A 72089-nucleotide genomic window follows, 5' to 3' on the forward strand; every position below is an offset into this window, starting at 1 on the left:
TCATATCAGCCTGTCCTTACAGTGTTCATATCAGCCTGTCCTTACAGTGTTCATATCAGCCTGTCCTTACAGTGTTCATATCAGCCTGTCCTTACAGACTGTTCATATCAGCCTGTCCTTACAGACTGTTCATATCAGCCTGTCCTTACAGACTGTTCATATCAGCCTGTCCTTACAGACTGTTCATATCAGCCTGTCCATACAGACTGTTCATATCAGCCTGTCCTTACCGACTGTTCATATCAGCCTGTCCTTACCGACTGTTCATATCAGCCTGTCCTTACAGACTGTTCATATCAGCCTGTCCTTACAGTGTTCATATCAGCCTGTCCTTACCGACTGTTCATATCAGCCTGTCCTTACAGTGTTCATATCAGCCTGTCCTTACCGACTGTTCATATCAGCCTGTCCTTACAGACTGTTCATATCAGCCTGTCCTTACAGTGTTCATATCAGCCTGTCCTTACAGACTGTTCATATCAGCCTGTCCTTACAGTGTTCATATCAGCCTGTCCTTACAGACTGTTCATATCAGCCTGTCCTTACAGTGTTCATATCAGCCTGTCCTTACAGACTGTTCATATCAGCCTGTCCTTACAGTGTTCATATCAGCCTGTCCTTACAGACTGTTCATATCAGCCTGTCCTTACAGACTGTTCATATCAGCCTGTCCTTACAGACTGTTCATATCAGCCTGTCCTTACAGACTGTTCATATCAGCCTGTCCTTACCGACTGTTCATATCAGCCTGTCCTTACAGACTGTTCATATCAGCCTGTCCTACAGACTGTTCATATCAGCCTGTCCTTACCGACTGTTCATATCAGCCTGTCCTTACAGACTGTTCATATCAGCCTGTCCTTACCGACTGTTCATATCAGCCTGTCCTTACAGACTGTTCATATCAGCCTGTCCTTACAGACTGTTCATATCAGCCTGTCCTTACCGACTGTTCATATCAGCCTGTCCTTACTGACTGTTCATATCAGCCTGTCCTTACAGACTGTTCATATCAGCCTGTCCTTACAGACTGTTCATATCAGCCTGTCCTTACAGTGTTCATATCAGCCTGTCCTTACAGACTGTTCATATCAGCCTGTCCTTACAGACTGTTCATATCAGCCTGTCCTTACAGACTGTTCATATCAGCCTGTCCTTACAGACTGTTCATATCAGCCTGTCCTTACAGACTGTTCATATCAGCCTGTCCTTACAGACTGTTCATATCAGCCTGTCCTTACAGACTGTTCATATCAGCCTGTCCTTACCGACTGTTCATATCAGCCTGTCCTTACAGACTGTTCATATCAGCCTGTCCTTACAGTGTTCATATCAGCCTGTCCTTACAGACTGTTCATATCAGCCTGTCCTTACAGACTGTTCATATCAGCCTGTCCTTACAGTGTTCATATCAGCCTGTCCTTACAGTGTTCATATCAGCCTGTCCTTACAGACTGTTCATATCAGCCTGTCCTTACAGACTGTTCATATCAGCCTGTCCTTACAGTGTTCATATCAGCCTGTCCTTACAGTGTTCATATCAGCCTGTCCTTACAGACTGTTCATATCAGCCTGTCCTTACAGTGTTCATATCAGCCTGTCCTTACAGACTGTTCATATCAGCCTGTCCTTACAGTGTTCATATCAGCCTGTCCTTACAGACTGTTCATATCAGCCTGTCCTTACAGACTGTTCATATCAGCCTGTCCTTACAGTGTTCATATCAGCCTGTCCTTACAGACTGTTCATATCAGCCTGTCCTTACAGACTGTTCATATCAGCCTGTCCTTACAGTGTTCATATCAGCCTGTCCTTACAGACTGTTCATATCAGCCTGTCCTTACAGACTGTTCATATCAGCCTGTCCTTACAGTGTTCATATCAGCCTGTCCTTACAGACTGTTCATATCAGCCTGTCCTTACAGACTGTTCATATCAGCCTGTCCTTACAGTGTTCATATCAGCCTGTCCTTACAGTGTTCATATCAGCCTGTCCTTACAGACTGTTCATATCAGCCTGTCCTTACAGACTGTTCATATCAGCCTGTCCTTACAGTGTTCATATCAGCCTGTCCTTACAGACTGTTCATATCAGCCTGTCCTTACAGACTGTTCATATCAGCCTGTCCTTACAGACTGTTCATATCAGCCTGTCCTTACAGACTGTTCATTTCAGCCTGTCCTTACCGACTGTTCATATCAGCCTGTCCTTACAGTGTTCATATCAGCCTGTCCTTACAGTGTTCATATCAGCCTGTCCTTACAGACTGTTCATATCAGCCTGTCCTTACAGTGTTCATATCAGCCTGTCCTTACAGTGTTCATATCAGCCTGTCCTTACAGACTGTTCATATCAGCCTGTCCTTACAGACTGTTCATATCAGCCTGTCCTTACAGTGTTCATATCAGCCTGTCCTTACAGACTGTTCATATCAGCCTGTCCTTACAGTGTTCATATCAGCCTGTCCTTACAGTGTTCATATCAGCCTGTCCTTACCGACTGTTCATATCAGCCTGTCCTTACAGACTGTTCATATCAGCCTGTCCTTACCGACTGTTCATATCAGCCTGTCCTTACAGACTGTTCATATCAGCCTGTCCTTACAGACTGTTCATATCAGCCTGTCCTTACCGACTGTTCATATCAGCCTGTCCTTACAGTGTTCATATCAGCCTGTCCTTACAGACTGTTCATATCAGCCTGTCCTTACAGACTGTTCATATCAGCCTGTCCTTACAGACTGTTCATATCAGCCTGTCCTTACAGACTGTTCATATCAGCCTGTCCTTACAGTGTTCATATCAGCCTGTCCTTACAGACTGTTCATATCAGCCTGTCCTTACAGTGTTCATATCAGCCTGTCCTTACAGACTGTTCATATCAGCCTGTCCATACAGACTGTTCATATCAGCCTGTCCTTGCAGACTGTTCATATCAGCCTGTCCTTACCGACTGTTCATATCAGCCTGTCCTTACAGACTGTTCATATCAGCCTGTCCTTACAGACTGTTCATATCAGCCTGTCCTTACAGACTGTTCATATCAGCCTGTCCATACAGACTGTTCATATCAGCCTGTCCTTGCAGACTGTTCATATCAGCCTGTCCTTACAGTGTTCATATCAGCCTGTCCTTACAGTGTTCATATCAGCCTGTCCTTACAGTGTTCATATCAGCCTGTCCTTACAGTGTTCATATCAGCCTGTCCTTACAGTGTTCATATCAGCCTGTCCTTACAGACTGTTCATATCAGCCTGTCCTTACAGACTGTTCATATCAGCCTGTCCTTACAGACTGTTCATATCAGCCTGTCCTTACAGCTGTTCATATCAGCCTGTCCTTACAGACTGTTCATATCAGCCTGTCCTTACAGACTGTTCATATCAGCCTGTCCTTACAGTGTTCATATCAGCCTGTCCTTACAGACTGTTCATATCAGCCTGTCCTTACAGACTGTTCATATCAGCCTGTCCTTACAGACTGTTCATATCAGCCTGTCCTTACAGACTGTTCATATCAGCCTGTCCTTACAGTGTTCATATCAGCCTGTCCTTACAGACTGTTCATATCAGCCTGTCCTTGACAGACTGTTCATATCAGCCTGTCCTTACAGCTGTTCATATCAGCCTGTCCTTACAGACTGTTCATATCAGCCTGTCCTTACAGACTGTTCATATCAGCCTGTCCTTGCAGACTGTTCATATCAGCCTGTCCTTACAGACTGTTCATATCAGCCTGTCCTTACAGACTGTTCATATCAGCCTGTCCTTACAGTGTTCATATCAGCCTGTCCTTACAGACTGTTCATATCAGCCTGTCCTTGCAGACTGTTCATATCAGCCTGTCCTTACAGACTGTTCATATCAGCCTGTCCTTACAGTGTTCATATCAGCCTGTCCTTGCAGACTGTTCATATCAGCCTGTCCTTACAGACTGTTCATATCAGCCTGTCCTTACAGTGTTCATATCAGCCTGTCCTTACAGACTGTTCATATCAGCCTGTCCTTACAGACTGTTCATATCAGCCTGTCCTTACAGACTGTTCATATCAGCCTGTCCTTACAGTGTTCATATCAGCCTGTCCTTACCGACTGTTCATATCAGCCTGTCCTTACAGTGTTCATATCAGCCTGTCCTTACAGACTGTTCATATCAGCCTGTCCTTACAGACTGTTCATATCAGCCTGTCCTTACAGACTGTTCATATCAGCCTGTCCTTACAGCTGTTCATATCAGCCTGTCCTTACAGACTGTTCATATCAGCCTGTCCTTACAGACTGTTCATATCAGCCTGTCCTTACAGACTGTTCATATCAGCCTGTCCTTACAGACTGTTCATATCAGCCTGTCCTTACAGTGTTCATATCAGCCTGTCCTTACAGACTGTTCATATCAGCCTGTCCTTACAGTGTTCATATCAGCCTGTCCTTACCGACTGTTCATATCAGCCTGTCCTTACAGACTGTTCATATCAGCCTGTCCTTACCGACTGTTCATATCAGCCTGTCCTTACAGACTGTTCATATCAGCCTGTCCTTACAGACTGTTCATATCAGCCTGTCCTTACAGACTGTTCATATCAGCCTGTCCTTACAGACTGTTCATATCAGCCTGTCCTTACAGACTGTTCATATCAGCCTGTCCTTACAGTGTTCATATCAGCCTGTCCTTACAGTGTTCATATCAGCCTGTCCTTACAGTGTTCATATCAGCCTGTCCTTACAGCTGTTCATATCAGCCTGTCCTTACAGACTGTTCATATCAGCCTGTCCTTACAGACTGTTCATATCAGCCTGTCCTTACAGACTGTTCATATCAGCCTGTCCTTACAGACTGTTCATATCAGCCTGTCCTTACAGACTGTTCATATCAGCCTGTCCTTACAGACTGTTCATATCAGCCTGTCCTTACAGACTGTTCATATCAGCCTGTCCTTACAGACTGTTCATATCAGCCTGTCCTTACCGACTGTTCATATCAGCCTGTCCTTACAGACTGTTCATATCAGCCTGTCCTTACAGACTGTTCATATCAGCCTGTCCTTACCGACTGTTCATATCAGCCTGTCCTTACAGACTGTTCATATCAGCCTGTCCTTACCGACTGTTCATATCAGCCTGTCCTTACAGTGTTCATATCAGCCTGTCCTTACAGTGTTCATATCAGCCTGTCCTTACAGTGTTCATATCAGCCTGTCCTTACAGTGTTCATATCAGTTTGGGGTGGGGCAGAGGAGGTGGTTTCTCTGGTCCTGGGGTTAACTTGCTGGTTGGTGTAACTGGCCTGTTGAGGGTCAGTGATGGGAAGTTGCTAACATTGTTCACTCTCCCACAGGAGTCAACCCCTCCATTCGACGCTCTGCTATTCCCAGCCCAAGAGACTCAACAACATTTAGCAAAGATAAATTTTCCCGGGAGCGTTCCCGCACTCTCCCCAGCAGGAAACCAGCTGGCCCAGGCGGGAGTGAGTCTGTAACCCCCATAGGACAACCTCAGACAGTATCAGCCCCCGGAGCTGGCAGTGAGGGTGTTGAACGAAGCAGGCTGCAGATCCAGGTCAGGGAGCTACTGGCAGAAGCCAAGGCCAAGGAGGTGGAAATGGGCCGCTTAAGGTGTGAGCTCAAACATCAACAGGACAAACACAGGAAGCAGCTTCCGCAAGAGAATTGGGGCACTGACAACATTGAATCACAGCTCCTGGAGCTGCAGGAGAGAAAGCGGGTTTTCCAGCAGGAGGTGCAGGAGCTGAGGACAGAGAAGGGAGCCCTGCAGGAACAGCTACTCTGCCTGGATCAGCTCCGAGACGCTGCAGAGTCTGTCACTGATGGAAACTCTCTCAGTCTGGGCGTTTCCCTCAACAGTGACCCAGACAGCAGCCTCCAAACCCCATCCTCACTGGACAGGAATCGAACCAGGGAACTACCTGACAACACCTCCCTGGCCATCAACGGGGTGCAGACCCACAGCTGGATCCCACACACCAACAGTGCGGCCCCCTCACCCCACTCAGTGAACTGTGACAGAGTGTTAGACCCACCTACCATTGGCAGCAATGGTCTGCAAGCCAACCCCCACTCCTCAGACACATCCAGCGAGGGATTGATGAAGGACATGGCTGAGAAGATTCAGAAGATGGAGGTGAAAAATCATTCCACTGCTGAGGAACTGGAGGCAACGCTGCAGGAGCTCTCTGACCAGCAACGCCTGCTCCAGGAGCTGACAGCAGAGAATGAGAAGCTGGCAGAGGAGAAAAGGACCCTGGAGCTCTCCTTGCAGCAGCAGACAGACAGGCAGAAGGTGTCAGTCCCCCATGATGGTCAGCGTCTGAGCAGAGGGTCAGAGATGGGGGACAGTGTGGAGCCTGATCAGGAAAAGCTGCCAGTCAGTAACTGCTGGAGTCTGGAAGCAGAGCAACCAGGAACCGACCTCCTGGTGAAAAGTCTGAGAGAGGAGGTGAGCAACCTACAGATGCTGCTGGAGACAGAGCGAGAGCGAAATGCTTCAATTACAGACACTCTGCCCTCTTGTCACCATGAATACAGTGAGCTGGCAAATCAGGAGGAACTGGAGAATCAGAAAAAAGAGGAGCTGAAGATGGTGGAAGGAGCAGGGGAAATGGGACTGCTTCAGGTGCTTCTCCGAGAAACTCAGGATGAGAAAGAGCGTTTACAACTGGAGTGTTCAGCACTGAGGGACACATCCCGACAGAACAACAGTGAAATCACTCGCCTGCATAGCCTCTTAGTAAAGGTGAGCACACTCTGGCTGAAGTGTTGTGTGTTTGTGGTGGATTTGTTCCTGAAGGTGCTGACTCTCACTGGGATACAGTTCCTGAAGGTGCTGACTCTCACTGGGATACAGTTCCTGAAGGTGCTGACTCTCACTGGGACACAGTTCCTGAAGGTGCTGACTCTCACTGGGGGACAGTTCCTGAAGGTGCTGACTCTCACTGGGACACAGTTCCTGAAGGTGCTGACTCTCACTGGGACACAGTTCCTGAAGGTGCTGACTCTCACTGGGACACAGTTCCTGAAGGCGCTGACTCTCACTGGGACACAGTTCCTGAAGGTGCTGACTCTCACTGGGATACAGTTCCTGAAGGTGCTGACTCTCACTGGGGGACAGTTCCTGAAGGTGCTGACTCTCACTGGGGGACAGTTCCTGAAGGTGCTGACTCTCACTGGGGCACAGTTCCTGAAGGTGCTGACTCTCACTGGGACACAGTTCCTGAAGGTGCTGACTCTCACTGGGACACAGTTCCTGAAGGTGCTGATTCTCACTGGGGGACAGTTCCTGAAGGTGCTGACTCTCACTGGGACACAGTTCCTGAAGGTGCTGACTCTCACTGGGACACAGTTCCTGAAGGTGCTGACTCTCACTGGGACACAGTTCCTGAAGGTGCTGACTCTCACTGGGGGACAGTTCCTGAAGGTGCTGACTCTCACTGGGACACAGTTCCTGAAGGTGCTGACTCTCACAGGGACACAGTTCCTGAAGGTGCTGACTCTCACTGGGACACAGTTCCTGAAGGTGCTGACTCTCACTGGGGCACAGTTCCTGAAGGTGCTGACTCTCACTGGGACACAGTTCCTGAAGGTGCTGACTCTCACTGGGGGACAGTTCCTGAAGGTGCTGACTCTCACTGGGACACAGTTCCTGAAGGTGCTGACTCTCTCTGGGACACAGTTCCTGAAGGTGCTGACTCTCCCTAGGACACAGTTCCTGAAGGTGCTGACTCTCACTGGGACACAGTTCCTGAAGGTGCTGACTCTCACTGGGGGACAGTTCCTGAAGGTGCTGACTCTCACTGGGGGACAGTTCCTGAAGGTGCTGACTCTCACTGGGACACAGTTCCTGAAGGTGCTGACTCTCTCTGGGACACAGTTCCTGAAGGTGCTGACTCTCCCTAGGACACAGTTCCTGAAGGTGCTGACTCTCACTGGGACACAGTTCCTGAAGGTGCTGACTCTCACTGGGACACAGTTCCTGAAGGTGCTGACTCTCTCTGGGACACAGTTCCTGAAGGTGCTGACTCTCACTGGGACACAGTACCTGAAGGTGCTGACTCTCACTGGGGGACAGTTCCTGAAGGTGCTGACTCTCACTGGGACACAGTTCCTGAAGGTGCTGACTCTCACTGGGGCACAGTACCTGAAGGTGCTGACTCTCACTGGGACACAGTTCCTGAAGGTGCTAACTCTCACTGGGGACAGTTCCTGAAGGTGCTGACTCTCACTGGGACTCAGTTCCTGAAGGTGCTGACTCTCACTGGGACACAGTACCTGAAGGTGCTGACTCTCACTGGGGGACAGTTCCTGAAGGTGCTGACTCTCACTGGGACACAGTTCCTGAAGGTGCTGACTCTCACTGGGGCACAGTTCCTGAAGGTGCTGACTCTCACTGGGACACAGTTCCTGAAGGTGCTGACTCTCACTGGGGACAGTTCCTGAAGGTGCTGACTCTCACTGGGGGACAGTTCCTGAAGGTGCTAACTCTCACTGGGACACAGTTCCTGAAGGTGCTGACTCTCACTGGGATACAGTTCCTGAAGGTGCTGACTCTCACTGGGACACAGTTCCTGAAGGTGCTGACTCTCACTGGGTCACAGTTCCTGAAGGCGCTGACTCTCACTGGGACACAGTTCCTGAAGGTGCTGACTCTCACTGGGACACAGTTCCTGAAGGTGCTGACACTCACTGGGACACAGTTCCTGAAGGTGCTGACACTCACTGGGACACAGTTCCTGAAGGTGCTGACACTCACTGGGACACAGTTCCTGAAGGTGCTGACTCTCACTGGGACACAGTTCCTGAAGGTGCTGACTCTCACTGGGACACAGTTCCTGAAGGTGCTGACTCTCACTGGGACACAGTTACCTGAAGGTGCTGACTCTCACTGGGACACAGTACCTGAAGGTGCTGACTCTCACTGGGGGACAGTTCCTGAAGGTGCTGACACTCCCTGGGACACAGTTCCTGAAGGTGCTGACTCTCACTGGGACACAGTTCCTGAAGGTGCTGACTCTCACTGGGACACAGTACCTGAAGGTGCTGACTCTCACTAGGACACAGTTCCTGAAGGTGCTGACTCTCACTGGTGGACAGTTCTTGAAGGTGCTGACTCTCACTGGGACACAGTTCCTGAAGGTCCTGACTCTCCCTGGGACACAGTTCCTGAAGGTGCTGACTCTCTCTGGGACACAGTTCCTGAAGGTGCTGACTCTCCCTGGGTTACAGTTCCTGAAGGTGCTGACTCTCACTGGGACACAGTTCCTGAAGGTGCTGACTCTCACTGGGGCACAGTTCCTGAAGGTGCTGACTCTCACTGGGACACAGTTCCTGAAGGTGCTAACTCTCACTGGGGACAGTTCCTGAAGGTGCTGACTCTCACTGGGACTCAGTTCCTGAAGGTGCTAACTCTCACTGGGGACAGTTCCTGAAGGTGCTGACTCTCACTGGGGGACAGTTCCTGAAGGTGCTGACTCTCACTGGGACACAGTTCCTGAAGGTGCTGACTCTCACTGGGACACAGTTCCTGAAGGTGCTGACACTCACTGGGACACAGTTCCTGAAGGTGCTGACACTCACTGGGGGACAGTTCCTGAAGGTGCTGACTCTCACTGGGACACAGTTCCTGAAGGTGCTGACTCTCACTGGGACACAGTTCCTGAAGGTGCTGACTCTCACTGGGACACAGTTCCTGAAGGTGCTGACATCTCACTGGGACACAGTTCCTGAAGGTGCTGACTCTCACTGGGACACAGTTCCTGAAGGTGCTGACTCTCACTGGGACACAGTTCCTGAAGGTGCTGACTCTCACTGGGACACAGTTCCTGAAGGTGCTGACTCTCACTGGGACACAGTTCCTGAAGGTGCTGACTCTCACTGGGACACAGTATCCTGAAGGTGCTGACTCTCACTGGGACACAGTTCCTGAAGGTGCTGACTCTCACTGGGGACAGTTCCTGAAGGTGCTGACTCTCACTGGGACACAGTTCCTGAAGGTGCTGACTCTCACTGGGACACAGTTCCTGAAGGTGCTGACTCTCACTGGGACACAGTTCCTGAAGGTGCTGACTCTCACTGGGGACAGTTCCTGAAGGTGCTGACTCTCACTGGGACACAGTTCCTGAAGGTGCTGACTCTCACTGGGGCACAGTTCCTGAAGGTGCTGACTCTCACTGGGACAGTTCCTGAAGGTGCTGACTCTCACTGGGGACCAGTTCCTGAAGGTGCTGACTCTCACTGGGACACAGTTCCTGAAGGTGCTGACTCTCACTGGGGACAGTTCCTGAAGGTGCTGACTCTCACTGGGGGACAGTTCCTGAAGGTGCTGACTCTCACTGGGACACAGTTCCTGAAGGTGCTGACTCTCACTGGGGACCAGTTCCTGAAGGTGCTGACTCTCACTGGGGACCAGTTCCTGAAGGTGCTGACTCTCACTGGGACACAGTTCCTGAAGGTGCTGACTCTCACTGGGGGACAGTTCCTGAAGGTGCTGACTCTCACTGGGACACAGTTCCTGAAGGTGCTGACTCTCACTGGGGACACAGTTCCTGAAGGTGCTGACTCTCACTGGGACACAGTTCCTGAAGGTGCTGACTCTCACTGGGACACAGTTCCTGAAGGTGCTGACTCTCACTGGGACACAGTTCCTGAAGGTGCTGACTCTCACTGGGGACACAGTTCCTGAAGGTGCTGACTCTCACTGGGACACAGTTCCTGAAGGTGCTGACTCTCACTGGGACACAGTTCCTGAAGGTGCTGACTCTCACTGGGACACAGTTCCTGAAGGTGCTGACTCTCACTGGGACACAGTTCCTGAAGGTGCTGACTCTCACTGGGACACAGTTCCTGAAGGTGCTGACTCTCACTGGGACACAGTTCCTGAAGGTGCTGACTCTCACTGGGGACAAGTTCCTGAAGGTGCTGACTCTCACTGGGGGACAGTTCCTGAAGGTGCTGACTCTCACTGGGGGACAGTTCCTGAAGGTGCTGACTCTCACTGGGGGACAGTTCCTGAAGGTGCTGACTCTCACTGGGACACAGTTCCTGAAGGTGCTGACTCTCACTGGGGACAGTTCCTGAAGGTGCTGACTCTCACTGGGGGACAGTTCCTGAAGGTGCTGACTCTCACTGGGACACAGTTCCTGAAGGTGCTGACTCTCACTGGGGACACAGTTCCTGAAGGTGCTGACTCTCACTTGGGACAGTTCCTGAAGGTGCTGACTCTCACTGGGGACAGTTCCTGAAGGTGCTGACTCTCACTGGGACACAGTTCCTGAAGGTGCTGACTCTCACTGGGGACACAGTTCCTGAAGGTGCTGACTCTCACTGGGACACAGTTCCTGAAGGTGCTGACTCTCACTGGGACACAGTTCCTGAAGGTGCTGACTCTCACTGGGACACAGTTCCTGAAGGTGCTGACTCTCACTGGGACACAGTTCCTGAAGGTGCTGACTCTCACTGGGACACAGTTCCTGAAGGTGCTGACTCTCACTGGGACACAGTTCCTGAAGGTGCTGACTCTCACTGGGGGACAGTTCCTGAAGGTGCTGACTCTCACTGGGACACAGTTCCTGAAGGTGCTGACTCTCACTGGGACACAGTTCCTGAAGGTGCTGACTCTCACTGGGACACAGTTCCTGAAGGTGCTGACTCACTGGGACACAGTTCCTGAAGGTGCTGACTCTCACTGGGACACAGTTCCTGAAGGTGCTGACTCTCACTGGGACACAGTTCCTGAAGGTGCTGACTCTCACTGGGACACAGTTCCTGAAGGTGCTGACTCTCACTGGGGACAGTTCCTGAAGGTGCTGACTCTCACTGGGGACCAGTTCCTGAAGGTGCTGACTCTCACTGGGGACAGTTCCTGAAGGTGCTGACTCTCACTGGGACACAGTTCCTGAAGGTGCTGACTCTCACTGGGGACACAGTTCCTGAAGGTGCTGACTCTCACTGGGGACAGTTCCTGAAGGTGCTGACTCTCACTGGGGACACAGTTCCTGAAGGTGCTGACTCTCACTGGGGCACAGTTCCTGAAGGTGCTGACTCTCACTGGGGCACAGTTCCTGAAGGTGCTGACTCTCACTGGGAGACAGTTCCTGAAGGTGCTGACTCTCACTGGGACACAGTTCCTGAAGGTGCTGACTCTCACTGGGGTACCAGTTCCTGAAGGTGCTGACTCTCACTGGGGACAGTTCCTGAAGGTGCTGACTCTCACTGGGGACAGTTCCTGAAGGTGCTGACTCTCACTGGGGACAGTTCCTGAAGGTGCTGACTCTCACTGGGACACAGTTCCTGAAGGTGCTGACTCTCACTGGGACACAGTTCCTGAAGGTGCTGACTCTCACTGGGTACAGTTCCTGAAGGTGCTGACTCTCACTGGGACACAGTTCCTGAAGGTGCTGACTCTCACTGGGGACACAGTTCCTGAAGGTGCTGACTCTCACTGGGACCAGTTCCTGAAGGTGCTGACTCTCACTGGGACACAGTTCCTGAAGGTGCTGACTCTCACTGGGACACAGTTCCTGAAGGTGCTGACTCTCACTGGGACACAGTTCCTGAAGGTGCTGACTCTCACTGGGACACAGTTCCTGAAGGTGCTGACTCTCACTGGGACACAGTTCCTGAAGGTGCTGACTCTCACTGGGGGACAGTTCCTGAAGGTGCTGACTCTCACTGGGGGACAGTTCCTGAAGGTGCTGACTCTCACTGGGACACAGTTCCTGAAGGTGCTGACTCTCACTGGGACACAGTTCCTGAAGGTGCTGACTCTCACTGGGAACACAGTTCCTGAAGGTGCTGACTCTCACTGGGGTACAGTTCCTGAAGGTGCTGACTCTCACTGGGACACAGTTCCTGAAGGTGCTGACTCTCACTGGGACACAGTTCCTGAAGGTGCTGACTCTCACTGGGGTACAGTTCCTGAAGGTGCTGACTCTCACTGGGACACAGTTCCTGAAGGTGCTGACTCTCACTGGGGTACAGTTCCTGAAGGTGCTGACTCTCACTGGGACACAGTTCCTGAAGGTGCTGACTCTCACTGGGACACAGTTCCTGAAGGTGCTGACTCTCACTGGGGTACAGTTCCTGAAGGTGCTGACTCTCACTGGGACACAGTTCCTGAAGGTGCTGACTCTCACTGGGACACAGTTCCTGAAGGTGCTGACTCTCACTGGGGACAGTTCCTGAAGGTGCTGACTCTCACTGGGGACAGTTCCTGAAGGTGCTGACTCTCACTGGGACACAGTTCCTGAAGGTGCTGACTCTCACTGGGACACAGTTCCTGAAGGTGCTGACTCTCACTGGGACACAGTTCCTGAAGATGCTGACTATCACTGGGACACAGTTCCTGAAGGTGCTGACTCTCACTGGGACACAGTTCCTGAAGGTGCTGACTCTCACTGGGACACAGTTCCTGAAGGTGCTGACTCTCACTGGGACACAGTTCCTGAAGGTGCTGACTCTCACTGGGACACAGTTCCTGAAGGTGCTGACTCTCACTGGAACACAGTTCCTGAAGGTGCTGACTCTCACTGGGGGTCAGTTCCTGAAGGTGCTGACTCTCACTGGGACACAGTTCCTGAAGGTGCTGACTCTCACTGGGACACAGTTCCTGAAGGTGCTGACTCTCACTGGGGGACAGTTCCTGAAGGTGCTGACTCTCACTGGGACACAGTTCCTGAAGGTGCTGACTCTCACTGGGACACAGTTCCTGAAGGATGCTGACTCTCACTGGGACACAGTTCCTGAAGATGCTGACTATCACTGGGACACAGTTCCTGAAGGTGCTGACTCTCACTGGGACACAGTTCCTGAAGGTGCTGACTCTCACTGGGACACAGTTCCTGAAGGTGCTGACTCTCACTGGGACACAGTTCCTGAAGGTGCTGACTCTCACTGGACACAGTTCCTGAAGGTGCTGACTCTCACTGGGGGTCAGTTCCTGAAGGTGCTGACTCTCACTGGGACACAGTTCCTGAAGGTGCTGACTCTCACTGGGACACAGTTCCTGAAGGTGCTGACTCTCACTGGGGTACAGTTCCTGAAGGTGCTGACTCTCACTGGGACACAGTTCCTGAAGGTGCTGACTCTCACTGGGACACAGTTCCTGAAGGTGCTGACTCTCACTGGGACACAGTTCCTGAAGGTGCTGACTCTCACTGGGACACAGTTCCTGAAGGTGCTGACTCTCACTGGGACACAGTTCCCGAAGGTGCTGACTCTCACTGGGGACAGTTCCTGAAGGTGCTGACTCTCACTGGGACACAGTTCCTGAAGGTGCTGACTCTCACTGGGACACAGTTCCTGAAGATGCTGACTCTCACTGGGGGACAGTTCCTGAAGGTGCTGACTCTCACTGGGACACAGTTCCTGAAGGTGCTGACTCTCACTGGGACACAGTTCCTGAAGGCGCTGACTCTCACTGGGACACAGTTCCTGAAGATGCTGACTATCACTGGGACACAGTTCCTGAAGGTGCTGACTCTCACTGGGACACAGTTCCTGAAGGTGCTGACTCTCACTGGGACAGTTTCCTCCCTCCCATATGCAACATTTTGTTTTGGGCCCGGTTTTAAAAACTCAAAAGTATTTTATGGAGTTCACTTGACCTATAACTTTTTGTTGTATGTTTTATTTTAAATTGTTTTTTTTATAAATTTTGAGTACCCAATTCATTTTTTTTAAATTGAGGGGCAATTTAGTGTGGCCAATCCACCTACCCTGCACATCTTTGGTTTGTGGGGATGAGACCCACACAAACACGGGGAGAATGTACAAACTCCTCACGGACAGTGACCCAGAGCCGGAGTTGAACCCGGGTCCTCAGGCAGCGTGAGGCAGCAGTGCTAACCCACTGCGTCACCGTGCCGCTCTCGGTTGTATGTTAACGATGCAGTTACGGACTGGCCATATCTCTCATTCCAGATGCAAGTATCAGCGAGTCAGGGTGAGGGAGAGTGTGAGACCCCACGGCTGTCAGTAGAGAAGCTACAAGATGAGACAAGGGACAAAGATTCAGAAATCAAAGATCTGAAGGAGACTATCTTTGAACTGCAGGACCAGGTGGAACAACATCAAGCAGTCAGACTGCACAACAACAGCACCATCCGGGAGCTGGAGGGTAGGCCGTACACACTCACAACTGGGATTGCTCACACTCACAACTGGGATTGCTCACACTCACAACTGGGATTGCTCAACTGGGATTGCTCACACTCACAACTGGGATTGCTCACACTCACATCTGGGGCCGTTCACACTCACAACTAGGGCCGTTCACACTCACAACTGAGATTGCTCACACTCACAACTGGGATTGCTCACACTCACAACTGAGATTGCTCACACTCACATCTGGGGCCGTTCACACTCACAACTGGGGCCGTTCACACTCACAACTGGATTGCTCACACTCACAACTGGGATTGCTCACACTCACATCTGGGGCCGTTCACACTCACAACTGGGGCCGTTCACACTCACAACTGGGGCCGTACACACTCACAACTAGGGCCGTTCACACTCACAACTGGGTTCACTCACACTCACAACTGGGGCCGATCACACTCACAACTGGGGCCGATCACACTCACAACTGGGGCCGTACACACTCACAACTGGGGCCGTACACACTCACAACTGGGATTGCTCATACTCACAACTGGGTTCACTCACACTCACAACTGGGTCCGTACACACTCACAACTGGGATTGCTCATACTCACAACTCGGTTCACTCACACTCACAACTGGGTCTGTACACACTCACAACTGGGGCCGTACACACTTACAACTGGGGTCGTATCAAAGTCGAGAGGGGGATTCAGACCCCTCACCCCTCCCCTCAGCCCAGTCATTGCAATCTCACATCCCCAGCACCCTCCACACCCCACCTCACACCCCAACACCCAAAACCCCAAACCCCATCACCCCCAAATCCCCATAACCCCCAGTCCCATCACCCCAGTCCCATCACCCCCAAATCCCCATAACCCCCAGTCCCATCACCCCCAGTCCCATCACCCCCAACCCCCATCACCCCCAAATCCCCATAACCCCCAGTCCCATCACCCCCAGTCTCATCACCCCCAAATCCCCATAACCCCCAGTCCCATCACCCCCAACCCCCATCACCCCCAAATCCCCATAACCCCCAGTCCCATCACCCCCAGTCCTATCACCCCCAGTCCCATCACCCCCAACCCCCATCACCCCCAAATCCCCATCACCCCCAAACCCCCATCACCCCTAAATCCCCATAACCCCCAGTCCCATCACCCCCAGTCCCATCACCCCCAGTCCCATCACCCCAGTCCCATCACCCAGTCCCATCACCCCAGTCCCATCACCCCAAATCCCCATAACCCCCAGTCCCATCACCTCCATACCCCCAACCCCCATCACCCCCAAATCCCCATAACCCCCAGTCCCATCACCCCGAAACCCCCAGTCCCATCACCCCAAAACCCCCAGTCCCATCACCCCCAAATCCCATAACCCCCAGTCCCATCACCCCCAAACCCCCATCACCCCCAAATACCCAGTCCCATCACCCCCAAACCCCCAACCCCCATCACCCCCAAATCCCCAGTCCCATCACCCCCAAACCCCCAACCCCCATCACCCCCAAATCCCCAGTCCCATCACTCCCAAACCCCATCACCCCCAACACCCCCAGTCCCATCACCCCAACACCCCCAACCCCCATCACCCCCAAACCCCCATCACCCCCAAACCCCCAGTCCCATCACCCCCAACCCCCCATCACCCCCAAATCCCCAGTCCCATCACCCCCAAACCCCCATCACCCCCAAATCCCCAGCCCCATCACCCCCAAACCTCATCACCCCCAACACCCCCAGTCCCATCACCCCCAACCCCCATCACCCCCAAATCCCCATCACCCCCAAACCCCCAGTCCCATCACCCCCAGACCCCCATCACCCCCAAACCCACAGTCCCATCACCGCAAACCCCCATCACCCCCAAACCTCCAGTCCTATCACCCCCAAACCCCCAGTCCCATCATCCCAACACCCCCAGTCCCATCACCCCCACACCCTCAGTCCCATCACCCCCAAACCCCCAGTCCCATCACCCCAACACCCCCAGTCCCATCACCCCCAAACCCCCAGTCCCATCACCCCCAAACCCCCAACCCCCATCACCCCCAGTCCCATCACCCCCAAACCCCCAGTCCCATCACCCCCAAACCCCCAACCCCCATCACCCCCAAATCCCCATCACCCCAACACCCCCAACCCCAAACCCCCAGTCCCATCACCCCAAACCCCCAGTCCCATCACCCCCACACCCCTCAGTCCCATCACCCCCACACCCCCAGTCCCATCACCCCAACACCCCCAGTCCCATTACCCCAAGACTCCAGTCCCATTACCCCAACACCCCCAGTCCCATCACCCCATAACCCCCAGTCCCATCACCCCAGTCCCATCACCCCCAAATCCCCATAACCCCCAGTCCCATCACCCCCAGTCCCATCACCCCCAACCCCCATCACCCCCAAATCCCCATCACCCCCAAATCCCCATAACCCCCAGTCCCATCACCCCCAGTCCCATCACCCCCAACCCCCATCACCCCCAAATCCCCATCACCCCCAAATCCCCATAACCCCCAGTCCCATCACCCCCAGTCTCATCACCCCCAGTCCCATCACCCCAGTTCCATCACCCCAGTCCCATCACCCCCAACCCCCATCACCCCCAATCCCCATCACCCCCAAACCCCCATCACCCCTAAATCCCCATAACCCCCAGTCCCATCACCCCCAGTCCCATCACCCCCAGTCCCATCACCCCCAGTCCCATCACCCCAGTCCCATCACCCCAAAATCCCCATAACCCCCAGTCCCATCACCTCCATACCCCCAACCCCCATCACCCCCAAATCCCCATAACCCCCAGTCCCATCACCCCCAAACCCCCATCACCCCCAAATACCCAGTCCCATCACCCCCAAACCCCCAACCCCCATCACCCCCAAATCCCCAGTCCCATCACCCCCAAACCCCCAACCCCCATCACCCCCAAATCCCCAGTCCCATCACCCCCAAACCCCCAACCCCCATCACCCCCAAATCCCCATAACCCCCAGTCCCATCACCCCCAAACCCCATCACCCCCAAATCCCCCAGTCCCATCACCCCAACACCCCCAACCCCCATCACCCCCAAATCCCCAGTCCCATCACTCCCAAACCCCATCACCCCCAACACCCCCAGTCCCATCACCCCAACACCCCCAACCCCCATCACCCCCAAACCCCCATCACCCCCAAACCCCCAGTCCCATCACCCCCAACCCCCCATCACCCCCAAATCCCCAGTCCCATCACCCCCAAACCCCCATCACCCCCAAATCCCCAGCCCCATCACCCCCAAACCTCATCACCCCCAACACCCCCAGTCCCATCACCCCAACACCCCCAACCCCCATCACCCCCAAATCCCCATCACACCCAAACCCCCAGTCCCATCACCCCCAGACCCCCATCACCCCCAAACCCCCAGTCCCATCACCCCAAACCCCCATCACCCCCAAACCTCCAGTCCTATCACCCCAAACCCCCAGTCCCATCACCCCCACACCCCCAGTCCCATCACCCCCAAACCCCCAGTCCCATCACCCCCACACCCCAGTCCCATCACCCCCACACCCCCAGTCCCATCACCCCCACACCCCCAGTCCCATCACCCCAACACCCCCAGTCCCATCACCCCAAACCCCCATCACCCCCAAACCTCCAGGCCTATCACCCCCAAACCCCCAGTCCCATCACCCCAACACCCCCAGTCCCATCACCCCCACACCCCCAACCCCCATCACCCCAAACCCCCAGTCCCATCACCCCCAAACCCCCAGTCCCATCACCCCCAAACCCCCAGTCCCATCACCCCCAAACCCCCAACCCCCATCACCCCCAAACCCCCAGTCCCATCACCCCCAAACCCCCAGTCCCATCACCCCCAAACCCCCAACCCCCATCACCCCCAAATCCCCATCACCCCAACACCCCCAACTCCAAACCCCCAGTCCCATCACCCCAAACCCCCAGTCCCATCACCCCCACACCCCCAGTCCCATCACCCCCACACCCCCAGTCCCATCACCCCAACACCCCCAGTCCCATTACCCCAAGACTCCAGTCCCATTACCCCAACACCCCCAGTCCCATCACCCCAAACCCCCAGTCCCATCACCCCCACACCCCCAGTCCCATCACCCCCACACCCCCAGTCCCATCACCCCAACACCCCCAGTCCCATTACCCCAAGACTCCAGTCCCATTACCCCAACACCCCCAGTCCCATCACCCCCAAACCCCCAGTCCCATCACCCCCAAACCCCCAGTCCCATCACCCCCAAACCCCCAGTCCCATCACCCCCAAACCCCCAGTCCCATCACCCCCAAACCCCCAGTCCCATCACCCCCAGTCCCATCACCCCCAATCCCATCACCCCCAAATCCCCAGTCCCATCACCCCAACAACCCCAACCCCCATTACCCCCAAATCCCCAGTCCCATCACCCCCAAACCCCCAACCCCCAGTCCCATCACCCCAACAACCCCAACCCCCATCACCCCCAAATCCCCATAACCCCCAGTCCCATCACCCCCAAACCCCCAGTCCCATCACCCCCAAACCCCCAATCCCATCACCCCCAAACCCCCATCACCCCCAAATCCCCAGTCCCATCACCCCCAAACCCCCAACCCCCAGTCCCATCACCCCAACAACCCCAACCCCCATCACCCCCAAATCCCCATAACCCCCAGTACCATCACCCCCAAATCCCCATCACCTCCAAACCCCCAGTCCCATCACCCCCAACCCCCATCACCCCCAGTCCCATCACCCCAAACCCCCAACCCCCAGTCCCATCACCCCAACAACCCCAACCCCCATCACCCCCAAATCCCCATAACCCCCAGTCCCATCACCCCCAAATCCCCATCACCCCCAAACCCCCAGTCCCATCACCCCCAGTCCCATCACCCCCAGTCCCATCACCCCCAAATCCCCATCATCCCCAAACCCCCAATCCCATCACCCCCAGACCCCCATCACCCCCAGTCCCATCACCCCCAAACCCCCAGTCCCATCACCCCCAAACCCCCAGTCCCATTACCCCAACACCCCCAGCCCCATCACCCCCAAATCTCCATCACCCCCAGTCCCATCACCCCCAAACCCCCAGTCCCATCACCCCCAGACCCCCATCACCCCCAAACCCCCAGTCCCATCACCCCCAAACCCCCAGTCCCATCACCCCCAAACCCCCAGTCCCATCACCCCCAGTCCCATCACCCCCAGTCCCATCACCCCCACAGTCCCATCACCCCCAGTCCCATCACCCCAAACCCCCAACCCCCAACACCCCCAAACCCCCAGTCCCATCACCCCCAAATCCCCATCACCCCCATGTCCCATCACCCCCAATCCCCATCACCCCCAAACCCCCAGTTCCTAACTTTCTACACTCCTCTGCCATCTCCACACGCACCAACCTTACAAATGCTTAACTGGACTAATCATATTAATACTATGCCGACAAGAGCAGGTCAGACGTTGGGAATTCTGTGGCGAGTATCACACTTCCTGACTCCCCAAAATCTGTCCACAATCTACAAGACGCAAGTCAGGAGTGTAATGGAATACTCTCCACTTGCCTGGATGAGCGCAGCTCCAACAACACTCAGGAAGCTGGACACCATCCAGGACAAAGCAGCCCCGCTCGATTGCTCCCCCTTCCACAAACATTCACCCCCTCCATCACCGACGCACAGTAGCAGCCGTGTGCACCATCTACAAGATGCACTGCAGCAACTCACCAAGGCTCCTTAGACAGCACCTTCCAAACCCACGACCACTACCATCTAGAAGGACAAGAGCAGCAGATACCTGGGAACCCCACCACCTGGAGGTTCCCCTCCAACTCACTCACCACCCTGACTGGGAAATATATCGGCCGTTCCTTCACTGTCACTGGGTCAAAATCTTGGAACCCTCTCCCTAACTGCACTGTGAGTGTACCTACACCACATGGACTGCAGGGGCTCAAGAAGTCAAATCACCACCACCTTCTGAAGGACAACTAAGGATGGGCAAGAAATGCTGGTCTAACCAGCGATGCCCAGGTCCTGTGAAAAAATTAAAAAGAATCTGTCTCTATACTCAATCTCCTTCGCCATCTTGAATTCCCCGTACTCCCGTTCCACTATCTCACCATCCCGGACGTTGATCACTCTTTGAGAAAATAGTTTTGATCTAAATATAAATTTAGATTTTTTAGTCTTTTTAAAGATTTAGTCTTTGTACATTTTAAATTTTATTTTCTCAGTTATAATGTCCTTTTGAGTCATATTCTCGTGTCACCTTTTCTCTGGCCCAATCCTGTGCTTCTCTAATCTTTCCTCAGAAGTCTTCCCCTTGTCATCGAGCTTGCCCCTCAGCCCTGCATTCCCTCCAATTCACATCGTACACATCTCATTCCATTGTACAGCCTCTGCTGTTTGAATCTACAGTCCTGACTGTATTCCAATATTCCATCGGTACATCTGCTTCCCCCTAACATCCTGACATTGATTATGACAAATACACAATCCCACCCAATTCCATTTCTATCATCCCGTGCTGAGTTTATTGCTGTTTTTCAGCCTCTGGTTTATTGTTCAAATTTTATTTCTCAATTCAATAAATCGTTAAAAAAATTCCTCATCTTCCTATTGTCCATAAATTTTAGGAATTTGCCTCTTTCTGTATCCAGGTCAGAAATACAAATTAACATTTAAAAATGGGAAATGTTTTCTGTGGATTTAGCTGGCAGTCCCACACTGCTCGCTGTGTGGACAAAGCTGGATTCATTCACTGATTAATTCCTCTTCCTTCAGACAAACTGATGACTTTAGAAGAGCAGAAACTGACACTGGAGAAGCAGCTCAAGATGTCGAACAGAAGATTGAAGGTCAGTAAAACTGTCCTGTGTTAAATCAGCATCCCGGAGTCACCAACCTGCTTTGAACAGGATCTTTAATGACATGAAATGAAAATCGCTTATTGTCACGAGTAGGCTTCAATGAAGTTACTGTGAAAAGCCCCTAGTTGCCACATTCCGGCGCCTGTTCGGGGAGGCTGGTACGGGAATTGAACCGTGCTGCTGGCCTGCTTGGTCTGCTTTAAAAGCCAGCTATTTAGCCCTGTGCTAAACAGCCCCAATAATCCAACCCCAATAAGACACCAGCTGACTGGCGCCCCACAGTGGCCGAGCGTGCAGGTGCGGACAGGCCGCTCACTGCTGATGGGACGGAGACCGGGATTTCCGTGGAATCAGAGCCATTTGATTTGGTGACCATCTTGTGATTGGCTGCCACAGACTGGCCTCCAGATAAAGATTTTGGTTTGGGTCCTTTTCTGACCCGTTTAGGTCATAAAGGCCGATTTGGTCAAAAAGGAGGTGTTGTCATTTTCTCTGTTGAGGTGCTCTGCCAGGTACAGGAAAGAAGTCAATGAGGGGACGGTTAAAGTGGAGGACTGCGTGGTTCAGATAAAAACAATGGCGGAGGAGGAAGGGTCATCACCCACTCCACTGTCACTAAACAACTAATCACAGAAGGAAGTACGGGAGCAGGGGCCGGAGATGCAGGAAGATCAGTCAAAGCTGATCGAGGGAGCGATCGCCCGTCTTCGAAGTACCATGGAGCGAATGGAAAAGCGACTGGACTCACAAGGGATGCCAATTTGAGATGTGGAAAGAGGGTCTCTGACCGAATTGTGCACCTGGAGGCAGTGGGGCCATTTTGGGGATCAGTCGGCAAGGAGCTAAAAATGAAGATGGACAACAAAGAAAATCGATCTTGGCGGCTAAATCTATATATTATAGAATAGAATCACTACAGTGCAGAAGGAGGCCATTCGGCCTATCGAGCCTGCACCAACCCTCTGAAAGGGTACCTTACCTAGGGTCAGGCCCCCACCCTATCCCCTCAACCAGTAACCCCACCCAACCTAACCTCTAACCTTTTTGGACACTAAGTGCAATCTGGAATGGCCAACCCACCTAACCTGCACATAAGAACATAAGAACTAGGAGCAGGAGTAGGCCATCTGGCCCCTCGAGCCTGCTCCGCCATTCAATGAGATCATGGCTGATCTTTTGTGGACTCAGCTCCACTTTCCGGCCCGAACACCATAACCCTTAATCCCTTTATTCTTCAAAAAACTATCTATCTTTACCTTAAAAACATGTAATGAAGGAGCCTCAACTGCTTCACTGGGCAAGGAATTCCATAGATTCACAACCCTTTGGGTGAAGAAGTTCCTTCTATGCTCAGTCCTAAATCTACTTCCCCTTATTTTGAGGCTATGTCCCCTAGTTCTGCTGTCACCCGCCAGTGGAAACAACCTGCCCGCATCTATCCTATCTATTCCCTTCATAATTTTAAATGTTTCTATAAGATCCCCCCTCATCCTTCTAAATTCCAACGAGTACAGTCCCAGTCTACTCAACCTCTCCTCATAATCCAACCCCTTCAGCTCTGGGATTAACCTAGTGAATCTCCTCTGCACACCCTCCAGCGCCAGTACGTCCTTTCTCAAGTAAGGAGACCAAAACTGAACACAATACTCCAGGTGTGGCCGCACTAACACCTTATACAATTGCAACATAACCTCCCTAGTCTTAAACTCCATCCCTCTAGCAATGAAGGACAAAATTCCATTTGCCTTCTTAATCACCTGTTGCACTTGTAAACCAACCTTCTGTGACTCATGCACTAGCACACCCAAGTCTCTCTGAACAGCGGCATGCTTTAATATTTTATCGTTTAAATAATAATCCCGTTTGCTGTTATTCCTACCAAAATGGATAACCTCACATTTGTCAACATTGTATTCCATCTGCCAGACCCGAGTCCATTCACTTAACCTATCCAAATCCCTCTGCAGACTTCCAGTATCCTCTGCACTTTTCGCTTTACCACTCATCTTAGTGTCATCTGCAAACTTGGACACATTGCCCTTGGTCCCCAACTCCAAATCATCAATGTAAATTGTGAACAATTGTGGGCCCAACACGGATCCCTGAGGGACACCACTAGCTACTGATTGCCAACCAGAGAAACACCCATTTATCCCAACTCTTTGCTTTCTATTAATTAACCAATCCTCTATCCATGCTACTACTTTACCCTTAATGCCATGCATCTTTATCTTATGCAGCAACCTTTTGTGTGGCACCTTGTCAAAGGCTTTCTGGAAATCCAGATATACCACATCCATCGGCTCCCCGTTATCTACTGCACTGGTAATGTCCTCAAAAAATTCCACTAAATTAGTTAGGCACGACCTGCCTTTTACGAACCCATGTTGCGTCTGCCCAATGGGACAATTTCTATCCAGATGCCTCGCAATTTCTTCCTTGATGATAGATTCCAGCATCTTCCCTATTACCGAAGTTAAACTCACTGGCCTATAATTTCCTGCTTTCTGCCTACCTCCTTTTTTAAACAGTGGCGTCACGTTTGCTAATTTCCAATCCACCGGGACCACCCCAGAGTCTAGTGAATTTCGGTAAATTATCACTAGTGCATCTGCAATTTCCCTAGCCATCTCTTTTAGCACTCTGGGATGCATTCCATCAGGGCCAGGAGACTTGTCTACCTTTAGCCCCATTAGCTTTCCCATCACTCCCTCCTTAGTGATAACAATCCTCTCAAGGTCCTCACCTGTCATAGCCTCATTTCTATCAGTCGCTGGCATGTTATTTGTGTCTTCCACTGTGAAGACCGACCCAAAAAACCTGTTCAGTTCCTCAGCCATTTCCTCATTTCCCATTATTAAAACTCCCTTCTCATCCTCTAAAGGACCAATATTTACCTTAGCCACTCTTTTTTGTCATATATTTGTAAAAAGTTTTACTGTCTGTTTTTATATTCTGAGCAAGTTTACTCTCATACTCTATCTTACTCTTCTTTATAGCTTTTTTAGTAGCTTTCTGTTGCCCCCTAAAGATTTCCCAGTCCTCTAATCTCCCAGCAATCTTTGCCACTTTATATGCTTTTTCCTTCAATTTGATACTCTCCCTTATTTCCGTAGATATCCACGGTCGATTTTCCCTCTTTCTTCCGTCCTTCCTTTTTGTTGGTATAAACCTTTGCTGAGCACTGTGAAAAATCGCTTGGAAGGTTCTCCACTGTTCCTCAACTGTTCCACCATAAAGTCTTAGCTCCCAGTCTACCTTAGCTAGTTCTTCTCTCATCCCCTTGTAATCTCCTTTCTTTAAACACAAAACACTAGTATTTGATTTTACTTTCTCACCCTCCATCTGTATTTTAAATTCCACCAGATTGTGATCGCTCCTTCCGAGAGGATCCCTAACTATGAGATCATGAATCAATCCTGTCTCATTACACAGGACAAGATCTAGGACCGCTTGTTCCCTCGTAGGTTCCATTACATACTGTTCTAGGAAACTATCGCGGATACATTCTATAAACTCCTCCTCAAGGTTGCCTTGACCGACCTGGTTAAACCAATCGACATGTAGATTAAAATCCCCCATGATAACTGCTGTACCATTTCTACATGCATCAGTTATTTCTTTGTTTATTGCCTGCCCACCATCTCGTTACTATTTGGTGGCCGATAGACTACTCCTATCAGTGACTTTTTCGCCTTACTATTCCTGATTTCCACCCAAATGGATTCAACCTTATCCTCCATAGCACCGATATCATCCCTTACTATTGCCCGGATGTCATCCTTAAATAACAGAGCAACACCACCTCCCTTACCATCCACTCTGTCCTTCCGAATAGTTTGATACCCTCGGATATTTAACTCCCAGTCGTGACCATCCTTTAACCATGTTTCAGTAATGGCCACTAAATCATAGTCATTTACGATGATTTGTGCCATCAACTCATTTACTTTATTCTGAATACTACGAGCATTCAGGTAAAGTACACTTATGTTGGTTTTTTTACCTCTGTTTTGAATCTTAACATCTCCAGTTTTATTCCTTTTGTTATTACTGGGCCTATTCACTGAGCTCCACTCAGTCACTGTACCTTGTACTGTCGCCCTTTTAGATTTTTGACTATGTCTTCTCTACCTTGCACTTTTCCCCTTACTTCCTTTTGTTTCTGTCCCTGTTTTACTACCTTCCAACTTCCAGCATTGGTTCCCATCCCCCTGCCACATTAGTTTAAACCCTCCCCAACAGCTCTAGAAAACAACCCCCCTAGGACATCGGTTCCAGTCCTGCCCAAGTGCAGACCGTCCGGTTTGTACTGGTCCCACCTCCCCCAGAACCGGTCCCAATGCCCCAGGAATTTGAATCCCTCCCTCTTGCACCATCTCTCGAGCCACGCATTCATCCTATCTATCCTGACATTCCCACTCTGCTTAGCTCGTGGCACTGGTAGCAATCCTGAGATTACTACCTTTGAGGTCCTACTTTTTAGTTTAACTCCTAACTCCCTGAATTCCGCTTGTAGGACCTCATCCCGTTTTTACCTATATCGTTGGTGCCTATGTGCACCACGACAGCTGGCTGTTCACCCTCCCCCCCCCCCAGAATATCCTGCAGCCACACCGAGACATCCTTGACCCTTGCACCAGGGAGGCAACATACCATCCTGGAGTCTCGATTGCGTCCACAGAACCGCCTGTCTATTCCCCTTGCGATTGAGTCCCCTATCACTATAGCCCTGCCATTTTTCTTCCTGCCCTGCTGTGCAGCAGAGCCAGCCACGGTGCCATGAACCTGGCTGCTGCTGCCTTCCCCTGGTGAGCCATCTCCCTCAACAGTATCCAAAGCGGTATATCTGTTTTGCAGGGAGATGACCGCAGGGGACACCTGCACTGCCTTCCTACTCTTGCTCTTTCTTTTGGTCACCCATTTTCTATCTCCCTCAGTAACCTTCACCTGCGGTGTGACCAACTCGCTAAACGTGCTATCCATGACCTCCTCAGCATCGCGGATGCTCCAAAGTGAGTCCATCCGCAGCTCCAGAGCCGTCAAGCGGTCTAACAAGAGCTGCAACTGAACACACTTCTTGCACGTGAAGGAGCCAGGGACAGTGGACGTGTCCCTGAGCTCCCACATCGCACACGAGGAGCATGACACGGGTCTGGGATCTCCTGCCATGTCTTAAACCCTTGGTAAACTTAAACACTACAATTTTAAAATAAAATAAATAAATTAGACAATGAAAAGAAAAAGAGAGACTACTTACCAGTCACTTACCAGGGTTAAAGAGCACCTCCTCACACTCTGCACCGAATTACCTCACTGCACCAAATTACCAAGTTTCAATCCTCCACTCTGTATGAGTCTCACTCTGGATGAGTCTCCTGGAAAGTGCTTGCTTACTCTGTGCGCAGTCTCTCTGTCTTTTATACAGACCTCAGCTAACCGATGACTCAAAAAAAACCTTAACTTCAAAGAGAATAATACAATGTGCCCCTAAACAGGCCTCAAGAGGCCTCAGGTGATTGCCAGATAACTGCCTCTCAGCAATTAGGGTGGGGGCAGCTTCAACCAATCATCTTTGGACTGTGGGAGGAAACCGGAGCACCCGGAGGAAACCCACGCAGACCCGGGGAGAATCTATACTCCACACAGACAGTGACCCTGTCTGGGGTAGGAATCGAACCTGGGACCCTGCAGGTGTCAAGCTGCAGTGCTAACCACTGTGCCACCATGAACAGTAACTTCCCCATTCTGTCTGTTCATAGATACGGGCCTCACTGTGCTCACACTGGCAGATACGGACCTCACTGTGCTCACACTGGCAGATACGGGCCTCACTGTGCTCACACTGGCAGACATGGGCCTCACTGTGCTCACACTGGCAGATACGGGCCTCACTGTGCTCACACTGGCAGATACGGCCCTCACTGTGCTCACACTGGCAGATACAGACCTCACTGTGCTCACACTGGCAGACATGGGCCTCACTGTGCTCACACTGGCAGATACAGACCTCACTGTGCTCACACTGGCAGATACAGACCTCACTGTGCTCACACTGGCAGATACGGGCCTCACTGTGCTCACACTGGCAGATACAGGCCTCACTGTGCTCACACTGGCAGATACAGACCTCACTGTGCTCACACTGGTAGACATGGGCCTCACTGTGCTCACACTGGCAGATACGGGCCTCACTGTGCTCACACTGGCAGATACGGGCCTCACTGTGCTCACACTGGCAGACATGGGCCTCACTGTGCTCACACTGGCAGACATGGGCCTCACTGTGCTCACACTGGCAGATACAGGCCTCACTGTGCTCACACTGGCAGATACGGGCCTCACTGTGCTCACACTGGCAGATACGGACCTCACTGTGCTCACACTGGCAGACATGGGCCTCACTGTGCTCACACTGGCAGATACAGACCTCACTGTGCTCACACTGGCAAATACGGGCCTCACTGTGCTCACACTGGCAGATACAGACCTCACTGTGCTCACACTGGCAGACATGGGCCACACTGTGCTCACACTGGCAGATACAGACCTCACTGTGCTCACACTGGCAGACATGGGCCACACTGTGCTCACACTGGCAGATACAGACCTCACTGTGCTCACACTGGCAGATACGGACCTCACTGTGCTCACACTGGCAGACATGGGCCACACTGTGCTCACACTGGCAGATACAGACCTCACTGTGCTCACACTGGCAGACATGGGCCACACTGTGCTCACACTGGCAGATACAGACCTCACTGTGCTCACACTGGCAGATACGGGCCTCACTGTGCTCACACTGGCAGACATGGGCCTCACTGTGCTCACACTGGCAGATACGGGCCTCACTGTGCTCACACTGGCAGATACGGGCCTCACTGTGCTCACACTGGCAGACATGGGCCTCACTGTGCTCACACTGGCAGATACAGACCTCACTGTGCTCACACTGGCAGATACGGGCCTCACTGTGCTCACACTGGCAGATACAGACCTCACTGTGCTCACACTGGCAGATACGGGCCTCACTGTGCTCACACTGGCAGACATGGGCCTCACTGTGCTCACACTGGCAGATACGGGCCTCACTGTGCTCACACTGGCAGATACGGGCCTCACTGTGCTCACACTGGCAGACATGGGCCTCATGATGCTCACACTGGCAGACATGGGCCTCATGATGCTCACACTGGCAGACATGGGCCTCACTGTGCTCACACTGGCAGATACAGGCCTCACTGTGCTCACACTGGCAGATACAGACCTCACTGTGCTCACACTGACAGATACAGCCCTCACTGTGCTCACACTGGCAGATACGGGCCTCACTGTGCTCACACTGGCAGATACGGACCTCACTGTGCTCACACTGGCAGACATGGGCCTCACTGTGCTCACAATGGCAGACATGAGCCTCACTGTGCTCACACTGGCAGATACGGGCCTCACTGTGCTCACACTGGCAGATACGGGCCTCACTGTGCTCACACTGGCAGATACGGACCTCACTGTGCTCACACTGGCAGACATGGGCCTCACTGTGCTCACACTGGCAGATACAGACCTCACTGTGCTCACACTGGCAAATACGGGCCTCACTGTGCTCACACTGGCAGATACAGACCTCACTGTGCTCACACTGGCAGATACGGGCCTCACTGTGCTCACACTGGCAGATACGGGCCTCACTGTGCTCACACTGGCAGACATGGGCCTCACTGTGCTCACACTGGCAGATACGGACCTCACTGTGCTCACACTGGCAGACATGGGCCACACTGTGCTCACACTGGCAGATACAGACCTCACTGTGCTCACACTGGCAGACATGGGCCACACTGTGCTCACACTGGCAGATACAGACCTCACTGTGCTCACACTGGCAGATACGGGCCTCACTGTGCTCACACTGGCAGACATGGGCCTCACTGTGCTCACACTGGCAGATACGGGCCTCACTGTGCTCACACTGGCAGATACGGGCCTCACTGTGCTCACACTGGCAGACATGGGCCTCACTGTGCTCACACTGGCAGATACAGACCTCACTGTGCTCACACTGGCAGATACGGGCCTCACTGTGCTCACACTGGCAGATACAGACCTCACTGTGCTCACACTGGCAGATACGGGCCTCACTGTGCTTACACTGGCAGACATGGGCCTCACTGTGCTCACACTGGCAGATACGGGCCTCACTGTGCTCACACTGGCAGATACGGGCCTCACTGTGCTCACACTGGCAGACATGGGCCTCATGATGCTCACACTGGCAGACATGGGCCTCACTGTGCTCACACTGGCAGACATGGGCCTCACTGTGCTCACACTGGCAGATACATTCCTCACTGTGCTCACACTGGCAGATACAGACCTCACTGTGCTCACACTGGCAGATACGGCCCTCACTGTGCTCACACTGGCAGATACGGCCCTCACTGTGCTCACACTGGCAGATACGGGCCTCACTGTGCTCACACTGGCAGATACAGACCTCACTGTGCTCACACTGGCAGATACGGGCCTCACTGTGCTCACACTGGCAGATACGGGCCTCACTGTGCTCACACTGGCAGATACAGACCTCACTGTGCTTACACTGGCAGATACAGACCTCACTGTGCTCACACTGGGAGACATGGGCCTCACTGTGCTCACACCGGCAGATACGGGCCTCACTGTGCTCACACTGGCAGATACATTCCTCACTGTCCTCACACTGACAGATACGGCCCTCACTGTGCTCACACTGGCAGATACGGGCCTCACTGTGCTCACACTGGCAGATACGGACCTCACTGTGCTCACACTGGCAGACATGGGCCTCACTGTGCTCACACTGGCAGACATGAGCCTCACTGTGCTCACACTGGCAGATACGGGCCTCACTGTGCTCACACTGGCAGATACGGGCCTCACTGTGCTCACACTGGCAGATACGGACCTCACTGTGCTCACACTGGCAGACATGGGCCTCACTGTGCTCACACTGGCAGATACGACCCTCACTGTGCTCACACTGGCAGATACGGCCCTCACTGTGCTCACACTGGCAGATACAGGCCTCACTGTGCTCACACTGGCAGACATGGGCCTCACTGTGCTCACACTGGCAGAGATGGGCCACACTGTGCTCACACTGGCAGATATGGGCCTCACTGTGTTCACACTGGCAGATACAGGCCCCACTGTGCTCACACTGGCAGATACGGGCCTTCCTGTGCTCACACTGGCAGATACGGGCCTCACTGTGCTCACACTGGCAGATACGGGCCTCACTGTGCTCACACTGGCAGATACGGCCCTCACTGTGCTCACACTGGCAGATACGAGCCTCACTGTGCTCGCACTGGCAGATACAGGCCTCACTGTGCTCCCACTGGCAGATACGGGCCTCACTGTGCTCACACTGGCAGATACGGGCCTCACTGTGCTCACACTGGCAGATACGGGCCTCACTGTGCTCACACTGGCAGATACAGACCTCACTGTGCTCACACTGGCAGATACGGGCCTCACTGTGCTCACACTGGCAGATACAGACCTCACTGTGCTCACACTGGCAGATACGGGCCTCACTGTGCTCACACTGGCAGATACGGGCCTCACTGTGCTCACACTGGCAGATACGGGCCTCACTGTGCTCACACTGGCAGATACGGGCCTCACTGTGCTCACACTGGCAGACATGGGCCTCACTGTGCTCACACTGGCAGATACAGACCTCACTGTGCTTACACTGGCAGATACGGACCTCACTGTGCTCACACTGGCAGATACGGACCTCACTGTGCTCACACTGGCAGATACAGACCTCACTGTGCTCACACTGGCAGACATGGGCCTCACTGTGCTCACACTGGCAGATACGGGCCTCACTGTGCTCACACTGGCAGATACGGGCCTCACTGTGCTCACACTGGCAGATACGGGCCTCACTGTGCTCACCATGGCAGATACGGGCCTCACTGTGCTCACCATGGCAGACATGGGCCTCACTGTGCTCACACTGGCAGATACGGGCCTCACTGTGCTCACACTGGCAGATACGGGCCTCACTGTGCTCACACTGGCAGATACGGGCCTCACTGTGCTCACACTGGCAGATACGGGCCTCACTGTGCTCACACTGGCAGACATGGGCCTCACTGTGCTCACACTGGCAGACATGGGCCTCACTGTGCTCACACTGGCAGATACAGACCTCACTGTGCTCACACTGGCAGACACGGGCCTCACTGTGCTCACACTGGCAGATACGGGCCTCACTGTGCTCACACTGGCAGATACGGACCTCACTGTGCTCACACTGGCAGATACGGACCTCACTGTGCTCACACTGGCAGATACAGACCTCACTGTGCTCACACTGGGAGACATGGGCCTCACTGTGCTCACACTGGCAGATACGGGCCTCACTGTGCTCACACTGGCAGACATGGGCCTCACTGTGCTCACACTGGCAGATACAGACCTCACTGTGCTCACACTGGCAGACATGGGCCTCACTGTGCTCACACTGGCAGATACGGGCCTCACTGTGCTCACACTGGCAGATACGGCCCTCACTGTGCTCACACTGGCAGATACGGGCCTCACTGTGCTCACACTGGCAGATACGGGCCTCACTGTGCTCACACTGGCAGATACAGGCCTCACTGTGCTCACACTGGCAGATACGGACCTCACTGTGCTCACACTGGCAGACATGGGCCTCACTGTGCTCACACTGGCAGATACGGGCCTCACTGTGCTCACACTGGCAGATACGGACCTCACTGTGCTCACACTGGCAGACATGGGCCTCACTGTGCTCACACTGGCAGATACAGGCCTCACTGTGCTCACACTGGCAGATACGGGCCTCACTGTGCTCACACTGGCAGATACGGGCCTCACTGTGCTCACACTGGCAGATACGGGCCTCACTGTGCTCACACTGGCAGATACTGACCTCACTGTGCTCACACTGGCAGACATGGGCCTCACTGTGCTCACACTGGCAGATACGGCCCTCACTGTGCTCACACTGGCAGATACGGCCCTCACTGTGCTCACACTGGCAGATACAGGCCTCACTGTGCTCACACTGGCAGATACGGGCCTCACTGTGCTCACACTGGCAGATACGGGCCTCACTGTGCTCACACTGGCAGATACGGGCCTCACTGTGCTCACACTGGCAGATACGGGCCTCACTGTGCTCACACTGGCAGATACGGGCCTCACTGTGCTCACACTGGCAGACATGGGCCTCACTGTGCTCACACTGGCAGATACAGACCTCACTGTGCTCACACTGGCAGATACGGGCCTCACTGTGCTCACACTGGCAGATACAGACCTCACTGTGCTCACACTGGCAGATACGGCCCTCACTGTGCTCACACTGGCAGATACGGATACGAATAATAATTATTACCTCTCACTTCGAAACTGTATCTTAATTTTAAAAGTCACAGCCTTGTTATCAAACCCCTCCATGCCCCTTCCCATCCCTCTCTCTGAAATCTGCTGCGGACCCACAATTGGTGAGATTCCCGCCCTCCTGCGCATTCCCGGTCTGCTGTTCCCATTGGAGCAGTGCTGCGATCTGCCCGTCTCTCCCTGCACCCACCTCGCCCTGCACCCACCCCCTCCCCACCTCGCCCTGCACCCACCTCGCCCTGCACCCACCCCCTCCCCACCTCGCCCTGCACCCACCTCGCCCTGCACCCACCTCGCCCTGCACCCACCTCGCCCTGCACCCACCTCGCCCTGCACCCACCCCCTCCCCAACTCGCCCTGCACCCACCTCGCCCTGCACCCACCTCGCCCTGCACCCACCCCCTCCCCACCTCTCCCTGCACCCACCCCCTCCCCACCTCGCCCTGCACCCACCCCCTCCCCACCTCGCCCTGCACCCACCTCTCCCTGCACCCACCTCGCCCTGCACCCACCCCCTCCCCACCTCGCCCTGCACCCACCTCGCCCTGCACCCACCTCGCCCTGCACCCACCTCGCCCTGCATCCACCCCCTCCCCACCTCGCCCTGCACCCACCTCGCCCTGCACCCACCTCGCCCTGCACCCACCTCGCCCTGCACCCACCTCGCCCTGCACCCACCCCCTCCCCACCTCCTTTCCCATGGTTACTGGTGTGGGGGGGGGTTTCCCTTTTCCTGTAGATAATTGAAAATGCCTCAACTAAAAATATTTTTAAAAAAAGGAATGTTTGCGGTTGAATGTTGCTGAGCCCGGAGTTATCCCGTCAGGAATACCGGCCGGAGTTATCCCATCAGGATTACCGCCCGGAGTTATTCCATCAGGAATACCGGCCGGAGTTATCCCATCAGGATTACCGCCCGGAGTTATCCCATCAGGAATACCGCCCGGAGTTATCCCATCAGGAATACCGCCCGGAGTTATCCCGTCAGGAATACCGGCCGGAGTTATCCCATCAGGAATACCGCCCGGAGTTATCCCGTCAGGAATACCGCCCGGAGTTATCCCATCAGGATTACCGCCCGGAGTTATTCCATCAGGAATACCGGCCGGAGTTATCCCATCAGGATTACCGCCCGGAGTTATCCCATCAGGAATACCGCCCGGAGTTATCCCATCAGGAATACCGCCCGGAGTTATCCCGTCAGGAATACCGGCCGGAGTTATCCCGTCAGGATTACCGCCCGGAGTTATCCCATCAGGAATACCGCCCGGAGTTATCCCGTCAGGAATACCGCCCGGAGTTATCCTGTCAGGAATACCGTCTGGGTGTACAGTCCCTGCCAGAGATGGGGTTGGACGCGAGGCCACAGTTTTGGTCATTTGGAAAATCAGGACTGGAGTTGAATGTTTGAGTTTGCGGGACTCTGAGGCGAGGCTAGTGGCCGACACGAGGGAGCCTCCAGCCATTGTGAGGACGGCTCTGACTCCAGGAACCTGTGGGCAGCAGTCCATTAGGCTGCCATTTATAATAGTGAAGGGCCCCGGATCGAGTCTGCTGGGCCTACACTGGCTCCGATTGGACTGGCAACATGTCGCCCACTGCCAACAACGCCCCCCCCCCCCCAATCCCCCCCCCGCGCCGCCGCTCCCCCCCCCCCCCCATCCCCCCACTCCGCGCAGAAATACTTTGTATTGGGGAATGTGCGTCACATTGTCTTCCAGGGGGTCATCAGGGGAATCCATGCAAAGAACTACAGTCCTTTGAAGCCAAAATGCTGGAACTCAGGGTAGAAGACAGCATCTCCTGTGGGGGAGGGGGGGGGGGGGGGGGGGGGGGGGGGCTCGTGTCCGACGCCAGGGCGGAGACACCATCCTTCAGGACACCCAGGTGGGTGGAGAACAAAGCTGCTGACCCGTGGTTATGTCTGGTGGCCGGGCCTGAATGGCGCGATCAAGCGACTGGCCCAACAGTGCGCCTCATGCCAGGAACAGAAACTCCCGTCTGCCGCCCCCTACGTCTGTGGGAACGGTCAGGCTGAGGGAGCAGCTGTATTGCCCATTTACCCTGGGCCTTTCCAAGGGTCAATGTGTCTTCTCATGGTTGACGCCCATTCCAAGTGGCTGGAAGTCTATGGGATGTCATCCACCGCATCAAACGCTCCGGTTGAGAAGCTGCGACTCTCCTTTAGCACCCACGGGATTGTAGAGGAGCTGGTCACTGACAAGGCCCCCCACTCCTGCGGGAGTGCGGTGGTTACCATGGGAAACCCCATTGACAAGTCGCGGGAAGATAGAATCCCACCTCCACGAATGGTGCGCGGTCGAGATAAACGCGGCTGGGGACGGGAATCTCTGAAATTCCCACTCACCTCCCCTCAGGAAGGGAATCTGCCGTCCTTACCCGACCTGACCTCCATGTGACTCCAGGCCTCCCTCAATACACCAGGTCGCCTGTTAGAGTCAGCCGCATTGCGGCTGACTCTAACAGGCGACCTGGTGTATTGAGGGAGGCCTGTTAAATCATTCATTCTGCAGCTGTGAGCATGCATCAGATTTGATTTCAATAATGTTTTGACAAAATTACCTTCAGCTCCAGGGGATTAACGCTGGAGTAAAGTTGCAGACAATCTGATGAATCTGTTCTCCATTGCGGACAGGAGGAGTCTGAAGAATGGTGTGGTTTTCAGGCAGATTTGCAGACGGCTGTGGTAGTGGCCAATGATCTGAAGTCTGAGGCACAGCAGACGGTCCGTGTGCTGAAGAGGAAGCTGCAGGAGGCAGAAGGGAGAATTGAGCATCTGCAACAAGAGCTGAACACCCTGAATGGTCACAGGTCAGTCACCAGGAGGCGCTAGTGAGCTCTCTCTCTGTCACTCACCCGCTTGCGGCTAATTGCATTATTGTAGAGTAAGCTAACATAACCACTGCTGATCCACTCACTGACACAAATCACAGCATCTTGAAAAGGGAAGTCGATTGTGATTTCTCTAAACATTCGCAATAGTTTGGGATATTCCACATCCCAGGGTGGGAGGCCAATACAGGGCCTACACCTGAGCTTCTATTGAGGGACAGAGTGCTCAGTACAGTGGCTCAGGCTGCTGGATGGAGCTGACCCTTGGAAAGGCAGCAATAGCCTCGACAGAGATGGGCGAACGGAGCTTACTCCTGATCCTGGACAAGGAGTTGTGGGGAATTACTCACAGCCCAATCAGGCAGCTGAGAAATGAGAAGAGCTACAGTACACACTGTCTGTCACCCTCTCTCAGTTTGGGCTGCACATGGGGGAGACATTGTAGTAAAGTCTCCAGCCGAACCTTTCCCTGCATTTCGATTCACTTAAATTGGTGATGTGTGAGCTTCACCACTTGCCCTTTGATCCCTCTCCCTCTCCCCACTTCCTCTCTCTCCTCATCGCTCTACCCCTCTATTCCTCCCTCTCACGTTCCTGCTCTCAATGTTCCATCTCACCTCCTTCCTCCGCCCTTCCTCCTCCCCGTCCTCTTCCTACCCCCCTCCCCCTGTTCGTGCCCTCTCGCCCACTACTCCTCCCTCACCACCACCCTCCCTCGCTTTCTCCCCCACACCCTTCCTATCGCTCTCTCCTCACTTTCTCCCTATCCTCATAATTTCTGTTTCACCCACCTGTGAAGGAGCAGTGCTCCAAAAGCTAGTGATTCCAAACAAATCTGTTGGAATTTAACCTGATTAAAACTTCTCATTGAGCTCATTATTCCTGGTTTATTTTGCAATCTAATCTGCCTGAAGGTGCTCCAGCTCAATCCCAAACTCCTGCCTGGAACATTTCACCCACTCCTGCCCACACTTCTCACCCAATCCTGCCCACCCTCTTCACCCACTCCTGCCCACACTCCTCACCCAATCCTGCCCACCCTCTTCACCCACTCCTGCCCACCCTCCTCACCCACCCCTGCCCCGAACTCCACACCCACCCCTGCCCCGAACTCCACACCCACCCCTGCCCCGAACTCCACTCCCACTCCTGCCCAGACACTTCACCCACTACACTGGGTAAATGGTGAAGAACTTTTATTAATCTGAATATTAACGGTGAGTTTGCAATGAACAAACACAATAATAGTCACGTACACCATGCCACCTATCACTAGAACCTCTCTCTGACGTGTCATTCTGCTGACTGTCGTCACGACCAGCGTGACCATGTCGGCCTGTGGTCTTGTGATGCTGGTTTTCTCTCAGATTTGGTTTCGAGTCCAGCGTCCTGCGTCCAGTGTCCAGTGTCCAGCATCCAGTGGCCAGTGTGCAGCATCCAGTGTCAAGCATCGTGTCCAGCATCCAGTGGCCAGTGTCCAGCATCCAGTGACCAGTGTCCAGCGTCCAGCGACCAGTGGCCAATGTCACCATCAGAATCCACCTTTCCTCATTCCATCCGGTTTGTGCCCAGATGTTGCAGATGTGGAAATCCCAACGGCCACAGGGACTCCGCACAAGAAGCACATCTGGCCGGAATGAGTGGCTGGAATCCTGGTCTTGTTGTTTAGCACAAAAACACCAGAAAGGTTCATTTAACGAGATGTCCTGATCAAAATTCTCAGTGCAAGGGGCAGCACGGTGGTGCAGTGGTTAGCACTGCTGCCTCACTGCGCTGAGGACCCGGGTTCGAATCCCGGGCTCTGGATCTGCTCTCTCAGCTGGTGCTGAAGGGAATCATTTCACTGAGAATATTTTTATTTTTTATTTTGTTTTAATATAAATTTAGAGTACCCAAATATTTTTTCCAATTAAGGGGCAATTTAGCGTGGCTAATCCACCTACCCTGCACATCTTTGGGTTGTGGGGGTGACACCCACGCAGACACGGGGAGAATGTGCAAACTCCACACGGACAGTGACCCAGAGCCGGGATCGAAGCTGGGACCTCAGCGCCGTGAGGCAGCAGTGCTAACCCACTGTGCCACTGTGCTGAACCCGTGAGGCAGCAGTGCTAACCACTGTGACGCTGTGCCCCCCCCCCATGAGACAGCCGTGCTAACCACCGTGACACCGTGCCGTCCCCCCGTGAGGCAGCAGTGCTAACCACTGTGACGCTGTGCCCCCCCCCCCGTGAGGCAGCAGTGCTAACCACTGTGACGCTGTGCCCCCCCCCCCGTGAGGCAGCAGTGCTAACCACTGTGACGCTGTGCCCCCCCCGTGAGGCAGCCGTGCTAACCACTGTGACGCTGTGCCCCCCCCCCGTGAGGCAGCAGTGCTAACCACTGTGACGCTGTGCCCCCCCCCCGGGAGGCAGCCGTGCTAACCACTGTGACGCTGTGCCCCCCCCCCGTGAGGCAGCAGTGCTAACCACTGTGACGCTGTGCCCCCCCCCCGTGAGGCAGCAGTGCTAACCACTGTGACGCTGTGCCCCCCCCCCATGAGACAGCCGTGCTAACCACTGTGACACCGTGCCGTCCCCCCGTGAGGCAGCCGTGCTAACCACTGTGACGCTGTGCCCCCCCCCCCATGAGACAGCCGTGCTAACCACTGTGACGCTGTGCCCCCCCCCATGAGACAGCCGTGCTAACCACTGTGACGCTGTGCCCCCCCCCCGTGAGGCAGCAGTGCTAACCACTGTGCCTCCCGCCTGTCGCGATTGTTGACTCACAGCAGCTCCACGCTCTCTGCTTCTCTCTGCATCAGCTACTCTCTCTATATTGCTCCAACCTTTGTCCACTCAGACTCTCTCTGAGATTCTTTCCCTCATTTGTCCACAGACCTGATCTCTCCCAGGCCGAGCAGAGATTCTGAGTCGGTGACCGGGAGCAGCTCTCCCATCAGTGACCGGCGCTCCGGGGAAAGTTCAGGAAGTCCGGCTCCGGCATCCTAGACACTGGTCACAAATTTCATTAAACTGCTGGAAGGAGGAGTTTGAGGAGCCAGAGTCCTGTCTATGTGAACCAGCCCCTTACCCAGCGAGTTGCTGAGAAGGTGCTGCCCGAGGGGTGGTGGAAGCAGATTCAACAGGAACTTTCAAAAGGGGAATTCAAAAAGTCAAATGGGCTGGAACCGCTAACTTGGCTTCTTTCTCCACAAATGCTGTCAAACTTACTGAGATTTTTCATCATTTTGTGTTTTTATTGGATAAGTATTTGAGGGAGAATCTCACAGGATTCTGGGGGAATCAGGAGGGTGTGGGACTAATTGTATAGTTCTCGCAAAGAGCAGACACAATGGTCTCCTCCTGTGTCCTATAATAACCCAGACGGTGCACACAATCTGGCCCCTTCATTCCTCCAACCTGCAGAGTTCCTAACCCAGTGATTCCGACCCAGTGATTCCGACCCAGTGATTCTGACTCAGTGATTCTGACCCAGTGATTCTAACCCAGTGATTCCGACCCAGTGATTCCGACCCAGTGATTCTGACCCAGTGATTCCGACCCAGTGATTCTGACCCAGTGATTCTAACCCAGTGATTCTGAAGCAGTGATGCTCAGAGTCCAGTGAAATACCTACTGCCACCTGGGTCAACGTTAGTGATATTGTGCCTGGTGTTCAGTTTAAGTCCCTTTGTCCCTTTTTCTCATGTTTAGTCAGCTTTCCTGCAGATATTATAATTTGAAAACATTCTAAATCTTGCATTTATTAACAATGTTACAGTAAGCAGTCTTACAACACCAGGTTAAAGTGCTCCGAAAGCTCGTGTTTGAAACAAACCTGTTGGACTTTAACCTGGTGGTGTAAGACTTCTTACTGTGCCCACCCCAGTCCAACACCAGCATCTCCATATCTTAACAATGCTAGGCAGAGATGAAGTAGGATAGAAACTTGTATGGAGCTTACACATTGGTACACAGATCAATTGGATCAAATGGCTTGCTTCTGAGTTTAAAATTCCATTTACTGGGGTTTGGTCTGCTGACTGAGTGGTGAATGATCTAATTGATGTGGAACTGACACATACAGGGCCCAGTGCTGATGGTTTCAGTTCCCAGCCTGTGGTTAGCTGTTCCCAGTTACACTCATCTCGATGTGTGTTGAAGGGCGGAGGGGTGGGGGTGGGGTGGGGTAGGGGTGGGGGTGGGGTGGGGGTGGGGGGTGGAGGGGGGGGGGCGGGTGGGGAGGGGCGGGTGGGGGGGAGGGGTGGGGAGGGGCGGGTGGGGGGAGGGGGAGGGGTGGGGAGGGGCGGGTGGGGGGAGGGGGAGGGGTGGGGAGGGGTGGGGAGGGGAGGGGTGGGGAGGGGTGGGAGGGTGGGGAGGGGTGGGAGGGTGGGGAGGGGTGGGAGGGGTGGGAGGGTGGGGAGGGGTGGGAGGGTGGGGAGGGATGGGGGGTGGAGGGGGTGGGGTGGGGGGGGTGGGGTGGGGGGGTGGAGGGGGTGGGGGTGGGGGGGTGGAGGGGGTGGGGGTGGGGGGTGGAGGGGGTGGGGTGGGGGGGTGGAGGGGGTGGGATGGGGGGGTGGGATGGGGGGGGTGGGATGGGGGGGTGGAGGGGGTGGGATGGGGGGGTGGGGTGGGGGGTGGAGGGGGGTGGGGTGGGGGGTGGAGGGGGTGGGGTGGGGGGTGGGGGGGGTGGAGGGGGTGGGGTGGGGGGTGGAGGGGGTGGGGTGGAGGGGGTGGGGGTGGAGGGGGTGGGGTGGGGGGGTGGGGTGGGGGGGTGGAGGGGGTGGGGTGGGGGGGTGGAGGGGGGGGGTGGAGGGGTGGAGGGGGTGGGGTGGGGTGGGGTGGGGGGGTGGAGGGGGTGGGGTGGGGGGTGGAGGGGGTGGGGTGGGGGGGTGGAGGGGGGTGGGGTGGAGGGGGTGGGGTGGGGGGGTGGAGGTGGGGGGGTGGAGGGGGTGGGGTGGGGGGGGTGGAGGGGGGGTGGGGGGGGGGTGGGGGGGTGGAGGGGGTGGGGTGGGGGGGTGGAGGGGGGTGGGGTGGGGGGGGTGGAGGGGGTGGGGTGGGGGGGTGGAGGGGGGGTGGGGGGGGGGGTGGGGGGGGTGGCGGGGGGGGTGGGGGGGTGGAGGGGGTGGGTGGGAGGGTGGAGGGGGTGGGGTGAGGGGGTGGGGCGGGGGGGGTGGGGTGGTGGGGCGGGGGGGGGTGGGGTGGGGGGTGGAGGGGGTGGGGTGGGGGGGTGGAGGGGGTGGGGTGGGGGGGGTGGAGGGGGTGGGGGGGTGGAGGGGGGGGTGGAGGGGGGGTGGGGGGGGTGGGGGGGGGGGGTGTGGAATCTCCGATGGTTTGCTGTCCTGATGGGAGAATTTTGAAAGTTGGAAATGTTATAATCAGGCAGAGGCTGAGTCTCAATCTCCAGTTTAATTTTATTTTTAATTTTATTTTGTAGTGTGATCCAGTCTGCCCCCAACGTCCACACATTAGGTCCTGGAGCAGTTTGAACCTGGGCTGGTGAATTTCTGTGCTCTAAGGCAGCAATGACATAGACAGACATTGCAGGTGAAATCACTCAGTACAAACCAGCCTGGCTTCTCTTTTGTTCTGCTCTTGACGTAGCACAAGCTGCTTCCTTGATGTGCACTCTGACAAAGGAAGGTTCAGATTTGGAGATAGATTTAACACATTTATTAAACTGTTAACGATTCTCCTACTTGGATTCGACTCTCCTGTTAATCCTGCTATAGCTACTCAAACTATCTAACCAGTTTGCTACAATCCACGTGGTGGGTGTGATGTGTTTCAATCAACCCTGTGTACTCACTGAGTGTCTCCACTGGAAAGAGACTGAGCACGTGTGCTGTGTCCTTATATATGAGTTGGTGTAATGCCCCCTGTGGTAGTGTCACCTCTGTGTGTATCGTGATTGCCCATTAGTTGAATGTCTGTGTGTCATGATGTCTCTGGTGCTCCCTCTAGTGTCTATCTAGTCTATGTGTATTTACATTAACCCCTTGTGTATCTAAAGTGATGCACATCACCACAGGTTCTTCCTGTGCTCTTTGTTTGGGACTCAGTACCACAGTGGTTGAAGCCACAAGACAACATGGCTCCCTTTTTTATATTATTTCACAGGAGGTTGGCGTTCTTGGTTAGGCCAGCATTTATTGTCCATCCCTAGTTTCCCTTCAGAAGATGGTGGTGAGCTGCCTTCTTGAACCGCTGCAGTCCTTGAGGTGTAGGTACACCCCCTGTGCTGTTAGGGAGGGAGTTCCAGGATGTTGACCCAGTGACAGTGAAGGAACGGCCGATATATTTCCAAGTCAGGGTGGGGAGTGACTTGGAGAGGAACCTCCAGGTGGTGGGGGTCCCAGGTATCTGCTGCCCCTGTCCTTCTAGATGGTACTGGGCGTAGGTTTGGAAGGTGCTGTTTAAGGAACCTTGGTGAGTTGCTGCAGTGCATCTTGTAGATGGTACACACGGCTGATACTGTGCATCGGTGGTAGAGGATTTGAATGTTTGTGGAAGGGGGAGCAATCAAGCGGGGCTGCTTTGTCCTGGATGGTGTCGAGCTTCTTGAGTGTTGTTGGAGCCGTGCTCATCCAGGCAGGTGGAGAGTATTCCATCACACTCCTGACTTGTGCCTTGTAGATGGTGGACAGGCTTTGGGGGGGGGGGGGGGGGGGGGTGCAGGAGGTGAGTTACTCTCCGCAGGATTCCCAGCCTCTGACCTGCCCTGGTAGCCACAGTATTAATGTGGCTGGGTCCAGTTCAGTTTCTGATCAATGGTAACCCCCAGGATGTTGATTGTGGGGGATTCAGCGATGGTAATGCCATCAAATGTCAAGGGGCGATGGTTAGATCCTCTCTTGTAGGAGATGGTCATTGCCTGGGGCTTGTGTGACCCGGATGTAAGTTACCACTTGTCAGCCCAAGCCTGGATATTGTCCAGGTCTTGCTGCATTTGGACATGGACTGCTTCATTATCCGAGGAGTCGCGAATGGTGCTGAACATTGTGCAGCCATCTGCAAACATCCCCACTTCTGACCTTATGATGGAAGGGAGGTCATTGATGAAGCAGCTGAAGATGGTTGGGCTGAGGACACGACCCTGAGAAACTCCTGCAGTGATGACCTGGAGCTGAGATGATTGACCTCCAACCACCACAACCATCTTCCCTTTGTGCCGGGTATGACTCCAGCCAGCGGAGAGTTTTCCCGATTCCCATTGACTCCAGTTTAGCTCGGGCTCCTTGATGCCATATTCGGTCAAATGCTGCCTTGATACTGAGGGCAGTCAGTCGCGCCTCACCCCTGGCATTCAGCTCTTTGTCCATGTTTGAACCAAAGCTGTAATGAGGCAGGAGCTGAGTGACCTGGCAGAACCCAAACTGAGTGTCCGTGAGCAGGTTATTGCTGAGTAAGTGCCGCTTGATAGCCCTGTTGATGACTCCTTCCATCACTTTGCTGATGATGGAGAGTAGACTGATAGTGTGGTGATTGGTTGGGTTGGATTTGACCTGTTTCTCGTCTACAGGACACACCTGGGCAAGTTTCCACATTGCCGGGTAGATGCCAGTGTTGTAGCTGTACTGGAACAGCTTGGTTAGGGGTGTGGCACGTTCTGGGGCACAAGTCTGATTTAAGAACATCTCAGCAATTTGCAAGATTTATTTGAAAACCTTCATAAGAATTTTATCACAATTTAGATGACTATTTACTGGTTTATTTAATATTGAACTGAGGCCCCACCTACAGGCACACAGCAGTACTGAACTCTAGGCCATAGTGGCTGCCTCTCCAGGCACCAGGCAGGTACGAAGTCCATTCTCTGATCCCTGTTTGAGAGGCTGGCAGGAAGTGACTAGTAGATTGCACAGAAGAAGGAGATTTTGCCAACACTAGCCTGTCACTGAGCGTGCTGGAGGGGAAGTCTGTCAAAGCAGCTACGTAGTGTTCTCTCACACAAGAAACTAAACCAAGTGAGCCTTGTATACGATACTGAATTAGGCAGTCTCGAGTTTGAGGATGGGCTGTTCAGTTCCTTTTAACAGACTGAAAGATTGAGTTTGAAATGACACCATAGAAACACTATCCAATCGAAGCAGCCTGTATTGTTCATCTCCAACAAGCAGAATCCAAATCCACCTTTCCAAACGGTTTCATTCCCCTTGAACCCGTATCAAACCCATTCTTCACTATTGAGTGGTCTTTGTTTCAATCACAAACTCACAACACAGCGAATAAAAGATTGATCGCATTCTGTGCCCTAACTATCCTCCCTTTCACTCCTCAATAACCCTGAATCATTGCACAGTTTATTGCTTCCAGATCATTTTAACCCCTTATAATCAGCGATTATCCTCATGTGTTTAACATATGAATGGGCAAATATTCAAAGAATACACCGGCAAACCTTCAGCCAGCCTTGCTGGGGATATTACAGGTACATCCAGACAAATAGTCTGGGTGCGCTAAATATCATTGGCTGCAGCTGCTCCTGGCCTTTGATTCGTTGAAGCATTATCCAGTGGTGGTTGGGAGGATGGAGCTGTTTCCTTGGACAGCTGACAATGTCAGTGTGAGTGAGGAACTGCTGCCTGCCCAGCCAGAACTCACACCTCCTGCTAATGGACAGCTGGAAAGTCTCAGCTGGGGGTTGCTCAGTCTGAAGGGGTTCTATCCTTTGCTGCTCAGACACAGGAGGCAAGCCTCAAACCCAAAGAGTGAGAATCTCCTGACACCTGGACGTTTTCATGAACAATGTTTTTGTATAAAATTGTGCCTTACTGTAAATTGATTGGTCTGAAAGACACAAGTAACTTGAAATGAAAGCAGTGTGGAGAAAATGTCTGGATCATAGATCATAGAATTTACAGTGCAGAAGGAGGCCACTCGGCCCATCGAGTCTGCACCGGCTCTTGGAAAGAGCACCCTACCCAAGGTCAACACCTCCACCCTATCCCCATAGCCCCACCCAACACTAAGGGCAATTTTGGACACTAAAGGCAATTTATCATGTCCAATCCACCTAACCTGCACATCTTTGGACTGTGGGAGGAAACCGGAGCACCAGTAGGGAACCCACGCACACACGGGGAGGGCGTGCAGACTCCGCACAGACAGTGGCCCAGCCGGGAATCGAACCTGGGACCCTGGAGCTGTTAAGCAATTGTGCTATCCACAATGCTACCGTGCTTCCCTGGATGTTGACATGTGGGTCATTCCTGAGAATGCTGCTAATTCATTTGCTTCTGATTCTCAATAATACTCAATGCAGACTGTAAAAATCAGCTGTAATCTGGTTTATGACAACTGTGCTCGTGTTAAACCGGAATTGTATTTTAATAAATCCTTCTGCAGCTGATTGCTCTGTTTAGCCTGTGTGGGAGATTTGGATGACAGTGAACGCAAGCCTGTTCAATGTGTTTACTGATGGGAGGGGATTGGACAACAAAGAGCCATCTGTAAACAGGCTGGGAAAACTGATCACTGGCGATGGCAGATCCAGATGTTCCAGAGCCCAGGTTGGTACCTGAACCAGATGTGGCCTCATCTGGACCGAGATGTGGATTCATTCACTCTGGTATCCCAGACCTTCATCTGGGTGGGTTTGGTCTGGTCCCATCTCCAGATCCCACTTTGGCCAAGGATTGAAATGTGGTTAAGTCCAGATCCAGATGTGCCTTTCAGCTCTATGCAAGATGATCAGAGAATATTGTTAAAATTATTGTGAGGTTGTGGACCACAGTTCGGAATAAAGATCAGGTCCCAAACTGAATTACTCAGCTGCCTCTTGCCGTTATTCAATATTTATCAAATACACATTGAGTATTGCTGAAACAAAGAGAGGCAGTAATATGCATTTCCTTTTCAATTATATCTGGGCATGAACTAAAATGAAAACGTGATTCTCCTACTGATTCCAAAACTTGACAAGCAACAAGAATCCTGACAGCACAAAACATCTCCTGTCACATTGCGGTTAGTGGAAATTATTGGGACAGTGTTTCTATCAGTGACAGGCAAATCACAAAATCCCTACAGTGCAGAAGGAGGCCATTCAGCCCATCAAATCTGCACTGGCCCTTGCTCTGTTAAAACACCTCCTATCCCCACAGCCCCACCTAAGGTTTTGGGCAATTTATCGCGGCCAATCTACCTGACCTGCACATCTTTGGACTGTGGGAGGAAACCCACACAGATACGGAGAGAATGTGCAGACTCCGCACAGACAGTGACCCAAGGTCGGAATCAAAATATCTTCTAACTGTACAGAGGCAGATAGGTTAACTGCACCTTTCACTGCCACACTCTCCCTCTGGGGCTGGTTTAGCACAGTGGGAATAACAGCTGGCTTGTAATGCAGAACATGGCAGCAGTTCAATTCCCGTACCAGCCTCCCCGAACAGGTGCCGGAATGTGGCGACTAGGGGCTTTTCACAGTAACTTCATTGAAGCCTACTCGTGACAATAAGCGATTATTATTATTATTCTCTCTCTCTGCCTGACAAGTCATGGATTGGAAGCATGCAAAGTTTCATTTTTTCAATATCCATGAAATACTCTGAATAAACAGTGACTCTGTACAGTTACACAGTGAGTGACCCTCACCCTGCTGAATAAACAGTGACTCTGTACAGTTACACAGTGAGTGATTCTCACCCTGCTGAATAAACAGTGACTCTGTACAGTTACACAGTGAGTGATCCTCACTCTGAATAAACAGTGACTCTGTACAGTTACACAGTGAGTGATCCTCACCCTGCTGAATAAACAGTGACTCTGTACAGTTACACAGTGAGTGATCCTCACCCTGCTGAATAAACAGTGACTCTGTACAGTTACACAGTGAGTGATCCTCACCCTGCTGAATAAACAGTGACTCTGTACAGTTACACAGTGAGTGATCCTCACCCTGCTGAATAAACAGTGACTCTGTACAGTTACACAGTGAGTGATCCTCACCCTGCTGAATAAACAGTGACTCTGTACAGTTACACAGTGAGTGATCCTCACCCTGAAATAAACAGTGACTCTGTACAGTTACACAGTGAGTGATCCTCACCCTGCTGAATAAACAGTGACTCTGTACAGTTACACAGTGAGTGATCCTCACCCTGCTGATAAACAGTGACTCTGTACAGTTACACAGTGAGTGATCCTCACCCTGAATAAACAGTGACTCTGTACAGTTACACAGTGAGTGATCCTCACCCTGAATAAACAGTGACTCTGTACAGTTACACAGTGAGTGATCCTCACCCTGAATAAACAGTGACTCTGTACAGTTACACAGTGAGTGATCCTCACCCTGCTGAATAAACAGTGACTCTGTACAGTTACACAGTGAGTGATCCTCACTCTGCTGAATAAACAGTGACTCTGTACAGTTACACAGTGAGTGATCCTCACCCTGCTGAATAAACAGTGACTCTGTACAGTTACACAGTGAGTGATCCTCACCGCTGAATAAACAGTGACTCTGTACAGTTACACAGTGAGTGATCCTCACCCTGAATAAACAGTGACTCTGTACAGTTACACAGTGAGTGATCCTCACCCTGAATAAACAGTGACTCTGTACAGTTACACAGTGAGTGATCCTCACCGCTGAATAAACAGTGACTCTGTACATTTACACAGTGAGTGACCCTCACCCTGCTGAATAAACAGTGACTCTGTACAGTTACACAGTGAGTGATCCTCACCCTGCTGAATAAACAGTGACTCTGTACAGTTACAGTGAGTGATCCTCACCCTGCTGAATAAACAGTGACTCTGTACAGTTACACAGTGAGTGACCCTCACCCTGCTGAATAAACAGTGACTCTGTACAGTTACACAGTGAGTGACCCTCACCCTGAATAAACAGTGACTCTGTACAGTTACACAGTGAGTGATCCCTCACCCTGAATAAACAGTGACTCTGTACAGTTACACAGTGAGTGATCCTCAACCTGCTGAATAAACAGTGACTCTGTACAGTTACACAGTGAGTGACCCTCACCCTGAATAAACAGTGACTCTGTACAGTTACACAGTGAGTGATCCTCACCCTGAATAAACAGTGACTCTGTACAGTTACACAGTGAGTGACCTCACCTGCTGAATAAACAGTGACTCTGTACAGTTACACAGTGAGTGATCCTCACCCTGCTGAATAAACAGTGACTCTGTACAGTTACACAGTGAGTTGATCCTCACCCTGAATAAACAGTGACTCTGTACAGTTACACAGTGAGTGATCCTCACCCTGAATAAACAGTGACTCTGTACAGTTACACAGTGAGTGATCCCTCACCCTTGAATAAACAGTGACTCTGTACAGTTACACAGTGAGTGATCCTCACCCTGCTGAATAAACAGTGTCTCTGTACAGTTACACAGTGAGTGATCCTATCTCTGAATAAACAGTGACTCTGTACAGTTACACAGTGAGTGATCCTCACCCTGAATAAACAGTGACTCTGTACAGTTACACAGTGAGTGATCCTCACCCTGAATAAACAGTGACTCTGTACAGTTACACAGTGAGTGATCCTCACCCTGAATAAACAGTGACTCTGTACAGTTACACAGTGAGTGATCCTCACCTTCTGAATAAACAGTGACTCTGTACAGTTACACAGTGAGTGATCCTCACCCTGAATAAACAGTGACTCTGTACAGTTACACAGTGAGTGATCCTCACCCTGAATAAACAGTGACTCTGTACAGTTACACAGTGAGTGATCCTCACCCTGCTGAATAAACAGTGACTCTGTACAGTTACACAGTGAGTGATCCTCACCCTGAATAAACAGCGACTCTACAGTTGCACAGTGAGTGATCCTCACCCGCTGAATAAACAGTGACTCTGTACAGTTACACAGTGAGTGATCCTCACCCTGCTGAATAAACAGTGACTCTGTACAGTTACACAGTGAGTGATCCTCACCCGAATAAACAGTGACTCTGTACAGTTACACAGTGAGTGATCCTCACCCTGAATAAACAGTGACTCTGTACAGTTACACAGTGAGTGATCCTCACCCTGCTGAATAAACAGTGACTCTGTACAGTTACACAGTGAGTGATCCTCACCCTGCTGAATAAACACGTGACTCTGTACAGTTACACAGTGAGTGATCCTCACCCGCTGAATAAACAGTGACTCTGTACAGTTACACAGTGAGTGATCCTCACCCTGAATAAACAGTGACTCTGTACAGTTACACAGTGAGTGATCCTCACCCTGAATAAACAGTGACTCTGTACAGTTACACAGTGAGTGATCCTCACCCTGAATAAACAGTGACTCTGTACAGTTACACAGTGAGTGACCCTCACCCTGCTGAATAAACAGTGACTCTGTACAGTTACACAGTGAGTGATCCTCACCCTGAATAAACAGTGACTCTGTACAGTTACACAGTGAGTGATCCTCACCCTTGAATAAACAGTGACTCTGTACAGTTACACAGTGAGTGACCTCAACCTGCTGAATAAACAGTGACTCTGTACAGTTACACAGTGAGTGACCCTCACCCTGAATAAACAGTGACTCTGTACAGTTACACAGTGAGTGATCCTCACCCTGAATAAACAGTGACTCTGTACAGTTACACAGTGAGTGATCCTCACCCTGCTGAATAAACAGTGACTCTGTACAGTTACACAGTGAGTGATCCTCACCCTGAATAAACAGTGACTCTGTACAGTTACACAGTGAGTGATCCTCACCCTGAATAAACAGTGACTCTGTACAGTTACACAGTGAGTGACACTCACCCTGAATAAACAGTGACTCTGTACAGTTACACAGTGAGTGACCCTCACCCTGCTGAATAAACAGTGACTCTGTACAGTTACACAGTGAGTGACCCTCACCGTGCTGAATAAACAGTGACTCTGTACAGTTACACAGTGAGTGATCCTCACCCTGCTGAATAAACAGTGACTCTGTACAGTTACACAGTGAGTGAACCTCACCCTGCTGAATAAACAGTGACTCTGTACAGCTACACAGTGAGTGATCCTCACCCTGAATAAACAGTGGCTCTGTACAGTTACACAGTGAGTGATCCTCAACCTGCTGAATAAACAGTGACTCTGTACAGTTACACAGTGAGTGATCCTCAACCTGCTGAATAAACAGTGACTCTGTACAGTCACACAGTGAGTGATCCTCACCCTGCTGAATAAACAGTGACTCTGTACAGTTACACAGTGAGTTATCCTCACCCTGAATAAACAGTGACTCTGTACAGTTACACAGTAAGTGATCCTCACCCTGAATAAACAGTGACTCTGTACAGTTACACAGTAAGTGATCCTCACCCTGAATAAACAGTGACTCTGTACATTTACACAGTGAGTGACCCTTACCCTTTTGAATAAACAGTGACTCTGTACAGTTACACAGTGAGTGATCCTCACCCTGAATAAACAGTGACTCTGTACATTTACACAGTGAGTGACCCTCACCCTGTTGAATAAACAGTGACTCTGTACAGTTACACAGTGAGTGATCCCCACCCTGAATAAACAGTGACTCTGTACAGTTACACAATGAGTGACCATCACCCTGCTGAATAAACAGTGACTCTGTACAGTTACACAGTGAGTGATCCTTACCTTGAGTAAACTGTGACTCTGTACAGTTACACAGTGAGTGATCCTCACCCTGCTGAATAAACAGTGACTCTGTACAGTTACACAGTGAGTGATCCTCACCCTGAATAAACAGTGACTCTGTACAGTCACACAGTGAGTGATCCTTACCCTGCTGAATAAACAGTGACTCTGTACAGTTACACAGTGAGTGATCCTCACTCTGCTGAATAAACACTGACTATGTACAGTGAGTGAATCTCACCCTGCTGAATAAACAGTGACTCTGTACAGTTACACAGTGAGTGATCCTCACCCTGAATAAACAGTGACTCTGTACAGTTACACAGTGAGTGATCCTCACCCTGAATAAACAGTGACTCTGTACAGTTACACAGTGAGTGATCCTCACCCTGAATAAACAGTGTCTCTGTACAGTTAGACAGCGAGTGACCCTCACCCTGCTGAATAAACAGTGACTCTGTACAGTTACACAGTGAGTGAACCTCACCCTGAATAAACAGTGACTCTCTACACTTGCACAGTGAGTGATCCTCACCCTGAATAAACAGTGGCTCTGTACAGTTACACAGTGAGTGATCCTCAACCTGCTGAATAAACAGTGACTCTGTACAGTTACACAGTGAGTGAACCTCACCCTGAATAAACAGTGACTCTGTACACTTACACAGTGAGTGATCCTCACCCTGAATAAACAGTGGCTCTGTACAATTACACAGTGAGTGATCCTCAACCTGCTGAATAAACAGTGACTCTGTACAGTTACACAGTGAGTGATCCTCACCCTGCTGAATAAACAGTGACTCTGTACAGTTACACAGTGAGTTATCCTCACCCTGAATAAACAGTGACTCTGTACAGTTACACAGTGAGTGATCCTCACCCTGAATAAACAGTGACTCTGTACAGTTACACGGTGAGTGACACTCACCCTGAATAAACAGTGACTCTGTACAGTTACACAGTGAGTGACCCTCACCCTGCTGAATAAACAGTGACTCTGTACAGTTACACAGTGAGTGACCCTCACCCTGAATACACAGTGACTCTGTACAGTTACACAGTGAGTGATCCTCACCGTGCTGAATAAACAGTGACTCTGTACAGTTACACAGTGAGTGACCCTCACCCTGCTGAATAAACAGTGACTCTGTACAGTTACACAGTGAGTGATCCTCACCCTGCTGAATAAACAGTGACTCTGTACAGTTACACAGTGAGTGAACCTCACCCTGAATAAACAGTGACTCTGTACACTTACACAGTGAGTGATCCTCACCCTGAATAAACAGTGGCTCTGTACAGTTACACAGTGAGTGATCCTCAACCTGCTGAATAAACAGTGACTCTGTACAGTTACACAGTGAGTGATCCTCAACCTGCTGAATAAACAGTGACTCTGTACAGTTGCACAGTGAGTGATCCTCACCCTGCTGAATAAACAGTGACTCTGTACAGTTACACAGTGAGTTATCCTCACCCTGAATAAACAGTGACTCTGTACAGTTACACAGTAAGTGATCCTCACCCTGAATAAACAGTGACTCTGTACAGTTACACAGTAAGTGATCCTCACCCTGAACAAACAGTGACTCTGTACATTTACACAGTGAGTGACCCTTACCCTTTTGAATAAACAGTGACTCTGTACAGTTACACAGTGAGTGATCCTCACCCTGAATAAACAGTGACTCTGTACATTTACACAGTGAGTGACCCTCACCCTGTTGAATAAACAGTGACTCTGTACAGTTACACAGTGAGTGATCCCCACCCTGAATAAACAGTGACTCTGTACAGTTACACAATGAGTGACCATCACCCTGCTGAATAAACAGTGACTCTGTACAGTTACACAGTGAGTGATCCTTACCTTGAGTAAACTGTGACTCTGTACAGTTACACAGTGAGTGATCCTCACCCTGCTGAATAAACAGTGACTCTGTACAGTTACACAATGAGTGACCATCACCCTGCTGAATAAACAGTGACTCTGTACAGTTACACAGTGAGTGACCCTTACCCTGCTGAATAAACAGTGACTCTGTACAGTTACACAGTGAGTGATCCTTACCTTGAGTAAACTGTGACTCTGTACAGTTACACAGTGAGTGATCCTCACCCTGCTGAATAAACAGTGACTCTGTACAGTTACACAGTGAGTGATCCCCACCCTGAATAAACAGTGACTCTGTACAGTTACACAATGAGTGACCATCACCCTGCTGAATAAACAGTGACTCTGTACAGTTACACAGTGAGTGATCCCCACCCTGAATAAACAGTGACTCTGTACAGTTACACAGTGAGTGATCCTCACCCTGCTGAATAAACAGTGACTGTACAGTTACACAGTGAGTGATCCTCACCCTGCTGAATAAACAGTGACTCTGTACAGTTACTCAATGAGTGACCATCACCCTGCTGAATAAACAGTGACTCTGTACAGTTACACAGTGAGTGATCCCCACCCTGAATAAACAGTGACTCTGTACAGTTACACAGTGAGTGACCCTCACCCTGCTGAATAAACAGTGACTCTGTACAGTTACACAGTGAGTGATCCTCACCCTGAATAAACAGTGACTGTACAGTTACACAGTGAGTGATCCTCACCCTGCTGAATAAACAGTGACTCTGTACAGTTACACAGTGAGTGACCCTTACCCTGCTGTATAAACAGTGACTCTGTACAGTTACACAGTGAGTGATCCTCACCCTGCTGAATAAACAGTGACTGGACAGTTACACAGTGAGTGATCCTCACCCTGAATAAACAGTGACTCTGTACAGAAACTGTGTGAGTAACAGCCCTAGTATTTGTTTGACATTTTGTTTCAACAGATATAATTGAAGATTAATGTGTTTAATAACAATGCCACACAGGAATGAATTATTTACATGAACCACCTGCTTATTCCAAGGTCTTGCTTTGTGACGGTGGTCTCCCCAATAACCAATAACTTCTTCTAGTATCTGGGGGTGATTGGCAATGTATAGTTGGTAACTGCTTGCAACATGGCACTGTTTGGTTGACAGGCCTATCTTTACCAACACAAGCAGTGATATAGATTACTATTTCATATTGACAGAACAAAATAATGTTCAGCGGGTCGGGGGTGGGGGGGGAGTTTTATCTCTGTGCAGATTAAACTGTGTGAACCATGGGCGTGATTCTCCGCCCCCCACGACGGGTCGGAGAATAGCGGGAGGGCCTTCCCGACATTTTCCCCGCCCTCCCGCTATTCTCTCCCCCCCCCCCACGGCCGCCCCACGTCACGAATCGCTGCGCGCCGTTTTTTACGCCGAGCAGCGATTCTCCCCTGGCCGATGGGCCGAATTCCCAGGCCTTTACGGCCGTTTTCACGAACTCCAACACACCTGCTCTCACAGTTCGTGAAAACGGCCGCAAAGTGCCGTTCTGGACAACCATGGCACCGATTGGCACGGCCACACCACGGGTCCGAACCCCGCGCACTCTTTGTTCCTCCGCCGCCCCGCTGGATCAGTCCGCGGGGCGGTTGAGGGGCATAACGGCCCGCGCATGCGCGGGTTTCACGCATATGCGTGATGATGTCATCCGCGCATGCGCGGATTGGAGCCGTCCAATCCGCGCATGCGCGGCTGACATCATCGTTTGCGTCAGCCGCCGTTACCCTTGGCGCGCGGGCTTAGCAAAGTTCGCTAAGCCTGCGATGCCGAGGTTCACGGGGCCGCGCTGCTAGCCCCGACCGGGGAGCAGAATCGGGTCCCGGGAGGGGGCGCGGAGGCTGCTGGGAAACACGGCCAATTTCATGGCAGCCTTCGCGATTCTCCGCAAATGCCCCAAGTGTGTGCTGTGTGTCTTTGTTTATTTTTTTGTGTATCGTTATGTATTTGTGTGTTTTGTGCCTGTGTTTGTGTGTGCCTGAGTTTGTGTATGTCTGTGTTTGTGAGTTCCTGTGTTTGTGTGTGCCTTTGTTTGTGTCTGTGTGTGCCTGTGTTTGTGTGTGTCTGTGTCTGTGTCTGTGTTTGAACTTGCCTGTGTTTGTGTGTGCCTGTGTTTGTGTGTGCCTGTGTTTCAGTGTGCCTGTACTTGTGTTTGCGTGTTTCTGTGTTTGTGCCTGTGTTTTTGCGTGTGCCTGAGTTTGTGTATGTCTGTGTTTGTGAGTTCCTGTGTTTGTGTGTGCCTTTGTTTGTGTCTGTGTGTGCCTTTGTTTGTGTCTGTGTGTGCCTGTGTTTGTGTGTGCCTGTGTTTGTGTCTGTGTTTGAACTTGCCTGTGTTTGTGCCTGTGTTTGTGTGTGCCTGTGTTTCAGTGTGCCTGTACTTGTGTTTGCGTGTTTCTGTGTTTGTGCCTGTGTTTTTGCGTGCCTGTGTTTGTGTGTGTCTGCATGTGTGTAAGTGTTAGGAAATATATATAATTTTTGGTCATTTACATTTGTATTTAGGTGTGTTGGGAATATTGAAGCTGAAGCTGAGTTTATATTTCTGTGTGTTAAGGAACGGCCTCATTCTGCGCTGACTCTAAGTGACCCAAAGACCAGTTTACAGAAACTGCTGGAACAGGCTGGACAATTCGAAGGGCAGAGAACTGGTCCCAAACTAAAGAGGGAGAGAGGCAGCAGGACCTTGTAACACAGGGAAAGGACAGGAACCCGGAAAACGGTCCTGTTAGGAGTGAGGAGAGGCTCCAACTGCACAGAATGCCGGGCAGGATCTGCCACAAGTCGGGTTTGTGAAAAGCCAGAAGTTGGGAGGAGACGTTCCAATAGTTGGTGTCTCTCCCTCCGGGGTGAGAAGCAGCAGAGTTCTGCTGGAATGGCTGGGAATCTGAGAGAGGGAAGGTGACCTTTGGAGGTGATCCAGGACAGAGGAACACACAGGCTTGGAATTGGATCCTTGGTGAAAACATCCGAAATAAAGCGTGGAGAGGATTCCAGGGTGTGTTCTTCCAGAGTGGGGATTGGAAACCCTCATGTGAAAGATGGGATTTTCTATTCTCTGCAGAGTGCTGGAGAATGTGCAGCTCACAGACAACATAGCCAGCTCTTCACTCCAGGAAATCAGCTTTCCGTGCCGGGAATATCTGGGGCGATGGTCCAAGCTGGTGGGGCAGGGCTGGGAAAAGCTGCCAGTCGAGAATCCCGAGACTGGGCTCACTCTTTAAAGGGATCCTCCTTCTCCATACACAGGAAGTGCAGTGATCCTTACTTGAGTGTGTACAGAAGGGGCTGATGGGTAATGGAAAGATCACCAGGGGGCAGCACGGCCCTCCCCCTCACTTTGGCTGATGTGACTGTGAGGGGAACAGGAACGGAAATTTAGCTCAGGGTTGCTAGTGTGGTCAGGCCTAGTCGCAGAGCATAGAGAAGTTGTAACCTCATTTACAAGTGCAGTTCTTTAAGTAAGAGCTCACGCAGTTATTTAAGTTGTGTTGCTCAATAAACCTACCATCAAACTTCTGGACGACTTCTAGCTTTTTTTCCAGAGCGTCTACTGTAACTGAGTTACCATCTCTACAGGTAACAAAACAGGAAGCCCCCTCCCAAAGGCACACAGTGATCCCCCACCCCACAGACATGGGGTCCCACCTCATGGACGCAGGGAACCCCCCCCTCCAATTACGGAAACCCTTCCCATTGGAGGTCCCCAGGGGGTTCCCCAGACTGTACCCTGGCAGAGGGCAGTGCCATGGTGCCCAGGAGCAAGGCTAATGCCAAGGTTCTGCGTGGCCATGTCCCTCTCTCCCCGGGGTCTGGACCTGTTCCCTCAACCTGCTTCCAATTTATAATAAGCCTTTGTAAAACCCCTGGTCACGTTGGCAACAGGAAATCCAAACATCTGGAATGCCGCTAACTATATTTAAATGTTTGGAAATGAGGTTCCTGGACGGGATCCTCCCAACGTCACTGAGGGCCGGGAAGTGTCGGAAAACGAGGATCTGACTGGGCGGTTTCTCTTTTTCTGAGTTTGGCGAAACATTCCGTCCACATTGCTGACGGTGAACACAGTTTCAACATCACAGCAAAGGTCCCGGCGAGACCCAGGCAGGAGGGGAGAAGGCCAGGGAGGGCTCAGAAAATGGTGAAATTGTTTTGGACAACACCTGTCATTGGTTTCTGGCAAATCCACTGGTCACCGATTGGATAGAGGGTCTGTGTCCTTCCTGAGAATATTGGAGTAGAAAATCTGCTAACAGCTCTGTAAAAATCTGTAAAGTTCCAATCGGGATGAAGGATTGGTCTATTATCATTCTCTTTTCCTGTTTGATGAATGTTTTATTTTTTGGGTAAAAATACATCAGCGGATTCCTGTGACTCTGTTGTGTAACCACCCTCCACATTTCTAAACCAAAACAATAAAAGTTAGGATCTCCCAAGTCGGGATCTGCCCTGGGATCCAACTTCTCCGATAGTAAATGGGACCATCACGGGTATGAGTGCAGGTTGTGAGGGGATGAGTGTGAGGGGGAAGTATATATACATGTATGTGAGAGGGTGTGACTGTTTGTATTTACGTGTGCATGTGTGTGTAAATGGGTGTGTTGTGCCAATGTTTATGTCTGTAAATGGAGGAGTGTGTGTAAATGGAGGGGCATGTGTGCAAATGTGTGTAAATGGAGGTATGTGTGTGTGTAAATGGATGAGTGTGTGTGTAAATGGAGGAGTGTGTGTGTAAATGGAGGAGTGTGTGTGTAAATGGATGAGTGTGTGTGTAAATGGATGAGTGTGTGTGTAAATGGAGGAGTGTGTGTGTAAATGGAGGAGTGTGTGTGTAAATGGAGGAGTGTGTGTGTAAATGGAGGAGTGTGTGTGTAAATGGATGAGTGTGTGTGTAAATGGATGAGTGTGTGTGTAAATGGATGAGTGTGTGTGTAAATGGATGAGTGTGTGTGTGTGGAGGAGTGTGTGTGTGTGTGTGGAGGAGTGTGTGTGTGTGGAGGTGTGTGTGTGTGTTTGGAGAAGTGTGTGTGTGTGGAGGAGTGTGTGTGTAAATGGAGGAGTGTGTGTGTAAATGGATGAGTGTGTGTGTAAATGGATGAGTGTGTGTGTAAATGGATGAGTGTGTGTGTAAATGGATGAGTGTGTGTGTGGAGGAGTGTGTGTGTGTGTGTGGAGGAGTGTGTGTGTGTGGAGGTGTGTGTGTGTGTTTGGAGAAGTGTGTGTGTGTGGAGGAGTGTGTGTGTAAATGGAGGAGTGTGTGTGTAAATGGATGAGTGTGTGTGTAAATGGATGAGTGTGTGTAAATGGATGAGTGTGTGTGTGTGGAGGAGTGTGTGTGTGTGGAGGAGTGTGTGTGTGTGTGTGGAGGTGTGTGTGTGGAGGAGTGTGTGTGTTTGGAGGAGTGTGTGTGTTTGGAGGAGTGTGTGTGTGTAGGTGTGTGTGTGGAGGAGTGTGTGTGTGTGTGTGGAGGAGTGTGTGTGTGTGGAGGAGTGTGTGTGTTTGGAGGAGTGTGTGTGTTTGGAGGAGTGTGTGTGTGGAGGTGTGTGTGTGGAGGAGTGTGTGTGGAGGAGTGTGTGTGTGTGTGGAGGTGTGTGTGTGTGTGTTTGGAGGAGTGTGTGTGTTTGGAGGAATGTGTGTGTGTGTGGAGGAGTGTGTGTGTGTGTAGGTGTGTGTGTGGAGGAGTGTGTGTGTGTGTGTGTGGAGGAGTGTGTGTGTGTGTGGAGGAGTGTGTGTGTGGAGGAGTGTGTGTGTGTGGAGGAGTGTGTGTGTGTGTGTGTGGAGGAGTGTGTGTGTGTGGAGGAGTGTGTGTGTGTGTTTGGAGGAGTGTGTGTGTGTGTGGAGGAGTGTGTGTGCTTGGAGGAGTGTGTGTGTGGAGGAGTGTGTGTGTGTGTGTGTGGAGGAGTGTGTGTGTTTGGAGGAGTGTGTGTGTGGAGGAGTGTGTGTGTGTGGAGGAGTGTGTGTGTGTGTGTGGAGGAGTGTGTGTGTGTGTGTGTGGAGGAGTGTGTGTGGAGGAGTGTGTGTGTGTGTGGAGGAGTGTGTGTGTTTGGAGGAGTGTGTGTGTGTGGAGGAGTGTGTGTGTGGAGGAGTGTGTGTGTTTGGAGGAGTGTGTGTGTGTGGAGGAGTGTGTGTGTGTGTGTGTGGAGGAGTGTGTGTGTGTGTTTGGAGGAGAGTGCGTGTGTGTGTGGAGGAGTGTGTGTGTGTGTGTGGAAGTGTGTGTGGAGGAGTGTGTGTGGAGGAGTGTGTGTGGAGGAGTGTGTGTGTGTGTTTGGAGGAGTGTGTGTGTGTGTGTGGAGGTGTGTGTGGAGGAGTGTGTGTGGAGGAGTGTGTGTGTGTGTTTGGAGGAGTGTGTGTGGAGGTGTGTGTGGAGGAGTGTGTGTGTGTGTGTTTGGAGGAGTGTGTGTGTGTGTTTGGAGGAGTGTGTGTGTGGAGGAGTGTGTGTGTTTGGAGGAGTGTGTGTGTGTGTGTGGAGGAGTGTGTGTGTGTTTGGAGGAGTGTGTGTGTGTTTGGAGGAGTGTGTGTGTGTGTGTTTGGAGGAGTGTGTGTGCTTGGAGGAGTGTGTGTGTGTGTGTTTGGAGGAGTGTGTGTGTGGAGGAGTGTGTGTGTGTGTGGAGGAGTGTGTGTGTGTGTGGAGGAGTGTGTGTGTGTGTGGAGGAGTGTGTGTGTGTGTGTGGAGGAGTGTGTGTGTGTGTGGTGTGACTGACTAGCTGAGGTTCCTGTTCATGGCCAGGAGCTCCCTGCTCTCCGAGTCCATGTGGGGAAGTTTGTGAGTTGTGATCAGTGTTATGATGGGCAGGATCAGAGGGGGATGGTGATCTGATCGGGCAGCATTGTTTCACCGAGGTGCTCGACAGCTATGTTCCCAATGTGGCCCATCCAATCTACAATGTGGGACCGTGGGAATGGATTTGAACCAAGTCCCCACGTACAGGAAATGCTCACGTGCTTGGAAGCAGATATTTACAGAGGACAGATATCTGTGTGAAAGACTCATTGAACAGGCAGAGTGAGGGCGGATTTCTGCCAATAAATCTGCAGGAGTTCAGGCTTCTGCATCAGAGAATTTCCATAACTTGCAGTCACCATCGTCCATATCTCACCCGCTCACATTGTAACTCCCACTGTATCTCTCTGTAACTCTCACTGTATCTCTCTGTAACTCTCACTGTAACTCTCACTTTCACTCTCACTGTCACTCTCACTGTAACTGTAACTCTCACTGTAACTCTCACTGTAACTCTCACTGTAACTCTCACTGTAACTCTCAGTCACTCTCACTGTCACTCTCACTGTAACTGTAACTCTCACTGTAACTGTAACTCTCACTGTAACTCTCACTGTAACTCTCACTGTAACTCCCACTGTAACTCTCACTGTAACTCTCACTGTAACTCTCACTGTAACTCCCACTGTAACTCTCACTGTAACTCTCACTGTCACTCTCACTGTCACTCTCACTGTCACTCTCACTGTAACTCTCACTGTAACTCTCACTGTAACTCTCACTGTAACTGTAACTCTCACTAACTGTAACTCTCACTGAAACTGTAACTCCCACTGTATCTCTCACTGTAACTCTCACTGTCACTCTCACTGTATCTCTCTGTAACTCTCACTGTAACTCTCACTGTCACTCTCACTGTAACTCTCACTGTCACTCTCACTGTCACTCTCACTGTCACTCTCACTGTAACTCTCACTGTAACTCTCACTGTCACTCACTGTAACTCTCACTGTATCTCGCACTGTAACTGTAACTCCCACTGTAACTCTCACTGTAACTCCCACTGTAACTCCCACTGTAACTCTCACTGTATCTCTCACTGTCACTCTCACTGTCACTCTCACTGTCACTCTCACTGTCACTCTCACTGTAACTCTCACTGTAACTGTAACTCCCACTGTAACTCTCACTGTAACTCCCACTGTAACTCTCACTGTATCTCTCACTGTCACACTCACTGTCACTCTCACTGTCACTCTCACTGTAACTCTCACTGTAACTCCCACTGTAACTCTCACTGTAACTCTCAGTGTAACTCCCACTGTAACTGTAACTCCCACTGTATCTCTCACTGTAACTCCCACTGTAACTCTCACGGAAACTGTAACTCTCACTGTAACTCTCACTGTCACTCTCACTGTCACTTTCACTGTAACTCTCATTGTAACTCTCACTGTAACTGCAACTCTCACTGTATTTCTCACTGTAACTCTCACAGAAACTGTAACTCTCACTGTAACTCTCACTGTAACTCTCACTGTAACTCTCACTGTAACTCTCAGTGTAACTCTCAGTGTAACTCTCACTGTATCTCACTGTAACTCTCACTGTAACTAACTCTCACTGTAACTCTCACTGTAACTCTCACTCTAACTCTCACTGTATCTCACTGTAACTCTCACTGTAACTCTCACTGTAACTCTCACTGTAACTCTCACTGTAACTCTCACTGTATCTCTCACTGTAACTCTTACTGTAACTGTAACTCTCACTGTAACTCTCACTCTAACTCTCACTGTATCTCTCACTGTATCTCTCACTGTAACTCTCACTGTAACTCTCACTGTAACTCTCACTGTATCTCTCACTGTAACTCTCACTGAAACTGTAACTCTCACTGTAACTCTCACTGTAACTCTCACTGTAACTCTCACTGTAACTCTCACTGTAACTCTCACTGAAACTGTAACTCTCACTGTAACTCTCACTGTAACTCTCACTGTAACTCTCACTGTAACTCTCACTGAAACTGTAACTCTCACTGTAACTCTCACTGTAACTCTCATTGTAACTCTCACTGTAACTGCAACTCTCACTGTAACTCTCACTGTATTTCTCACTGTAACTCTCACTGTAACTCTCACTGTAACTCTCACTGTAACTCTCACTGTAACTCTCACTGAAACTGTAACTCCCACTGTAACTCCCACTGTAACTCTCACGGAAACTGTAACTCTCACTGTAACTCTCACTGTAACTCTCACTGTAACTCTCACTGTAACTCTCACTGTAACTCTCACTGAAACTGTAACTCTCACTGTAACTCTCACTGTAACTCTCACTGTAACTCTCACTGTAACTCTCACTGTAACTCTCATTGTAACTCTCACTGTAACTGCAACTCTCACTGTAACTCTCACTGTATTTCTCACTGTAACTCTCACTGTAACTCTCACTGTAACTCTCACTGTAACTCTCACTGTATCTCACTGTATCTCACTGTAACTCTCACTGTAACTAACTCACTGTAACTCTCACTGTATCTCTCACTGTAACTCTCACTGTAACTCTCACTGTATCTCTCACTGTAACTCTTACTGTAACTGTAACTCTCACTGTAACTCACTCTAACTCTCACTGTATCTCCCACTGCAACTCTCACTGTATCTCACTGTAACTCTCACTATAACTCACTGTAACTCTCTAACTCTCACTGTCACACTCACTGTAACTGTAACTCTCACTGTAACTGTAACTCCCACTGTAACTCTCACTGTAACTCTCACTGTAACTCTCACTGTAACTGTAACTCACTGTAACTCTCCCTGTAACTCTCACTGTAACTCTCACTGTAACTCTCACTGTAACTCTCATTGTAACTCTCACTGTAACTGCAACTCTCACTGTAACTCTCACTGTATTTCTCACTGTAACTCTCACTGTAACTCTCACTGTAACTCTCAGTGTAACTCTCAGTGTAACTCTCAGTGTAACTCTCAGTGTAACTCCCACTGTAACTCTCACTGTAACTCTCACTGTAACTCTCACTGTAACTCTCACTGTAACTCTCACTGTAACTCTCAGTGTAACTCTCACTGTATCTCACTGTAACTCTCACTGTAACTAACTCTCACTGTAACTCTCACTGTATCTCTCACTGTAACTCTCACTGTAACTCTCACTGTAACTCTCACTGTAACTCTCACTGTAACTCTCACTGAAACTGTAACTCTCACTGTAACTCTCACTGTAACTCTCACTGTAACTCTCACTGTAACTCTCATTGTAACTCTCACTGTAACTGCAACTCTCACTGTAACTCTCACTGTATTTCTCACTGTATTTCTCACTGTAACTCTCACTGTAACTCTCACTGTAACTCTCACTGTATCTCACTGTATCTCACTGTAACTCTCACTGTAACTAACTCACTGTAACTCTCACTGTATCTCTCACTGTAACTCTCACTGTAACTCTCACTGTATCTCTCACTGTAACTCTTACTGTAACTGTAACTCTCACTGTAACTCTCACTCTAACTCTCACTGTATCTCCCACTGCAACTCTCACTGTATCTCACTGTAACTCTCACTATAACTCACTGTAACTCTCTAACTCTCACTGTCACACTCACTGTAACTGTAACTCTCACTGTAACTGTAACTCCCACTGTAACTCTCACTGTAACTCTCACTGTAACTCTCACTGTAACTGTAACTCACTGTAACTCTCCCTGTAACTCTCACTGTAACTCTCATTGTAACTCTCTGTAACTGCAACTCTCACTGTAACTCTCACTGTATTTCTCACTGTAACTCTCACTGTAACTCTCAGTGTAACTCTCAGTGTAACTCTCAGTGTAACTCTCAGTGTAACTCTCAGTGTAACTCTCAGTGTAACTCCCACTGTAACTCTCACTGTAACTCTCACTGTAACTCTCACTGTAACTCTCACTGTAACTCTCAGTGTAACTCTCACTGTATCTCACTGTAACTCTCACTAACTAACTCTCACTGTAACTCACTGTATCTCTCACTGTAACTCTCACTGTAACTCTCACTGTATCTCTCACTGTAACTCTTACTGTAACTGTAACTCTCACTGTAACTCTCACTCTAACTCTCACTGTATCTCTCACTGTATCTCTCACTGTAACTCTCACTGTAACTCTCACTGTAACTCTCACTGTAACTCTCACTGTAACTGTAACTCTCACTGTATCTCTCACTGTATCTCCCACTGCAACTCTCACTGTATCTCACTGTAACTCTCACTGTAACTGTAACTCTCACTGTAACTCACTGTAACTCTCTAACTCTCACTGTCACACTCACTGTAACTGTAACTCTCACTGTAACTCTCACTAACTGTAACTCTCACTGTAACTCTCACTGTAACTGTAACTCTCACTGTAACTCACTGTAACTCTCTAACTCTCACTGTCACACTCACTGTAACTGTAACTCTCACTGTAACTCTCACTAACTGTAACTCTCACTGTAACTGTAACTCTCACTAACTCTCACTGTAACTGTAACTCACTGTCACACTCACTGTAACTGTAACTGTCACACTCACTAACTGTAACTCTCACTGTAACGCTCACTGTCACACACACTGTAACTGTAACTCTCACTGTCACACTCACTGTAACTGTAACTCTCACTGTAACTGTAACTCGCACTGTCACACTCACTGTAACTGTAACTCTCACTGTAACTGTAACTCTCACTGTCACACTCACAAACTATATCTCTCACTGTATCTCTCACTGTCACACTCACTGTCACACTCACTGTCACACTCACTGTAACTATAACTATCACTGTAACTCTCACTGTAACTCTCACTGTAACTCTCACTGTAACTCTCACTGTAACTGTAACTCTCTCTGTAACTCTCACTGTAACTGTAACTCTCACTGTAACTCTCACTGTAACTCTCACTGTAACTCTCACTGTAACTGTAACTCTCACTGTAACTGTAACTCTCACTGTAACTCTCACTGTAACTGTAAATATCACTGTAACTCTCACTGTATCTCTCACTGCATCTCACTGCAACTCTCACTGCAACTCTCACTGCAACTCTCACTGCAACTCTCACTGTAACTCTCACTGTAACTCTCACTGTAACTCTCACTGTAACTGTAACTCTCACTGTAACTGTAACTCTCGCTGTAACTGTAACTCCCACTGTAACTCTCACTGTAACTGTAACTCTCACTGTAACTGCAACTCTCACTGTAACTGCAACTCTCACTGTACCTCTCACTGTAACTCTCGCTGTAACTGTAACTCTCGCTGTAACTGTAACTCCCACTGTAACTCTCACTGTAACTGTAACTCTCACTGTAACTCTCACTGTAACTCTCACTGTAACTCTCACTGTAACTTTAACTCACTGTAACTCTCCCTGTATCTCTCACTGTAACTCTCACTGTAACTCTCACTGTAACTCTCACTGTAACTCTCACTAACTGTAAATCTCACTGTAACTGTAACTCTCTGTAACTTTCACTGTAACTCTCACTAACTGCAACTCTCACTGTAACTGTAACTCTCACTAACTGCAACTCTCACTGTAACTGTAACTCTCATTAACTCTCACTGTAACTGTAACTCTCATTAACTCTCACTGTAACTGTAACTCTCACTGTAACTCTCACTGTAACTGTAACTCTCACTGTAACTGTAACTCCCACTGTAACTCACTAACTCTCACTGTAACTGTAACTCTCACTGTAACTGTAACTCTCACTGTAACTGTAACTCTCGCTGTAACTCTCAATTTAACAGTAACTCTCATTAACTCTCACTGTAACTAACTCTCACTGTAACTGTTACTGTAACTGTAACTCTCACTGTAACTAACTCTCACTGTAACTGTAACTCTCACTGTATCTCTCACTGTAACTGTAACTCTCACTGTAACAGTAACTCACTGTAACTGTAACTCACTGTAACTCTCACTGTAACTGTAACTCTCGCTGTAACTCTCAATTTAACAGTAACTCTCATTAACTCTCACTGTAACTAACTCTCACTGTAACTGTAACTCTCACTGTAACTGTAACTCTCGCTGTAACTCTCAATTTAACAGTAACTCTCATTAACTCTCACTGTAACTAACTCACACTAACTGTAATTCTCACTGTAACTGTAACTCACTGTAACTCTCACTGTCACACTCACTAACTGTAACTCCCACTGCAACTCTCACTGTAACTCTCACTGTAACAGTAACTCTCACTGTAACTCTCACTGTAACAGTAACTCACTGTAACTCACACTGTAACACTCACTGTAACTGTAACTCTCACTGTAACTCTCACTGTAACTCTCACTGTAACACTAACTGTAACTGTAACTCTCACTGTAACACTCACTGTAACTGTAACTCTCACTGTAACTCTCACTGTAACATTAACTGTAACTGTAACTCTCACTGTAACTCTCACTGTAACACTAACTGTAACTGTAACTCTCACTGTAACAGTAACTCTCACTGTAACTCTCACTGTAACTCTCACTGTAACTCTCACTGTAAGACTCACTGTAACTGTAACTCTCACTGTAACTCTCACTGTAACTCTCACTGTAACACTCACTGTAACTGTAACTCTCACTGTAACACTCACTGTCACACTCACTGTAACTCTCTCTGTAACTGTAACTCTCACTGTAACTCCCACTGTAACTCTCATTGTAACTGTAACTCTCACTGTAACTCTCACTGTAACTCACTGTAACTGTAACTCTCACTAACTGTAACTCTCACTGTAACTCTCACTGTAACTCTCACTGTAACACTCACTATAACTGTAACTCTCACTGTAACTCTCACTGTCACTCTCACTGTCACTCTCACTGTAACTCTCACTGTCACTCACTGTAACTCTCACTGTATCTCGCACTGTAACTGTAACTCCCACTGTAACTCTCACTGTAACTCTCACTGTAACTCTAACTGTAACTGTAACTCTCACTAACTGTAACTCACTGTAACACTCACTGTAACTCTCACTGTAACTCTCACTGTAACTGTAACTCACTGTAACTCTCACTGTAACTGTAACTCACTGTAACTCTCACCAACTGTAACTCTCACTGTAACTCTCACTGTAACTCTCACTGTAACTGTAACTCTCACTCTCACTGTAACTCTCACTCTCACTGTAACTCTCACTGTTACTGTAACTCTCACTGTATCTCTCACTGTAACTGTAACTCTCTCTAACTCTCACTGTAACTGTAACTCTCACTGTATCTCTCAAACTGTAACTCTCACTGTAACTCTCACTGTAACTGTAACTCTCACTGTAACTGTAACTCTCACTGTATCTCTCACTAACTGTAACTCTCACTGTAACTCTCACTGTAACTGTAACTCTCTCTAACTCTCACTGTAACTGTAACTCTCACTGTAACTGTAACTCTCACTGTAACTCTCACTGTAACTGTAACTCACTGTAACTCTCACTGTAACTGTAACTCTCACTGTAACTCTCACTGTAACTCTCACTGTAACTGTAACTCTCACTCTCACTGTAACTCTCACTCTCACTGTAACTCTCACTGTTACTGTAACTCTCACTGTATCTCTCACTGTAACTGTAACTCTCTCTAACTCTCACTGTAACTGTAACTCTCACTGTATCTCTCAAACTGTAACTCTCACTGTAACTCTCACTGTAACTGTAACTCTCACTGTAACTGTAACTCTCACTGTATCTCTCACTAACTGTAACTCTCACTGTAACTCTCACTGTAACTGTAACTCTCTCTAACTCTCACTGTAACTGTAACTCTCACTGTAACTGTAACTCTCACTGTAACTCTCACTGTAACTGTAACTCACTGTAACTCTCACTGTAACTGTAACTCTCACTGTAACTCTCACTGTAACTCTCACTGTAACTCTCACTGTAACTCTCACTGTAACTGTAACTCACTGTAACTCTCACTGTAACTGTAACTCTCACTGTAACTCTCACTGTAACTGTAACTCTCACTGTAACTCTCACTGTAACTGTAACTCACTGTAACTCTCACTGTAACTGTAACTCTCACTGTAACTATCACTGTAACTCTCACTGTTACTATAACTCACTGTAACTCTCACACTCACTCTCACTCGGCTGCTTCGCACACGTTCACTCTGCTCACTCTCACACTCAATCTTAAACTGCTCCCTCTCACTCTCACACTCACACTGCCCCCTCACACCCCCTCTCACACTCCCTCTCACACTCACTATCACACTGTCTCTCACACTCTCTTTCACACTCTCTTTCACACTCTCTTTCACACTCTCTTTCACACTCACTCTCACTCTGCTCCCTCTCACACTCATACTCATAGGCAGCACGGTAGCATGACGGTTAGCATAAATGCTTCACAGCTCCAGGGTCCCAGGTTCGGTTCCCGGCTGGGTCACTGTCTGTGCAGAGTCTGCACGTCCTCCCCGTGTGTGCGTGGGTTTCCTCCGGGTGCTCCGGTTTCCTCCCACAGTCCAAAGATGTGCGGGTTAGGTGGATTGGCCAGGCTAAATTGCCCGTAGTGTCCTAATAAAAAAGTAAGGTTAAGGGGGGGGTTGTTGGGTTACGGGTATAGGGTGGATACGTGGGTTTGAGTAGGGTGATCATTGCTCGGCACAACACCGAGGGCCGAAGGGCCTGTTCTGTGCTGTACTGTTCTATCTATCAATCTATTCACTCTCACACTCGGGAGGTTCTGAAAAACGAACGGAAACCTAGGCAACACCATTTTCACAGTCTAAACCCGTCTCACCAGCCCAGGGGCAGCAAATCCCACCTCTTAAATCCGCTTTCACCTGCTCCACCAACAGAGTCAAATTTAACTTGTGCAGCAACCCCTGCCCTGGGTCACCTGGATTCCCAGGTATCTAAAACAGGGTCTCACCACCCTAAACGGCAACTCCCCTAACCTCCGTGTGTTCCGGCAGCACGCCATTTTCACCCACAAAGGTAGTGAAGGCATTGACAGACTTCATGGGAATGTGCAGGAAGCTCAGAAACTGTGGGACAGGTGTGGTTAACATTGGGCTGAGAATCGGCCACATACTGATGTCAGAGCCAGGGTCAGAGATGGACAGAGATGTGTAAAGATCGAGGATGGAGCCATCTCCATACCTGTTCCTCCACTGTATAGATGTGTATCATTGTTAATGACGAACTTTGTACTACATCAATACTAGGAAGCCTCCTTCATGGTACCCACAGCTACATTGCTCACATAATCCATCAATCCATCTGCCCAATGCTTCCAGCCCCACCTGCTCCACACGCGGCAGACACTGGAGATCAACATAGTAGCTGCCTGAGAAACCGTTCACTGGACTGGGAGCAAACCTGCCGTCTTCCCGAGGGACTGCATCAGGACCGTGTCTGTCTGCAGCCATCTGTGTGTCCACAGGTCTGTGTTCAGTGTGTGTTTCTCTCTCTGTTTTGCGTTGTTTTTAATAGTATTTACTGGCCATGGCCTCACCAAAATTTAATTTCCTCCCCTCGATGTTTTGTATTGTTTAATGTTTTGCTTTAATTTCCTGTTTGGATTTTAAAACAAATGGGTGGAGATTGACATTAATAACAAAGTAGGAATGTGTTACCGGTGAACCAAGAATAGATGGAATGGAACTGCCTTACAGAGTTGAAAATAAAGATTGGTGGGACTGTTTGCACAGCACGGCGATGGTTTGGAATTTGTGCTGTTGCTTTCTCAATGTTCCGAGTCAGCGGAGTGAAAGTCGATTGAACCATCTCAAAGATGCAGCAAAAACAGCCGAGGGAAATGGGAAATGGCAGCTCATACCAGACTCTGGCCCTTCGTCCCATCATCCTCACAGCATTCCTCAGCAGGAAGCATGTTTCTCAGCAATCCCAGTCTGACAGATACAGGAAAAAGGAACAATAGGGAATTAGCAGAGTAAGGAACAACTGAAAATAGGAGATTGGGAGCGAGGCTGAGCCACTCTCTATCCTAGTCCGACCAAAAGCAGGACAATAAACCAGAGCTGGCGGGAGTTGGAGACATGTCACTCTAACTGAGAGGGTCTATCTGTCCCTGTGAGGCCAGCTAACAACCTCCGCCGCTGACCCCATAACATGGGGCAAACAGAGAGAGACATCTGGTCAGAATTCTCCAACAAGATCATTTCAGAAACACACTTCGGATGACCTGAGACTGAGCTAACCTCGCCGACATCTTCTGGGCATGTCCCAAACGAGCTGGGTTCTGGGCAACCTTCTCCGAGGCGATGTCCAAGGTTGTGGGGGTGAGGGTGGAGCCGTGCCCGAGAGCGGCAATATTCGGGGTATCAGAGCAGCCAGAGCTACACATGGGGAAGGGGGCCGACGCCCTGGCTTTCACTTCCCTAACCGCACGCCGGAGAATCCTGATCGGCTGGCGACCAGCAGCACCACCCACAGCTGCAGACTGGCTGGCAGACCTGGCAGAATTTCTCCACTTGGAGAAGATCAAATCCACCACCCGAGGGTCGGAGGAAGCTTTCTCACTGCATGGGGGCAATTTGTCGGACTGTTCTAAAACCTGTTCAAGGCCAACAACAGCCAATCGTGAGGGAACTGGAAGGATTAGAAAGGGAAAAGAAAGGAAGACAAGGAGGAACGGTTGGAATGCACAGCCCGGGGCGGGGAGGGGAAAGAGAAACATCGCAGAGGGAGGGGGAAAGACCCCTACACCACCCCATGCACAGAAAGGACACGGCTGAAGCCAATGTAGTGAGCAAAAGAAGGGGGTTGAAGAGGGGGGAACAAGGAAAAGGGGAACACCTCCCCCGGACAGACAAGAGGGGGCATCGGGGGGAGGAATGGAGGGGTTAAGGAAAGGGGCTGGGTGGGGGGGGGATTGATTCGCCCTTTCAGACGGCAAGAATATGTAAATAGACAAAAATAAGAAAAATACTTTTTGCACTGCATAATAAACGAAGACGAACGGAAATGTACATAACTTTGAAAATGCCAATAGCAAGGTTTTTAAAGAATTTGACAGTGCAATGAGATCCTGTTGATTGATTGATATTTATTGTCACATGTACCAAAGTACAGTGAAAAGTAATTTTCGGTGGCTGCGGTGAATGTACCTTAGTAATTCACACTGTATTTACCAATACCATTGTAAGCGCAGTAGCGTTATCCAACCACTAGGGGGAGTAGCTCTGGGAATGCTCAGGTGTTTGTACAGGGCTCCATCCTTGGCTCCGCCCACGACTCCTCCCCCTTGACTGCTGTATAAATAACCATGTCCAGAGCCAGCCTGCAGTTCATCGAGAGTTCAACGGGTAACAGGCTGCCTCTGTAGTAAGTAGATTAAAACCACTGTTCATATCTTAAAGCACGTGTCTCGTGAATTGATGGTTCCATCAGTGGCCAAGGGAACGGACACAGTGCGGACACAGTGCGGACACAGTGCGGACACAGTGCGGACACAGTGCGGACACAGTGCGGACACAGTGCGGACACAGTGCGGACACAGTGCGGACACAGTGCGGACACAGTGCGGACACAGTGCGTATACAGTGCGGACACAGTGCGGACACAGTACGGACACAGTGCGGACACAGTGCGGACACAGTGCGGACACAGTGCGGACACAGTGCGGACACAGTACGGACACAGTGCGGACACACTGCGGACACACTGCGGACACAGTGCGGACACAGTGCGGACACACTGCGGACACACTGCGGACACACTGCGGACACACTGCGGACACACTGCGGACACACTGCGGACACACTGCGGACACAGTGCGGACACAGTGCGGACACAGTGCGGACACACTGCGGACACACTGCGGACACAGTGCGGACACAGTGCGGACACACTGCGGACACACTGCGGACACACTGCGGACACACTGCGGACACACTGCGGACACACTGCGGACACAGTACGGACACAGTGCGGACACAGTGCGGACACAGTGCGGACACAGTGCGTATTCAGTGCGGACACAGTACGGACACAGTGCGGACACAGTACGGACACAGTGTGTACACAGTGCGGACACAGTGCGGACACAGTGCGGACACAGTACGGACACAGTGCGGACACAGTGCGGACACAGTGCGGACACAGTGCGTATTCAGTGCGGACACAGTGCGGACACACTGCGGACACACTGCGGACACACTGCGGACACACTGCGGACACACTGCGGACACAGTACGGACACAGTGCGGACACACTGCGGACACACTGCGGACACAGTGCGGACACAGTGCGGACACACTGCGGACACACTGCGGACACAGTGCGGACACACTGCGGACACACTGCGGACACAGTACGGACACACTGCGGACACACTGCGGACACACTGCGGACACAGTACGGACACAGTGCGGACACAGTGCGGACACAGTGCGGACACAGTGCGGACACAGTGCGTATTCAGTGCGGACACAGTGCGGACACAGTGCGGACACAGTACGGACACAGTGCGGACACAGTACGGACACAGTGCGGACACAGTGCGGACACAGTACGGACACAGTGCGGACACAGTGCGGACACAGTGCGGACACAG

General features: G+C 50.9%; 1 protein-coding gene across 1 annotated transcript; it reads left to right on the top strand.

Moving 5' to 3' along the window:
• Positions 1 to 5427: 5427 nt before the first annotated feature.
• On the top strand, positions 5428 to 40434 carry LOC119975188 (cytospin-B-like). The gene is made up of 5 exons (XM_038814789.1): positions 5428 to 6749; positions 14930 to 15125; positions 21920 to 21993; positions 36095 to 36270; positions 39169 to 40434. Exons 1-5 carry the CDS (start codon positions 5598 to 5600, stop codon positions 39200 to 39202), a joined length of 1632 nt encoding a protein of 543 aa, XP_038670717.1. The 5' UTR covers positions 5428 to 5597; the 3' UTR covers positions 39203 to 40434.
• The last annotated feature ends 31655 nt before the right edge of the window (positions 40435 to 72089 follow it).

Source organism: Scyliorhinus canicula, chromosome 12 (assembly GCF_902713615.1).
Source record: "Scyliorhinus canicula chromosome 12, sScyCan1.1, whole genome shotgun sequence".
Classification (NCBI taxonomy): Eukaryota; Metazoa; Chordata; class Chondrichthyes; order Carcharhiniformes; family Scyliorhinidae; genus Scyliorhinus; species Scyliorhinus canicula.

Coding starts and splice junctions, on each gene's coding strand:
- LOC119975188 (XM_038814789.1), top strand. CDS start 5,598: ATGGGCCGCTTAAGGTGTGAGCTCAAACATCAACAGGACAAACACAGG. Junction 6,750..14,929: donor TGCATAGCCTCTTAGTAAAG/GTGAGCACACTC, acceptor CTCTCATTCCAG/ATGCAAGTATCAGCGAGTCA. Junction 36,271..39,168: donor AACACCCTGAATGGTCACAG/GTCAGTCACCAG, acceptor ATTTGTCCACAG/ACCTGATCTCTCCCAGGCCG.